At 32.6% G+C, this 72,089-nt stretch overlaps 4 protein-coding genes across 4 annotated transcripts; 1 reads left to right on the forward strand and 3 right to left on the reverse strand.

Annotated features, from left to right (window-relative positions):
* The first annotated feature begins 9,563 nt into the window (after positions 1–9,563).
* Positions 9,564–12,560, forward strand: LOC131640480 (rop guanine nucleotide exchange factor 7-like). The gene is made up of 7 exons (XM_058910868.1): positions 9,564–9,860; positions 9,935–10,057; positions 10,171–10,325; positions 10,466–10,540; positions 10,637–10,927; positions 11,183–11,539; positions 11,716–12,560. The coding sequence occupies exons 1-7, from the start codon at positions 9,590–9,592 to the stop codon at positions 12,274–12,276; spliced, it is 1,833 nt and encodes a 610-aa protein (XP_058766851.1). The 5' UTR covers positions 9,564–9,589; the 3' UTR covers positions 12,277–12,560.
* A 4,029-nt stretch (positions 12,561–16,589) lies between these two features.
* LOC131640491 (uncharacterized) lies at positions 16,590–18,833 on the reverse strand. The gene is made up of 6 exons (XM_058910879.1): positions 18,659–18,833; positions 18,483–18,540; positions 17,550–17,689; positions 17,372–17,441; positions 17,219–17,273; positions 16,590–16,792 (listed from the first exon to the last, which is right to left on the reverse strand). Exons 1-5 carry the CDS (start codon positions 18,794–18,796, stop codon positions 17,257–17,259), a joined length of 423 nt encoding a protein of 140 aa, XP_058766862.1. The 5' UTR covers positions 18,797–18,833; the 3' UTR covers positions 16,590–16,792; positions 17,219–17,256.
* Positions 18,834–31,470: 12,637 nt separating this feature from the next.
* Positions 31,471–35,945, reverse strand: LOC131640481 (cucumisin-like). Its single transcript, XM_058910869.1, has 10 exons — positions 35,811–35,945; positions 35,289–35,383; positions 34,604–34,698; positions 34,272–34,506; positions 33,637–34,165; positions 33,425–33,528; positions 33,057–33,278; positions 32,865–32,976; positions 32,553–32,766; positions 31,471–32,403 (listed from the first exon to the last, which is right to left on the reverse strand). The coding sequence occupies exons 1-10, from the start codon at positions 35,889–35,891 to the stop codon at positions 31,859–31,861; spliced, it is 2,232 nt and encodes a 743-aa protein (XP_058766852.1). The 5' UTR covers positions 35,892–35,945; the 3' UTR covers positions 31,471–31,858.
* Positions 35,946–41,381: 5,436 nt separating this feature from the next.
* LOC131640493 (cucumisin-like) lies at positions 41,382–44,857 on the reverse strand. The gene is made up of 10 exons (XM_058910883.1): positions 44,706–44,857; positions 44,358–44,452; positions 44,119–44,213; positions 43,787–44,021; positions 43,177–43,702; positions 42,989–43,092; positions 42,675–42,896; positions 42,487–42,598; positions 42,169–42,382; positions 41,382–42,063 (listed from the first exon to the last, which is right to left on the reverse strand). Exons 1-10 carry the CDS (start codon positions 44,784–44,786, stop codon positions 41,543–41,545), a joined length of 2,205 nt encoding a protein of 734 aa, XP_058766866.1. The 5' UTR covers positions 44,787–44,857; the 3' UTR covers positions 41,382–41,542.
* Positions 44,858–72,089: the final 27,232 nt, after the last annotated feature.

The following is a 72,089-nucleotide window of genomic DNA, read 5'->3' on the forward strand; positions in this document are numbered from 1 at the left end:
ACAATTTCACACGTTAAAATTTATTAACATAAAAACTATAAAATAAACAGTTCTAATGTTTTTTTTCTCTTTCATAATTAATAATAATTGTTATTCTGTTCTAATTATTTATTTATTTATTATTTTTTTCATACATATTTCAGTTTTAATTCGTAAAATTTATGATTTCATTATTTTTATTTATATACATATTTCATTTTGTTTAATATAATTATTTAACCATAACAATATTATATTTATTTATTTTATAATGTAGTCCATAACAATATTATATTTATTTAATATTTAACCATACTAGTAATAATAATAACTAATGTTATAAATACTATTTTACCCCTCTATCAGCCATCAAATCCAATAACTAGAGTACAGCTAAGGTGACGTGTTAGTCAGCTTTGTGGGCTACTATTATTAAGCCCTAGTCTCTACATAGGCCCATATGAAATAACTTTTCCTGAATGAATTATAAATAATTTTGGCACATATATTTATTAATAAAATATGAACAAATGTTACTACTAGTTCCTAAATATAAATTCATTTTATAAAAATAAATCTCATTTAAAATATAATATTTATTGTCTTATTGATACTACTACTGTTTTGGCAAATAAAAAGCAATAATAGGACATATCTTTGTACACAAAAAGTATTTTAGAAATATTTATACAAAAAATAAACGCACAAATATCATTTAGATTTGTCAGTAATGTAAAATTGAAAGAAAAAATGGCAGTGGTAATTATTTATTCTACTTAATTCAATAAAAGAATCACTAGGGGTGTTCACGGTGCGGTGGACAGTTTTGATAAAAAAATCATTCGAAGCGCAAGAGAAAAAATTTTGTGGTTTGATTTGATTCGGTTGGCTTTTAAAAAAACCGAATCAAACCAAACCAATTTGGTTTGGTTCGGTTCGGTTGATTTGATTTTTTACAAATATTTTATTGAGTGATACATACACATATAAATTACAACATAACTTTGTATTTAGACATTCATATGCTGAAAATTTTCTTAATTAATAAAGGCTTTATTCATCCATACTCAATTCAAGATGAAAAATAAAGCGGAAGTGTACCTTTAGAATTGATATAATTCCAATGAGAAGAAGATGATCTTGATAGGAAAATGACCTTTCAATTGTAGATTCCTTAATTCCTTAGTTTCTCTTACAATGGGATAAACAAAATAAATATTCTATGATATTTTATTGTCTCTACAATTGGGGACCATAACCCCTTATTTATAAGAATCACATGCCCTTTCATGAAGAGTCATGTTTATTCAAGTTTAGAATCTCATGCCCTTCCATGAAGGATCATGATTATTCAAGGTTTCTTCTTTCAATTTTACCAATCACAAAAATAGAAATAAGACTTTTAGTATTTACACAATATTTTTCATGACAATTACATTCTTAGTCATAAACTTTATATTAAATAGATCACTTTAATTTGGCTAATTAACTAATGGTCCTAACACATTAATTTATTACATATATGACCCAAAAATGTATAACAATCTCCCACTAGTCATATATGTATCTTATAAATGTGTTAAACTTTATGAGCTCAAAATTTTCCATTATAAACAATGGACATATCCTCATCTTGTCCATTAATTATATCAGTATATAGGACAAAAATGGTTTTCATTATATCAGTCATAATTAAACCCATCAATGATCACAATATAAACACAACTAAATGACATAGATTAATCATGGAATATGTAGCATGAAAATCACATGAAGGTGATCAATACATGTCAATTTTCAACTGATCCTCCTTACTTTAATCAAATCAATATTATTATACAAAGTGCAATGACCTGAATAACCAAACTTTATTTCTGATCAGAAACGTAATACCAATATATGAGTATGTATATATACTATTAAATATAGAACATAATTGATTAACAATGACTAACTCCCATTAAACCAAAGAATCCTCTAATTATATAACACCCATGTGAGTAGTGTGCTCATGAAAGACCTTGGGTGAAAATCCATTTGTCATAGGGAATGCTATCATGGAGTTTGTCCTTAAATGTACTATAAAAATTTGACCACTTTGTTCTCTCCCCGACCAAATAGTGCAGGAAGAGATATTAACACCAAATGCATGAGTAAGTCATCCGACAACTCAAGCTTTTGTGCCTTAAGTTTGTTGGAAACAATATTAGATATTTCCATAATATACTATTTTACATTTCCTTTTCCTTTATACTTTATAGAAATCAAACTTTGAAAAAGTGTGCTTATTTCCGCCTTATCGCTTTTAGCAAAGCGTTTTTCAATTTCAGCAAAGAAGTCTTTGGCACTTGTTATTTCTTCAGATATAGTATCCCTAAATGCCTCTAGAACGCTGCACTTTATGATCCTAAGACTCATGCGATTAGAGCGACCTCACCTCTCATGATTTTCCTTTCATTAGAGGTACTGAAGTCTATAGGAGAATGGGCTGATTTATCATTAATGCAAGGTCAAGATCCATGCAGCCAAAAATAATTAAAATGTTTTCCTATTAGTCCTTAAAGTTGACACCATTAAGAACCGAAACTTTGCAATTTGAAATCAATCTTGTTGGTGCTTTTATTGGCTGATTGGTATCTATGTTTGGCTAAAACATAATAGCAGCAAAACATAATACAATGTGTAAGTCTTGCAAATATAAAAGAACAAAACAGTTACAAAAGCAAGATGTTATATGGAATGTCATGACTTCAACCATGACATCGCGCCTGCAGAACTGGAATGAAGATTCAGTTTGATTCTCAACAGATACAGAATATTCTATGAATATTATGTAATCCTATGTGGCGCAAATTTAAAGGTCAAAAGAATCAAGTCAGAATATTGAAGAATCAGATCAGAAGATTGAAGATTCAGCAGTTTCTAATTTAGGAGATAAATTAGGAAACTTATGATTAAAAGACCTTGATTGTAGCAGAAGATATCTGCTGATTTGTAACAGCAAGGAGTGCTGCGATTTGTAAGCCCAAGTTCAATTGGGAATAGGTTATAAATAGAAACTTTGTAACCTAGTTTAAAGAGAGGAACCATATTCAAAAAGATGTAGTCATTAGGGTTTCTCTAGGTAGACCACCCAGGTTGTGGGATGACTGTCATGTCCTTCTCGAAACCTGTAGGTAAGATAAGCTATTGTTCTCACTCGAAACCTGTAGGTAAGAGTTGAGTATTGTGTTCTTGATTAAAGCTGGAAAGCAAGATCAAGTTATTGTTTATTGTTAATTGTGTCAATAGCTGCTGCAGAGTTGTAACAGTTAGGTATCACTAGGGAGTGAACAGAGGTTCTCTTGTCTTAGATGGAGTTCTAAGATAAAGGTTGCATTGAGTAGTGACTAGGTAAACCAGAGGTTGTTTATCTGTAAACCAGAGGTTGTTTACATAAAATAGTATTACTGATAGTGAAATCTTCTTCCTGGCTTGGTAGCCCCCAGAGTAGGTAGTTAAAATAAATTGGGTTAACAATTAACTATGTTATTTATCTTCTGCATTGTATTGTCTGTTCAGTCGTGGATGTTATAACATCGTGTATAACATCAGGTTCAGGTTTGATAGTTGTTCCTTGCAGAATCAATAAAGTTTACAATCTGGTTATGTTGACTGAACATACATGATCCCATTACTCATGGACTCCGTATTAGGGGTAATCTAAAATTGGGGATCTTTCTGTGCTGCGTTTGCTAAGTTAATAACAGATCAGATGTCTTGACATCGTAAGCGACATCCTGAGTCTGTCATACCAGAATTTCAATTGGTATCAGAGCAGGCATCCTGTATGTTTCTGGATGAGATCCATGAGGGACACTTTCTGGTTGTGGTGAAGGTAGAAGATTGTTTGAACAAGGAATGTTCATATTGTATGGTCCCTTTGAAGTGGAAGATGGACCTATTTGTGGAGGATTAGACCAACCTGACCTATGATCTTTTAAAAAAACATATAATAATAAAAACATATAAAAAATCATTTTAAATTCACCATAATTTATTTTAGGTTTTCTATTTTTTATTTAAATAATATAATAATTTATATTATTATTATTAAAATAAACATGTAACTAATCTGTCTATATGTGACAATGATATATCATCAGATAATGACTCAAACTGAAAGGAGGATTAAATTCCTCAAAACACAAAATAGAGGGATCGAAAGAGTAGAATTTCAAAATGAAAGAACAAAAATTTAAAAAAATAAAAGGATTAAAATTGTAATTAAACCAAAAAGTTAAAAAGCTAAACAAATTCTTAATATTAAAATGTAAAAATGAAGAAAAAAAGTTTTATAATTAAAGATAGAAGAGTTGTCACTAATAACTTTTCACATGATACTAATGGTGAAAATCTGAGACTTAAATTTGTACTTCTTTTTAGATTTTATATTAGATATATGTTAATAAATTTTGTTTTGAGATGATTTATAGAGATTAAAACTTTGATTTTAAATGAGTCACCGCTAATTGAACAATGAGATTGGTGATATACTCAGAGAAATTCTTGGATGGATACGACCCTAAATTTATATTTTTAAGAACAACCAATAAAAAGAGAATAATTTTTTAATTTATTTTAATTTTAATTTTGTTTTTTATTAGATTTATGGGGTGGTTTTTAAATTATGAAGGAGAGAAAATTCAGTATTTATTTTTTAATTAATTAAAATTTTGTGATTGATTGTGTATAAAACAATTTCTTAGGTATGTGTCCACCTAAGAATTTTCCATACATTATATTATATTATATAATTGCAAACTTTGTTTATATTTATTGATAAGCCATTGCAAACTTTGTCAATAAAATTAAGTTGTATCCTAAAGTGAATAAATTATAAGGGAAGGGGGAGTACACATCCAGAAGATTATGATTGATTAGTGCATGCATACGAATGCCATATCAATGATGATAGTATATCATTTTGTAACCAATTGTACTGTGAGTGAAGTCAGTAAAGAGGAACGATTTGAAAAAGATGAGGCATGCAAAAGATCAACGGTGCCTTCACTTTTACCAAACGGATATAATGAGCTTTTCTTGTACAGATTTGAAGTTTGAACTTTTATTCTTCTCACGTAAAATATTCAGAACACAATGTGATAGCCGTTGTTGGTGGGAAAGTTAGATCCATGTTGAAAAAAAGAGGAAGTGTTTTTACTTTCTTTTTCCCAAGGCATTATATACATTGATATTTAAACTAATAATGCTAATAATAATTCCACATTTTAAAGGAGTTTAGAATGGAACCTAAACACTTACTATTAGGGGTGCAACCAGTCAGGAGGATGATCCATATTTTTAGAGAAAAAACAATATTAATTGATTTGGATTGGCCCCGGACCCTTGGTCAAAATTTTAACAATATCATCTAAACAAATGTAAAATGGTCATTAAATACATTTTATTAAAAATAATTTATTTGTTCTTGATTTATTTTTGAAAAAAATAATATGATTATCAACTTAGATTAACTACTAATTTTATAAATTTTTTAAACTCCGCCAACTAACATAATTATTTCTACAAGGAAAAAAACTCATAACCATCGTAATATAGCAACGTGATAAACATGTGAAAAAAATGGGGAGTTGCGGCGTGTTTATCACGTCGCAGCGTGTTTAAATTATTAAAAAAAGGTAACGTTAGCATGTGGGGGAGTCAGAAACTTTTTTAAAGAAAATATTATGGTATGAAAAATATGTCGCAACTTTAAAATCTAAATAAAAAAATAAAGGCGTCAGATTTGCATATGAGGGAAGTTTTCATACTCTTTCCTGTATAATATGCAATTATTAGGGCATGCATGTATTTTGATATTCTCCAAACCCATTGGACATAATATCTTCTCGGCCTCATAGCAATGATCCAACAAATTGTTATCTTTTGGTAGCATTTGTTTCAGCAAATCAAGCAATATATTCAGTAAAATTTTTATCCGACCATTCATTTTTCGTCTTCAGATTAAACAATTTTAAAAACGAAGACAATCATGTAAAACTTGTAGACCCCTTATATAAATGCGCATCTTTGTCACTACATAAAGTATCATAAAGGTAGGCTTTCATATAAGATGATTCTCTAATATCACGAATCATGTCCTCTAGTCGATCATTCATATCTTCATCAACTTCATTCACTTGTGATGCTGCATTTTTATTTTTAACCACTTCTCTATGCCATGTCCATGTTGTATAATTTTGACACAGTCCAACACAACATAGGTTCTTTCTTTGACCGTTTTTTGATATTCCGCATTTAACACATGGACAATAAAAGACACTATTATTGTCGGGAAGATTTTGTTTGGGGAATTTAAGGAATTCAAGAACTCATTTCTCATACATAAGACCTAATTTGTCAACTTTCATCCAACTACGATTCATAACAAATTCTGTAATTTAAATCAAAAGACTAGTATGAATGACACAGTTATGCTACACTCTCAACATACTAATATGGTTATATATATGCATATGCATATCCATCACAACAATGTAATATCAAAACCCGAAGTATATTTATAACCACACTTATTTCTTTATTTGCAATAAATTTATAACACCAAAACAAAAGCAAGAACATATATTTCTAACTACATCAACATCACATAGCTAAAACACGACACATGACAACAACACATAGCTTTATAACAACTTAAACATCACAAAATCTGAAAAAAAAAAAAACAAAAATATGAAAAAAAAACCAAACAAAAATCTGAATAAAATCACCATATAAAGAAAAACCACACCACAAGGCATGAGAGAGATTAAGAAATGAACAATCAACAATAAACAACGAACATAAAAAGGTAATGTAACGTACTTTGAAGAGGATGAAAAGACCAATAAATGATATTCTTTCCCATAAATGAATGAAGATGGTGACAATTTCGCTATCACCATCGTCTCGTTCGCTACGGCACCTTTGTGTGTTATGAACAAAATAAAGAACATGCTATGTTTTAATTTTGTAGGAAAAAATTTCACAATGGTTGCAATCATCAACCTTAATGAAGTATGGAACATATAACCTTGGTTGAATATAACAACCGTAATTATTCTACTTTCAATTTTTAAATAATAAATATTAACGGACACACGCTTATTTTTATTGAAAAAATATGGAAAAATGTTGATGGTGGGATTCAAAACTTGTTACTTAAATTAAATGAGCACATTTGTTTTTAAGAACCGTAATGCGCAGTTTTTTTAATAAAATAAAAAATCATGCGTGTTAAAAATCAGATATTACTAAAGATATATTTTGTTGTAGTGTCTTCTTCAAAACAAAACACACAACCGTTGTTTCTCTCCCCTTGGATAATCTCTCGGTGACTAAACTACTCCCTAATTGACAATCTATCTTAAAAACAACCTCCATCCAAAAGTTTGAATTTTAGGAGATACTTTTCTTTCCATAAGTGATTCAAAGCCCTCTTCAAATCTTCCTCTAAATCTTCTTCTAGATTGGCCTAGACTAGTAACCTCTAATAGTAATGCACAACCAACAATTCATTTGAAAAACTTAGACATTTATTTAGTGCTTTAAAAATTGAATAGTTCATCAACTCAGTCAAGCTATTATATTATTGAATTACTGATAAGGTCAATGAATCATTGGTCAGACCAAATGACTTTTCATCTAATTTATACTCCCTCCGTTTTTTATTATAAGTTGTTTTGAGAAAAAAATTGTATTTTAATATAAGTAGCTTTATAATTCCAATGAATAATTAATGCTATTTTTCCTATTATATCCTTAAATATTTATTATTCTCTCTCCTTTCAATTATATAAATTTATCTTCCACATGTCATTAATGAAGGATAATTTTGTAAAAACCTTCATAATTTCTCATTTTCATACAACAATTATTATTTTTCTTAATCTGTGTGAAAAGTCTAAAATGACTTATAATAAAAAACGGAGAGAGTACAAATTAAAAAATAAAAGACATTAATGAAATAAAATTCTTGATATGAATTTCGTAATTATAAATTTAAAAAGGGAAAAGCTAACATGTGCCCCAAGGGCACAAGTTAATAAATTATTTATAGAAAGATTTTTTTGGAACACGTGAATTCAATGTGTTGAAACTTTAAATATGACTTTATATATTTAATTATATATATTTTTTAATTATAGTATACTTAACATGTGCCCTAAGGTCACATGTTCGCATGACCCATTTAAAAAATATGCAGCTGATTTATTGTTTTGATTGATTAACTGATTAATTCATCAGTTTGTATCAAGTCAATTACAACTACGATCCTATAATCTTATCCGATCTCTCTAGCCCCCTGTTCTTGATATAACAAAGTTCAAAACGAGTTTTAAAAACTCCATTAATTAGATTAAAAAGTTGTTCAAAAAGTTAAAAAAATATTTTTTCTAATCCTTTCTAATAATAAATAGATGAAAGTTAGTTGATAATTTATTGCTGATAATAATTTTTTTTAACTAAAATCTTGTAATAACTGATAAGTTAATTAGAGTTAATAAGTTAATTAGAGTATATGTTAAATTAAAAAACTAAGTACTTAATAAATGTTAAATAACAAAAAATTAATAGCTTAGATATTCATTACCCTTTTTACATTATTAAATTAATTAAATTTTAATTTTTAGTAGAAAAATAAATTTTAACCCAAGAACACTTCGATGAGATGTTGAGAGTCTCTTTCAGCTTAACCATATATAGATCATGAGTTTGAATCGAACCCTACGAACGCAACAGTGCTAAATCTCTAGAGTTGTCAATTAAATTTTATTTGAAAAATCAAATAAAATAAATATAAAGAAAATTTAGAAATTCCCTCACCCCACCCAATGGAATTTCTCTTGCACCATGTATGTTTTTAAAAATATCCTCAATTTTCGGAGGTGTATCTACATAAATATATATTTTTTAATTTAACGTTGAATTGTTCCATAAATACATCTACAAGACTTTTTTAACATTGTTTAAACGATTTCGTAAATACATCTACGAAACAATTCGACGTTAAATTAAAAATATTTCTGAATACACCTCACATAAACAAAAATAAATTTTTGTCAAGTACCTAATACTAATATGGCGTGGATTGAAATATTGTAAAAATTTATGAGTACACTTGCATAAAACAATATTCCAATAAAACAAATACATTTACTTAATTTTTTGGGTAATGATAAATAAATCAAGTTAATTGAAAACCAACAATGAGAATACTAGAGTCAACATGATTAAATAAATAAATAAATAAAATAAATTACTATTATTTTGAACGTAGCTTTTGGGTTAAACAATACTGATACCGAAAGCCAAAGAGACGTTGGAACACCATGTGACATCAGGAACCGTATTTGAACAAACTTTTTCTTAAAAAAAGCTACAACGTTGTTCATTATCTTGTCTTTTTCCAAGATGTTTTATTTTTTCCGTACTTTAGCAATCTCAACGGTCTCTTCACTTCAATATTCAACTCATTCATCAACTATATAACCCACTTCACACGTTCCTTCTTCCTCCTAATTTTCAACACACGTTGAAACAGATTCAATATAATCCTCAAAAGATGGAGTTTTTACGCAACAATGGTGAAAATTCTCACAAGAAAAGAGATGGGTCGTGTTGTTCTTCTTCTTCTGATAAAGTAGTTAAGAACAAGCCGTTGACTAGTTCTACTGGTTCATGTTCTTCAGATTTGACAGAACATGCAAAAACATCTCTTCCTGTTCGGAAAGCTACTACTGTGTTCAAATGTAGTAAATCAGATGAAAAAGAAAATGAACCTGTTTCTCAAGTTGAAGATAAGAAAATTGCTAGAATCAGTTCAAAAGTTTCTGGTAAGTTCTTAAGCTTCTATAAATTACCCTTTTGGAGTTTGTTTGTTGATGTTGAATGGTTATGAAAATTGAAGGATCAGGAGTTGATATGATGAAGGAGAGGTTTGCGAAACTACTGCTTGGTGAAGATATGTCAGGTTCTGGAAAAGGAGTTAGCACTGCTTTGGCTATCTCAAATGCTATTACTAATTTGTGTGGTATGTTTTTTTTTTTTTTCTGCATTGGAAAGTGCTTTAAATGTTTTGTTGTGGTTTGAAATGTTGATATTTTGGAGACAGTTTATTTAATTGGGATTTAATGCAACATGTAGGAACTGTATTTGGACAATTATGGAGACTAGAGCCTGTGCCTTGTGAGAAGAAAGAGATGTGGCAGAGAGAAATGGATTGGCTTCTTTGTGTTGGTGATCATATTGTTGAGTTAATGCCTTCTTGGCAAACATTTCCAGATGGTAGTAAGCTTGAGGTAGTCTGTCATGCACGCTCTCAAAGATGGTCGGCCCTGCATTAAATGTGCAGGGCTCGAGTTTGAAGTTGTGACATTTTCATATAGTTAGTAGAGAAGTCAGAATTAAGAAGTTTTACTAACATGGTGGCATTATGCAGATAATGACTTGCAGACCAAGATCAGATATTTGTATGAATCTTCCAGCTCTGCGTAAACTCGACAACATGCTTCTTGTAAGCATTTTCTATTTGATTCTTCCATTGTATGCTAGTTCTTGGTATGGTATTCACAATCTGAGACATTCATACACATTTTTTCATTTGTAACAGGAAATTTTAGATAGTTGCACAGCTATGGAGTTTTGGTATGTGGACCAAGGAATTGTCGCGCCAGATGCAGATGGATCGGCCTCTTTTCGGAAAAGAAATCAGAGGCAAGAGGAGAAGTGGTGGCTCCCTGTACCTCGTGTTCCACCTGCCGGTCTATGTGAGAATTCAAGAAAGAAGTTGAATCACACACGCGAATGCGCTAGCCAAATACTTAAAGCAGCAATGTCTATCAACAGCATTGCTTTAGCTGATATGGAAGTTCCTGAGTCCTATTTGGAATCCCTTCCTAAGGTTTGATTTTCCACATACATAGATTTCGACTATATCTTTATATCATTGAAAGAAATAGTAAAAAAAATGTATATGAAAATGACTGTTACATTATTGATTCTATACAAATATTTGGTCTGTGCGGTAGCGTGTCTTGTATGCCCTTAAAGACGACTCTTTGTCTTATAATCTATGTAGCCGATCTCATCTATTGAGAAAAACTAATTTGGTTGTTGTTTTTGTTGATCCTATATGATACATTGTTTGAACTTTCAGAATGGAAGAAGTTGCTTAGGTGATTTTATTTACCGATACATCACATCGGACCAATTCTCTCAAGAGTGCTTGCTTGATTGCATAGATATCTCCAATGAACATGTTGCACTAGAGATTGCTAACCGTTTGGAAGCCGCAATTTTCGTATGGCACCGAAGATCTCACTCTAGACCGCCACTTTATCCTGTCCGTTCGACTACAAAGTCGTCTTGGGACATTGTCAAGGACTTCATAGTTGATGGAGATAAGAGAGAATTACTTGCAGAAAGAGCTGAAAACATTCTACTTTCTTTGAAACAGCGGTTTCCTGGTTTAAGCCAAACAACATTGGATAGCACCAAGATCCAATGCAACAAGGTTCCATGCTTCTCTTTATCTTATACTACATCGGATTCTATTTATAAGAAAAAGTTTACTTTTTAAATACATTGAATAACTGATGTATCTGGACAATATATAAGAACAGAGGAAGTATTACAATTGCAATCTTCATGTTACAACACATTGACATGTTTTCATTTCAAACATTTCAGGATGTTGGAAAATCAATACTTGAAAGCTATTCAAGAGTTTTGGAGAGTATGGCATTTAACATAGTAGCTCGTATCGATGATTTACTATATGTTGATGACTTAACCAAACATTCAGATAGATTTCCATTGGCTCCAATGGTTAACATGGTTTCTGTTGAGGAGTCTGGGGAAATCGGGAGCATCAACGTGCGTCAAATGCTCCAGGATCACAAGAGAGAACAGAAAAAGGTTTCACAACAATTATTAGTGTCTGTCTCAGACACTCAACACAACAAAACAAAATTTGGCACACCTAGTTGTTCACCTGTGTCACTGATTAGTCCTGTAAAGGGAGAGATAACTCCTTTTATACGCAACAAAAACGACATCGTTAAGCCTCAACGACGCGGTTTCGGTGTGAAGAGAGTGTTGTCGAATTATCTTGGAGCAGAGGTTAAAGCAGCAAAGGTGTTTAGCAACTCAACAACTCATGAGGTGAATAGCTCAAATTCAAGTTGGAGTAAAACAGAAGAACAAGAGAGGAAGAGAGAAACATGTGCTATGAAAAGCAAGACAAAATGATGGGTGAAGAGTGCTATTTCATTGTATCATTAGTTTATAGAGTCCAATGAAAAAAAAAAGAAGAGAAAAGTATGGTTGAAATCTGAAAGGTTCAATTTAGAGGACAAATTGTATGAGTAGAATTCTTTGAGAGTGAGTTCAATGGTCTTGTTTATAGGTCGAGAACATGGTTTGTGTATTATTTATTTATTTGTTTTATTTATTTATTGATTGATTCAAGGTGGACTCTTAAAAAATGATCCATTCATGATCAATTTGAAATTTTACCTAAGAAAGTGTAACAATTATGTCAGTTTGAGTAACTTAAATTTGTCCTCCATTTTTTGAAATACATTTTTGAAAGAATTTTTTGTCTCACTTAAACACGTTCAACTGATCCTCACCCCATATATTTTTCAAAATTTTATGGGTATGCATCTTTGAACAAATCCAATCAATTTATTTTTAATTTGCAAAACAATAAAGAAATTGCTAATCCCATCCTTGTAGTTGGAAAAACACCCTATAAAAAATCTAAAAGTGCCTCTCAGTTTTGAAAATGTATATTCGAAATTCACTTAAACATGCCAACTATTCATCGGCCCATATATTTTTCAAAATTTATTTCGAAGATGCATTTGCGAACAAACCTTATCAATTTATTTCTAATTTAGCAACTCAATGACTTTTTCATAATTGTATTTTCGAATTTGTGAAACAAGAATTTGAAAATCTACTACCTTTGCATGTCAGTCATTTTCAGAGATGCATTTTAGGGAATATCAAATGTGATTTTCAATAATACAGCACCTTGCATAGTCAAACTCCATAACCATTTTTGATGTTCATAACTAATTTATAAATGGGCAATAGTTTGAATTTCACGATCATGTGCTTTAATGGATTCATACGAAGACATCCAAATTAGGGTTTGGTGTCGTAATCGAAAGGTCTAGTAATAGTTCGGATAAAAGAGTTGAACTTATGACAATAACATGCAAAAGAAGTGGGAAGTATAAAACTCCTCAATGGAAATTCAAACAAGATGACACTGATTCAAGAAAATGTGAGTGTCCCTTTAAGTTAAGTGATTATTTATCGTCAAATAACAAATGGAGATTTAATGTGATTTGTGGTTTACATAACCATGACATGTGTAAAAAGTTAGTCGAACATCCAATTGTATGCGCCTCATGCCAGAAGAGAAGGAAATCGTTTCAGACATGCCATTGAATATGGTGCAACCGAGAAACATACTTGCAACTTGGAAACGGAAAAGACCCGAAAATATCTCAAATATCAAGCAAGTCTACAATATTCAAGCCCTTAATAACAAGGCGTTGAGGAGGGTAGAACTGAAATGCAACAACTGTTGAAATTTATGGATGATAACAATTATGTATCTAGGTATCGAACACATGAGGATGGAGTAAGCGTTAGAGATATATTTTGGACACATCCAGATTCCAGCAAGTTCTTCAACATGTTTCCTACTGTGCTCATCATTGATTTAACGTATAAGACCAACCAGTACATACTTTCACTATTGGAAATTGTTGGTTTTACCTATACTAAGAAGACTTATTCAATTAGCTTTGCATTTCTAGAGTGCAAAAAAGAGAAAAATGTTACTTGGGCTTTAAAGGTGTCTCAGACAATGTTGAAGGACAAAGAAGACATGTCGAAGTAATTATCATCGATCGCGACACCGCTTTGATGAGTTTGGTTGCAAAGGTCTTTTGAACTTCTTACATATTACTTTGTAGGTATTACATAACAAATAATGTGAGAAGTTGGGATAAACCTGCGGTAGAGAGGAAATAAATTAAGGGTGAAGATGGTAAAAATGGTCAAAGCAGACATGATAGTGGAAAAAATAATGGATGTATGGAATATAATAATAAATTCTTCTACATAAGAGTTATACGCCAATGCTGTTATACATTTCTAGCGAAGTGATTATATGATCAATATATCTAACAGAGGAACTTGAAAGCTTTAGATTTGTGAAATAAAGAAAGTGTAAAAGCTCGTTTGGTTGTTTCTATCTGAGTGACTAGTATCTTATGAAAGTAGGATAGTAACTCCTAAGATACTAAGGCAAATAACACGCACACACACATTCTTAAAATACTTTTAAAGCCTCTTTTTACTTGACAAAGTCACCTGAAAATATTTTTAAGGCCTAGATAATCAATTAGGGAACTGTCTGTTTGATTATGAGACTTTTTCAAGCAGTCGAATCGATTAGATGATGCCGAATTGAATCTCTAATCGATAATGACAGACTCTTAATGATTGAAAACGACTCTATATCAAAACCATCCATATTCGCCAACAATAATCAATTATTTGAAGCACCTAATCAATTAGCCTAATCGGTTAGACCATTAATTTGGCCCATGGATTGTTTCCATTTTAAGCCAAAAAGTTTTCTATATAAAGGAGGACTTCACTTTATTTCACATAATAATTTGAAGTTTTCCTAATTATTTACGATTTATCTCTCCATTCTCTCTCTTTAAATATTTTTTTCACCAAAGTTGTCTTAGTGCCTTGTGAGTGAAAACTTCCAGTAAGGAAAGAGTTATATTGGCGTTGTTCTGCTGTTTCCATTTCAATATTGTGATACTCTTATAGAATTGATTTTGGTTATTGAGATCAACCATTAAAAGTCTCATCCTGTAAAAGTTTTGTTTAGTTATTGGGACCAACTGGTGAAATCTCTACTCGGTTCGTGAGTTCATCCTAGGGAAAAGCTATCTTTTGGTTGGGGAAATAATCCAATTTAAAATCTCTCGATTCAATTGTATCAAGGGTTCATGGGCATAACTTACAAAAGCTCAATATTATACGTCAGTTAAGCGTAAGAAAACAGTCCATGGAGGAGCCCGTGGTTAACATGCATGGAGTAAAGATAAAATGAGGCCTTTTTCCTATCGGTCCAGGTGGAAATCGAGGGGATAGCTAAATGGATTTATGTCGCTCCACGTGGCTTTCAAAGTGATAACTATATGTTTTGCTATGAGTTCAACTCCTAACTAAGAGCATCTCTAATGATGCAACTCATTTTTAAGTTCTTTGTGGGACCCATTAAGCCACACCATCTTGAAACAATTCACTCAATTATCACTCCAATGTTGCAACTCTAAAAGACACCTATTGGATCCCACAATTTTACTTTATATATTAATATTTTATTCATATTAAAGCTCAAACACACCACATTTATAATTTTTAATATTCTTTTATTCCATACAATCGTTGCACTGCAATGCCACGTTCTCCACCTAGCACAATTGCAATTTTTGCTTTTTCTTAAAAGTTAGTGTACGGCTGGAGAACTATACAAATGACCCTTTTGTTAGAGATAGTCTAAGATATATAAATTTTTTAAGTAAAAGTAAAATAGAATTTCGAGATAAAGAATTTGAAAAGTACGAAAAAGTTAAAACATTTTTCTATCAGTCCACAAGCCAACCGAAGAGATATATCCTATATTATTGTTCAAAATTTCAAAAAAATTATTTCGTTTTGTTTTCATAATCTTGTTAAAAATATATTTTATTATAGAGTAAGCTTCCAATTATCTTTCTAAGTACTAAATTTCACTTACTCATCTTTAAAAATAAAAACTCACTTACTCATCTTTAAAAGAAAATATCAGTATAGATAGGATTAGTGCTATGTGAAGGAATTAAAGTTTAGAGAATGTTCGCCTATCTAGATTATCCTATATGTTTTATTCTTCTTAATTGTAATAAAAAAAAAGTCAAATGCATTGGATCGTTTTGTATGTTTTGTCTTAATAATATTTCAGTTCTTTTTACTTTTTGAGTTTTAATTACAAAAAATTCAAAATATCATTAAATAAAAACAGAGGTAACAAAATGATGCATTTGATTATTAAAAAAAATGAAGTTAGTTAAATTTAGGATTGTTAGACAAATTTGATAATGTTTCAACATGATTTTTTATGTCTCAAAAATATTGTTACTAGTAGTTTTAAAGTTACTTTAACTACTTTGAGCCTTATTGATATATACTAGAAAAATTAACTTAAACTGTTATTTTTAAATTGTATCCGCTAATAAAAAAAGTCATGCTTATGATTTTAAAATAATTATTTTCGTCTACGAGTTTATGATGATAAAAATATAATAATAATACTAAATATAAGTAATGAAGTAAAATCATTATTTTCTTTTTTATTTATTATATATACTCTCAACATATGTAAAACAGTTAAATATGATAAATATTATAAGACATCATAAAGAAATATCAACATATCATCGTAACAAAGTCTAAAATAAAACCTTTATTTATATAAAAAAAAACTACAAACCACAAGTAGTTTAGGCCCCAAACTACTTTAACACTTTAGTTAATTATACCCGATATTAGGAAAAAAAGACCCAACTATTGGATGAAATTAAGGATACTAACTCATACGATTATAACATATTTATTTATTTCTTTCTTTAAACTTAGAACTAATTAGAGCACACTCTAACTTATATGGTTGATCTTCATCCTGCAACATATAAACAAAATCACATTTTGTTATAATTTTAAATATAAAAAAAAAACAAAATCAAGTCTTTCATCAGAGAAATCATTTTAAATATAAATGTAGCACGAAACTTTAGAATAAATATATATGCTTGTTGTTTGATATGTGCCGATCTCCGATAATAACATATCAAGACATGAAAACATGTGATTACATTTAATCAATTAATTTTTTAATTATTATTAATATCGACAAATTTGTATTATGTCCGATATAGTGTCTATGTCTCGTTAGAGAAATGATATGAACTTTCTTTTTTAATCAATTTGTCATCAACGCCTTAAAACAGTTGAGTTAAGGATTTAAATGTATAAATATATATTAATAATTAGTCACTAACTATTTGAGATTAAATTTTTTTTATTAACCATGGGAAGAAATATTTACCTGCAAGGTGCTAAGTTTTCACACCATGCCACAATGATTTAGTAATAAAGGGAACCTGTCAAAACCCAAACAATATAAATGTAATTTAACCATGAAAATGAGTAATAGTTCATTTTGAATTATTAGTTTTTATATTATGATTCTTATTCCTACCTTCCCACCAGTCCCCTCTTGAGGCACTGTTTGAATTGCTGCCATTGAGATCACCATGATTCTTATCTTTCTTCAATTACAAAGGTCAAAATTAGTATTAGCCACAGAATCATTATATAAATACTTAGAATAGCCAATAAACTTGAAATGAAAAAAGGATGAAAATGATGGCACTCACAACATGGTGGGATTCAGTGGTCCTGTTTCTTGAGGAATAATTTTCTTGGCCACCATAGTGGATTGAAGAACTGAAGTAGCTAGGTTCTCCTGTCACATTCTGATAATTGCTACTGGTATTTTTGTTACTATTGGAAGTTCCTAAAACGAATCCAAATAGAAATATTACTAAATAAAAGTAGCCATATTAAATGTTATTTTAAAGCCATATATGTTTATGGTCGGTATGTCAAACATATCCGTCTCGTTTTGATCTATCTCGTAAAAATTTAACATAAAAGATAAATTAGCCTAAATTTTATCTGTTGTGGCCTAAATTTTATCTATGAAAAAATGAGGATAAGATATACGCGGGCATGCAGACCTTGCACACTAAAAGAATTTCTCAATGAAATTCTTTTTAATAAAGGTAGGATGGGTTGACATATTAAAAGGTGTAGATCAAAAAATCATTCTAATGTTTGCTACTAGTATTCTTTGTTACTATTAGAACTTCCTAAAACCAACATTTTACTAAATATAAGTAGACATATTTAAAGTTATTTTCTAACCATATATGCTTCTAGTGACTAGGAGTTACAAACAGACATGTCTGATCTACCTTGCAAAAGTTTGTAAAAAATAAAATAGAGAGGAACAAACATAGTTGAAGGTCTTGCACCGAAAACCTTTGTTCCTTCTAGCACAGAAAATAAAGGGGAAATGGGGTAGACATACGGATCTTACACCCAAAATATTATAAATTAAAAAAAAAAGTTTATTAATGACCGTGCGCGAGAGTCTAAAATCTTCTCCGGTCTGCCAAAAAATAAAGACAAAACACACTATATCCCATATCGAGTATGTTTTGCCACCCCAAGGTAAGACAAGATTTGATATATATAGTTTGAAGTTATTTTAAATTATATATAAATGCATATATTAAATAATTTACCAGGTGTTCCAAGAATTTTGCTTCCCACTTCTTGTGCTCTTGATCCTCTTCCCTCAACCTTACAAATTAAAAACATGTTATGGTCATTATAATATGTAAAACCCATGCATGTAATATAATGATAAATATATTAAAATAAAGCCTTGGAAACAAACGGAGTTTATAGCCATGCATACATAGGACGGTGGTGGTGGAGGAAAAATGGAGCCAAAGACGGAGGAAGAAGAAGTCGGCGAAGCCTCTTTCGGGCCGAAAAGTTGATCGAATTTCTTGGTTGATGATGAAGAAGAACGTGTTTGTTTTTTGTTATCCATGTTTGTAGATATGTTATCAAGCTTTGTTGTCTTTGAGAAAACAGAAATGGTGAGAGTGCTATTTATAATGCCAAAATTATGTTCAATGTCTTTACGCGGAGAATTTTCCAATTAAGAAAAAAGATCCCATTTTTGTATCATAGGTATTAATGAGAAAAGAACAATCATTAAAACTAAATATTTTTTGATTAGTCTATCATAAAAGAAACTAATGTATTTTGTTAGTGTTATCCGAATTATATGTATAATATTTATTAAAGAATATAAATATTTTTAGAAAATAAGAATATTATCATTGATAAAAAGAAAGAATATATATGGTAATTAAGATATATAGAAAAAGTATAATATTTACATAGGAATTTATTTAAACAAATTATGCTAAATATAATTATAATTTAATAAAAAAATTAAATATTTGTTAATGTAATAGTGAATTTGTACCTAAAATATGATATTTGAATACAAAGTTGATTATCAATTTAAAAAAAAAAGATTTAAGATAATATACAAAATTTATTAAAACAAATCATGTTAAAATAAAAAATGAAATATTTACTAAATAAATTGGGCCGGTCCAACCGATTCGGAGGCCCTGTTCTAATTTTATAAATGGGTCTAAATTTTTAAAAAATATATTATTTTAATAATTAAAAATAATGCACGGAAAATATAATTATATATTAACTAAATGAAACACTAAAAAGTTTAAAATATTATTTAAATTATAAATATCATTTTATACAACTTATCATTTTCACATTTATACTTTCTATTCTTAGAAGCATAGTATAAAAATCTGAAATATCTCCCTATGTTTATTGTGTTAGCTGATGATTAATTTCGTAGTATTTATCACCAAACAATCTATTAATAGTCCTGGGGTGGGATTGTGTTCCTACATATTAGCAAGAAAAATCAATTACATTAATAAAGAAAATTAAGAATTAATAATCAAAATAATATCGAATTAATAATTAAAAATAAAAATTAAGAATAAACTAAAAAAACATAACTAATATAATAATATATTATATAATATCCACGTATTCAATCATTTTCTTTTTTCTTTTAGTAAAAAATAACTTATCCATCTAAATTTTAATATGACTAATTCATGCTTCTTATCCATAAAATATATTATTGAACTTTTCCAACTAAAAAAATTAAATAATCACAAAAATATTAATCAATAATCATGATGCTTACTTATCCTTATCCATGAAACAGTATGAACTACAGTCCTTTTTCCTACCTTCAAAATTATATACTAAACTACAGACAACTTTATCTAACTATTCAACGTTTTCCAACTATTACTACTCTCTTTTTCTACCTTCAAATGAATCACAACAAAAATCAATTTTTAATACTTATGAAAACAACTTTTCATATGGGAAGACCGAAGAGTTCAATGTCGATCGCAAGCGGCAGCAAAGCCCTCTAGTACTTATGAAAATAGTGATTGGAGAAATAAAGAAAAGAGCAAACAGTGATTGAAAGAACCAAAGAAAAGAAAAACAACACATGACTTGACTTACGCTATTTTTGTTTTGTCGTATATCCGCCGACATTGTCGTAATGTAAACTTGTGGTAGACGGTGGTACGGTGTTTCGTTACAGTGGTGTTAATATTAATGTTACTTAGTAACAAAGTAGCGCTGAGAGAAATAGGAATAGGGCATGTTTTGTTTTCCGCTTTTGCTTGTTTAACGATACTGAGAAGAGAAAAGAATTAAAGAGGAAGAAGAAAAACTTTGATGTTTCATATTTCAATTTTTTTTGTTCACTAATAATGATAAGTTTGGGGCCCCAGGATTTTGAGGCCCAGTGCTAAAGCACTGGCTGCACCTGTTGTGGGTCGGGCTTGTATATATATAAATTAAATAATATTTGTAGGAAAATGTTAAAGTTATTTTGCGTATATGAGAAAACAAATTATGTTAAATAAAACTAAAAACTAATTAAAAAACACGGATGTCAATGTAGATATTGTAATACACTAAACCCTAAAATGTAAATATTTTAAAATAATATTCTTTTTTGAGGGAAAAAACAATTACTGTATTTCATTATCAATAAAAGTATGTATACATGTTGGTACATCACTGAAAACCTAAAAACTAGCGAATGATGTAGCCGTCCAAGTCAAGACATGAGCAACTTCATTAGCTTGTCTCCTAATGAACTTAACATGAGAGTTCCTAAAAAATATGCCACTAGCGGCTTATATTCTATTAATAGCATTTCATTGCGACAAAATAATTATGAAATATAAAATGCTTGATAAGATTGTAACCAAAAAAAAAAACCTTAATAAGATAATTATCACAATACATTCAAGATACCATATTTGCACTTGTACATCATTTAGCACTAAATAAATTGTTGCTATAATTGTAAAATAGAACAATTTTTTCCTTCAAAAAATACATAGACATTATAGCACAATCCATGAATCTAACAATATCCCTTTCATGAGACAACATTAACATTTTGTCTCTAGTACAAATTATTTAAAATATAGATTTTTTTTTTCATTTTTTTATTAAAAATATATTCTTCCTCATTCTCATTTATTAATATTTACAATATGTAAATACTCATTTTTAGTAAAATTATTTAAAATACACACTCTATGATAGAGGGATATAATAGTATTTATAGTATTATTTATTAGTATTATTATTATTGGGCTCTAATTGTATTTGGTTTTTAGTTTTATTATCCATTACGAATATTATATAATGTAGTGTCTTTGACTAACATGGGATATCAAAGAAATGAAATGAAATTTAATTTTCCTAGTTAGTTTTTATTGCTTTTTATTTTACAGGTTTTATTAGTTTTGTTAGGGTTTCAAATCAGGTTCCTAACAATGGTTGAGGGATATAATAATATTTATAGTATTATTTATTATTATTATTATTATTATTATTATTATTATTATTATTATTATTATTATTGGGCTCTAATTGTATTTGAACTTTTAGTTTTATTATTCATTATGAATGTCATATAATGCAGTGTCTTTCACACATTTGAGATATCAAATGAAATGAAAAGTCTTTAATTATTTTAATTTATTTTACTTGTCTCTTTTATTTCTCTTAGTTTTTTTTTTTTTGAATTGTTAGGGTTCTAAAGTAGCTTCCTAACACACTCTCTATTATTGGGTAAAAAACACATTGGACTATTGTTAGCAATAAACTACTTAAATATTTTGTAACAGGATCATGTTTTGTTGCAATTCGTGACAGATTGTATAATATTCCTCGCTAAATACTTTGCAAGCCCAATTTAGTAATTATGATCAGTTCTATTTGTGTTTCAAAAAAAAATTCTTCTTTGATTCGCCATATTTGTTCTTTTGATCTTGTGATGAATATGAATATCCGCGATACTCATTGATTTATATATATCATATTCGTCATTAAAAAAAAGAGTATATATGTACACTTAGATTGTCTACATTCGAGATGCAAGTTGAACACGGTATGACGAATTTATAGTTATGTATCTCTATCCTTTGTCCCACTAGTGAATGTCTAGAATCTAATAGCAATTTGTTGGGTCAATTTGCATATGTTAAACATTATCCATTTGTATCTATTTTGGATAGAACAATAGTTTACTTTGGTCCACAAATAATTGAGCTTATGCTTGTAACTTTCTAGTCAATAATGGAATAGATGAAGTAATGTGATTGTGAGACTTGATGAAAGTGCAGAACTTAACGAATGATTATTCTTATTATGATACAATTATGACTAATTCAATTATTAATTACTCTTATAATTTTCAATGAAATCTAAACTAACCATCTATTTAACAAAGCTAGCAACAATTTTACATGTGATTAATAGATTTGATAGGTATAGAGAAAACTAGTCCTTAAGTCTCTTAATTTAATTTAATGTTCCACTTTCGTCTCTTAACTAGAAAACGTTATAAGTTAGTCCTTTAACTTCATTTCTGTTATCTTATTTGGTCTCTCAATCAATTTCTGACAAAAAAAAGTTAAATTTTTGGTGATGTGAATGTACAACAAGGCTCAAAGTTCAAATGTGACTAAGTATTTGTACTATAAAGTAGGGCTTCCACTTGAGTAGGTGCCATAAATATGGTCACAATAAGGTTACATTAAGTAGAAACCCTACGTTATAGTACAAATGCTGAGACACATTTGAACGTTGAGTCTTACTGTACATCCACGACACCAGAACTTAAAGTTTTTTGTCAAAAATTGACGGAGTGGGTCAAATAGGATAACAAAAGTGAAATTAAGAAACATTTTTTTCGTTAAGGGACTAAATTGAAATATCAAATTAAGTTAAGAGACTAAAACATGTATTAAACCTAGAAAATAGTTAGTTGGAAAATGATCCTAAAATATTTAATTTTTAGTTTGTATTATTGTAAATAACTGAAATTGATGAAAAAAATTGTTGCGAAAAAGAAAAACTCATACTGCAAGATTAAATAAATGTGGAGTATGGCCAAACGAGTTAACAATTTTGTTTTGAACCGTTCACAAGACCTATAACGAGAGGATTAAGAGCAAACATCAAGCAGAATAGTGAACGCACACACAAAAAAGGTGGCTCCTCGAATCACTAGAGACAGCCAAATCCGCCCTCGAATCACATTACTCACATACGGTTTTAACTACTCGTGCAGGAGAAAACATGTCATTCACTACTACGAAAACCATTTTTTTTTCAACGGTTGTGAAATGTATATAATGATGGTCGTATGTCCGTTGTTAGGTAGCGTGTGATTTGTATATATGCTTCTTTCTACTATGAGTTCGAAACCAAACAACTGCAGTTTAATTAGAAAAAAATTAACATTTCACACCGTTATAAAAGATAACCGTTGTGGTATATATACGTGAGTTTATTATAAAATATGTGAACTACTGGTTTTTTCCTACACCACACTAAACATCCATTCAAATTGATGTAGAAGATAATGATTTGAAAATTTTAATTATTCTTGAAAAGTAACTTAAACGAACCACTATTTTTCGAATTTCATGCATCTCGTAACTCATCTCTCGCTCTTTAACATAAAGAATTTGATTCTATAACCTAAGTTATTTATAGCAACGGTTCCTTCTCTTCTAGTTTATTTTGAAAAGCATCAATTTGTTGAATAATTCGAATTCATCATCATCACTGTCATCGTAATAATCAAAAAATCATAATGATGATGATAGTGATGACGATGAGTCCGAATTAGTCAACAAATTGATGCTTTTTAAAATAAAATAGAAGAGAAAAATCTTTGCTATGAAGAACTTAGGACGTTGGACCAAATTATCTATGTTTAAGAGCGAATTATGAATTACGAGATGCATGCAATTCGAAAAAGATTGAATGATCTAAGTTGGTTTTCAAATATAACTTAATTTTTATATTATTATTTTCTAAATCAATTTAAATGAATGCATGTTCAGTTAAGGGTTTATGAAACAAGAAATCTACATACGATACAATAAACTCAACTGGATCTTCTGTCAATTTACATAAGAAATTGATGTAGCTAAGTCGCAAGAAGATTTTTTCATGTGACTTAGCAATGTTTTGTTCTTGTAAACAAAACAACAAAAACAAAAACATATCAACTCATAAAATGTTTCCTGAACATACCTTTTATTGAAAAGGATTCATGGAACATAAAGATGAAAAAATTATCTACTTGTCTCAAAATGAACAAAAGTTGATATACTTTGTGTTTCTTTAAAGAAAAAATATAAGGCGGATAAAACTTCCACCATAACGTCATCCTAATAGTATTTTTCTCCATAGCAACAAAAACCATTTTTGAAACACACCCATTCTTTCTGACTTAGAAATATTTTGTTCTTGTTCTACGAAACATTTATCAATAGAAAAAACAACAACATATCAACATATAAAATGTTTCACGTATGTATATTTTATTGAAAAGCTTCATGGAAAATGAAGTCTTTCTTCTTTTAATTGCTTATCCTTAGCAACACAAACCATTTATGAACCCTTCAAGCAAAAAAATTAAAAAACAAATATAAACAGTGTCATACATGAAACTGAGATAACACAAAAAAAAAAATGAAAAAATCATGCAAGGTGAATATTGTAACACCCGAAGACCCCAACTCTTAATTTAAAGGAATAAAATCGTCATTTTAGGATGCTACTAAAACATACAAGCATACTTTTCCAAATAGTTCAAAACTCGTTGCGGAACTCAAATAATTAACATAAACTTCCAATATCTCCTCAAAGGAAAACTTAAAGAAATTAACAAATCAAACATAAAAAAATCAAGGACTCGTTCCCCGATGTTACAGATCAGAGAAAAAACCATCTAATAATAAAAAATAGTAAATAAATGAAGAGAGCTTCAAATCCTTCTTCCAACTCATAGCAACACTTACTCCTCCTGAGTATCTATACACATTGTACAAAGTCACACAAAACAAACAAGAAAGAATTGAGAAAAATCTTTACAAATGATAGCGGTGAAAATAAACAGTAGGACAATTATCCTAAGATTTAAATCATTCTCACATAGAAACAACAACAATAATAATTATAATGCAATATGAATATGCACTATACTCCTCCTCCAATATGCATGTGGTACTAAGTTTTTAGGCATCAGAGGTGTATTACTGATTTATTCATGTCTCTAGTTCCTCCCTGAACCGAGTTCCTCTTTGGACATGGGATCGTCATGGTTTCTAACTAAATCTGACCTTACTGGACCAAACCTAACTACAATATACATGTATGCATGATTATGTAACAACAATCACATACTAAAACAACAATAACAAAAAAGTTCTAAAAAACTCATACTCAAACATGTTATTCTCAGAAATGCAATTTCACCAATATATGGCCACACTGTAATTCCTTTGAATTACTCAACTCAAATTATATATATAATTAAATTTAATAATTATATATTTCTCAAAATAATCAACAATAGAGTAAAATTGTGTTATTACTCAATAGCTCGAAACACCGCAACCAATATACTCAAAACATCACAACAGATTTAATTATTAATTTATTCATGTTCTCAATTTCTCAAAAGATTATATATATATATATATATATATATATATATATATATATATATATATATATATATATATATATATATATATATATATATGGAGCATATCAAGTGAGAGCATTTTTAAATGAGAGATGAGAGAAAGAAATGTCCATCATTGGTAGGGGTGGGAATAGGCCAGGCCGACTAACAGGGGCCTACGGTCCAGCCTACATAGGCCTAGGTCAGGCCAGGCTTTTTAGATAAATAGAAAAGGCCTGGGCTTTTTTATAAGCCTATTTAGCTAAAAAGGCTAGGCCACAGGCCACATAAAAAGCCTTTTAAGCCTAAGAGGCCGGCCTATTTAAATAAATATGAATAATTTTATTATTATTATATTATATTTTTACATTGAATTAAAATTATAAAAATAAATTTTAGTTATCTTGAAGAAATTATGAAAATAAGATGAAAAGAATCTTATGAACAATGTCATAAGTTGTTTCGATAAGTTCTCTCAAACAAATAATATCACAAAATTTATGCTACTAGGTAAACTCAAATAAACTAATGCAAACAAACATTTAATTTCACCGATCTTTTAATTTGTTAGTCTATATAAAGACGAGTTGAATGACTTATTTACAAATTTTCAAATGTAATAGGCTTTTAAGTAGGCTATCAGGCCAATCAGGCCTTCAAAAAGGCCAGGCCAAAAAAATAAGCCTATGATAGGCTACAGGCCAGACTTAGGCTTTGAATATTATAGCAGGCCAAGCTCAGGCTTGGCAAAGCCTAGCTCGGCCTAGCCTATTCCCACCCCTAATCATTGGATTCATCAAGAGAGAGAAATTAATAGTCTCATTAATGTATTAACATTCTCTCTCTTGATGAATCCAATGGTTGATATTTCTTCCTCTCATCTCTCATTTAAAAAATGCTCTCACTTGATATGCTCATATATATATATATATATATATATATATATATATATATATATATATATATATATAATTCAACAACGTTCTCAAGGGAACTCTAAACATCTCAACAACAATCCATATAACTCTAGAATGAACCTTGAGTATTCAAAAGTACTAAAAAATGTTCTACTAACAATTTCACAAGTGATAACTCTACTAAACTCTTAAGGGTTGGCAGCTTGATTCAAAAGTAGCTCAAAGGTTACTAAAAAAGGTCACTCCCACTAAAATTGCTCGGAAACTCCCACTAAAGTAGCTCAAAGGTTACTAAAAAAGGTCACTCCCACTGCTGACTCGAGCCGCCGGTCTACCATGAATCTGCAACCGTATAACCGCCGCACCGCAACTCCCTTACATGCAGCCTTCTCTAGCGCCAAATCGCATCATGCGTCGCGCAGTAACGCTATGCGTGTTCCGCCTTGTGGCTTCCTAAACTCATGTCGCCACCATCAATTTTCTTGTGCAATATTTCACCGTGCGCCGCCGGCCCCGACTCTACCGAGCTCCCTCCCCCTTCCTGACTCGATTTCCAATTTTTTCGATAAAAATCCTTTTTTTTTTTTTTACTTTTTTGATTAATCTGACGTTGACGACAACTGGGCAAAACAAACCAAAAAGGGATCGTACAAACATTGATAGATATATACATATACAGTACGATTTGTCACAAAAATCCCAAAAGGGCGTAATACAAAAATTATAGATTCATACAATTTTTCATCACAACTCTTAAGCATAAGATACATAGTAACCTATCAATTGGTTAACTCAAGGGTTTTGGCCAAACCATTTGGTCTCAAACAAGAATAAAAATAACATAGAATTAAATGACAGAGACAAGAGGGTAAGAATCCATCACTATCCTGAATGTCTATAAGTACCCATTGGTAAAGAAGTCCTCCTTACCTAAAAGTTTTGAAGGTTGATGGATTTATCCCCCTTTTCTCACGATCGCTCCGACACCGCTCTCTTCCCAAATCAAATCCGCCACTTTTCCCAAATTCTATTTTTTCACCTAACATCTTAGTTCCATCACGTTAACTATATATATATATATATATATATATATATATATATATATATATATATATATATATATATATATATATATAAACCTAAAAGTCAAAATTAGCTCTTACACCTCTCTCACTCACCCCCCTCTAACATCTGATTAAAATAACAAATTAATTTTATTTTACTAAACAAAAATTTCACCAATAACTATTTAGAAAAAATCTATATTACAAATTAACTATAAAATATTTATTTTATATTTATATGCCTAATTCTTCTAATTATTTCTAAATAATTAAAATATTTAATTATTTCTAATAACTTAAATAATTATATTTTTTTCATCCCTCTCAAATAGTTGTACATTTCTATTATTATTTAAATTACTAAAATACCCTTAAATCCCACAAAACACATGAATAATTCAATATTATAGAATAATTTAAATAATAACAATAAATCGGGAAGACACCCATATAATCACTTAATTAAGTCCATTAAACTAATTTAAATAATTATTTAAACTCGGGTTGTTACATATACTCTTTGTAATACGAAATGGAACGATAAGAAGAGAACATATGAAAAAGAAAGATAAAAGAAAGCACCTATACACATAAAAATGGAAGAAAGCGAATGAGTAACATGGAAGAAAGGTTATGAACAACAAGAAGAAAGATAAAACGTATGAACTTGATTACCTTTTATTATTAAGAAGTATATGAGGACGAGTTCGTTGCATGTAGAAGAGAGAGAGACGTCAGAGTGACGTCAGAGTTTTGTAAGTAATATTTACAATGGTTTATAGTAATAACTGTGGTAAGAAGTATTTCAATATTAATATATTTATGGGACTCTAAGGACAAGTTCTTTTGTAATGAAAATGTACAAACTTGTTGGCGCTGAGAAATGAAGAAAGTAACCTTTCATCCATCACAATGGTTGATATGAAGGATCATGATTAAATGTCTTATGATAAAATAATAAATAATTCTGGTGAGTGAAATTGAGTTATTACTGCAGTAGTTTAAATGACTGTAGTAATATGGTGTTACCAAAAGTATATTTTGTAGTAGTGATTTCAACTATTCACATTCATCTCCACTCTCATATTATCTCTAATTCCTTCACTAATTTTAGTGCTGGAGTGATAACCTTATAAGTCCACCCCCGCGCCACCGTACCATTTGTTCGATCCATCACTAAAAAATTTACTCCATCACTCCATCAACCATTTCTGCTTCCAAGCATAACAGTTGTTGAAAGTAATTCCTTGTGTCGAAGCAATTTGTTCGACAGAGACAAGGGAGTGTCAAAAAGATTTATTTTGTTTAAAAGTGTGGAGATAATTTTTTACACACAGATTTGTTATAGAACTAGATAGATTTAATTTAGATTTAAAATAGGTTAGATTTGATTTAGTTACAAAATTTGTATTTTGGGCTTTATAGTTTTGGGTTTTGGCTTAGGGAGCAAGCTAACCTAAATCTATAAATAGGGAGTAACCCTCATTATTTTGTAATCAAGTCAATTGAGTTGTATTCATAGAATTTGCAGTTGCAAGCGAATAATAAAGTTTTCCACAGTTTTTGGGAAGAGAGTTACTCAGCAGAAACCCTAAACTCTTTTCTTATTTAAATTTCTTTTCTTTTTTCATTGTTATCGGTTGGTGATAAAAATCTTGTTCATCAAGATTGATAGAAATTCATCATAGATTTTGATAGATTTCCAACAACAGTGACGCCACCTATGAGAATCGACTTTTAATTCCCGTGAAGTGCCACGAAGAATCACTATTTCTTCATCAAAGATCTAGATATTTGATTTCCTTTCCTAAATAGATATGATATCAAATTCTTCAAGCGACTGTGACGTCTAAAATCACTCGATCTTCCAAATTCTCCACTACGGCTGCTTAAGCTAGCATAAAGCACCCTTTTCGTTGAGAGGTAGAGGATCCAATGTGCGAGATCAGGCTCCTCCAAGAGTTGGTCAAAATGCGTTCAAACAAATTCAAACATCCATACCTTTGTAACAACCTTGCCAAGGCTGCCAAGGCAAACTTTCGAGTAGACATCCCTTGCAACCTCAAGTATTTGGACAAGAGATGCTCCCAAGCCTTCAACACCTGCAAGCCAATTTAGACATAAATGGATCCACTAACATATTGAGCAGCGCGTACAACTTGGTTCACCAATATAATCCCTTTTCTTGGTAGATTACATTCTAAGGATTGAAGAAAACTTACAATATACCCCTATAAGAAACAACACTATACGAGAGACGACTTCTCGCAAATATCTCATCGTAACATGAGAGCTCGTCCCTTCTAAAACAACCACACCGCATGAGGAAACTCCTCGATCTTTAAACCACTGCCGAAGTGAGAGGAACCAACTCCTCTTCCTAGTTATGAGAGAAGGAGGTGGAGCCACATTCCACCCGAAGCTCATAATCCTCATTGCTCCCCGACCGCCATCCCTAGAGGAAGGAAATGCATGACACAGACGCACCAAATGCATAACAGAAAAGAAACATGTTATCTACGTCCATCCCTAATAGCATAATTTAGAGATCCCTAAAAACGCCTCTAAAGCTAACCAACTACAATGGGTCCGGGGACCCTGACGAACATGTTAAGCACATGCATAATAGATTATGGCCTAGCAAATAAGGACGATTTTATAGATATGAGGCATAATCAATTACTAAGGTTTTTAAATCAATTATTGAGTTAATTTCATCTTATAGTCGATTGTACAATCTTCTTAATCGATTATACTAGGTTAAAAAAAGTTTTGGCTAATTTCCAAAGTGATTTTTAGAATAAATATGAAAATAAATGACGTGCTTCAAATGGATTTTATGAGTGTGGTATGACCATAATTCTTAGAATAACACTTTGCAATTCATCAATTAGTAATGTGGAACAAATGACACAGTCAAATATTTAAGTCTTAGAATGAATAATCTTATCAATAATCAAGATTTGATCCATCTTCTCATATTGATGCTTCATGGGATTCATGATTGTAAGAGTTTAATTAAATTACCTATTAACCGATTCATCATTCTTTATAGCAATAACTAAAAATTCACTTATCGAAGATGGAAACTGAGCGTGCTTGACCTTCCTGTACCTCTAATACTTCTTGTTTATTGAATTCTAAATATCCTTGGCCATGTTATTGACAATAATTTTTTCATAATCAAACGAATAATAGCTTGAAATAGGAAGTTCTTGGTTTTAAAATCCTAGAGTTTACTATCTTTAACTAGCTTGTGTTGGTCTGAAGTGGCTTCACCAACGACGATTACCACACCATTTCCCACCATGCCCAATATTCATTTGATTGAAGCAAGTTTTCATCAGCATCGAATATTGATCATGAAAACCTTCAAATCTTGGTATAAAAGGTGGAAGAGAAATGTTTTCATCCATATGAGTGAGAGTCTAAGAAGCAAAAATATTGAGCTTTGAGCAAGAAGATGAAACAGAAGTTAGTTGCAACTAATTTTAATTATAACAAATTTGCACGAATAAATTACTAAACATAATTTCATTTACTTACTAGCAGTTATTATTTGCTTGTATCTTTTTTGCAAAAACTTGGAAGAAGAATAAATTATTATTATTTATGATAACACAAGTTTCCATTTTACATCTGTTATTTGAATTCTATCCCACAAGGTTACAAGTTAAAGCCTTAGGACAATTTCTTGTGTCACACACATGCAGACCTTATTAGGCTTAACAACTCTTGCTTAACTCCCTTACTTTACAATTGGGCTTCAAAGTTGATGATTGCCATCATCCCATATCAAAGAAGAAGACATTATTCCCACATTGCTGTTATTTGAGTTCTTTTATTTTAATTTATTAAAGACATGCACACTGCAAAATAGTAAATTCAAGCAACTTAGATATCATTCTAATTTATAAAGGGCCATAGTGTGATGACTTTATTTACGTTATAGTGCTTCACATGCACTTAGGCTCATAGATATATCATGCTTAGCTCCCATGAGATAACTCATGCTTAGCTGCATACACTACAATTGGGCTTCTAACTTGATGATTTCCGTCATCCCAAATTAAAGAAGCAGACATTATTGCCACGTTGATGTTCCCTTCTATTGTTAGTGAAAATGATTTTTTCTGTCCTATAGATGTGAAAGACAGAACATCAGGTTTCACTTGAATTTCCAACAAAGGTGGTGATATTATTCTTGCTTTATAAGTAGAATTTGCTGATCCCACATTTGTTACCGTTCTATGATAAACATATCCGAAAAATTTTCCGTTTACATTTAGTGCAAATGATGGCAGGTTCAAGCTGTATACAACTTTCTCATTATTTTTTCCCTTGCAATTACTCTTATCTTGAGTAAGAATTTGTAGCTGTTTGTCTGTGTATCCTTCTCCGCACAAGAACTCGACATAATTTGCTTCACTGATATCATATACTAACCCTGGATTTGTTGCCTTAACAGGACTAATTAGCCCCGCACCATATGCGAATTCGGCCTCAGGATTTATAGAAGGGCTCATTGTTGTAACTGTAAATTTTATACACAACAAAAGAATTGTCTCAGTGATTCAGCAACTATAAATTTCTCGAGTATCAACAACACATCATGTGTTAGTATGTTTTGCATGATATGAGTATATATATATAAATATTTATTTTATTAGTGAGTGAAGTTACCGGTGGTCATAAGTGCAGACTTGATCATAGCTGGAGACCAATTGGGATGAAATGATTTAACGTATGCAGCTGCTGCAGCTGCATGAGGGCATGCCATTGATGTTCCGGAGCTAATTTGATATCGTACTCTTCTATTGTCATCTTTAAATTCAGAAATCGGGTCAAGTGGAGTCCATGCGGCTATAACGTTAACTCCCGGGGCAGCTATATCTGGCTGCAACATCAAGAAATAATAGAAGCTAGTTAGCATTTTACATGCTGAAATTTTTTTTTGACATGATTTCTGTACTCTATGTATCTTTTTTATGTTACCTTGAGAATATTCGGTGTAACTGGGTTTGGACCTCTTGAAGAAAATGAAGCTACATAAGGTGACAGCGAATCTTCGACTTCTTCACTCTTAAATATTGTGGCAGTTGGATCTCTGATAATTAAATTGATAGAAAGATAAATGTAATGAAAAAGGTTCCATAGATAAATTAATAATATGATATAAATCTATACCTTGTTGATTTGATGTAATATTGTATTTCTCTTAGGTTCCATACACTAATAAATGTGGCTGGTAAAGCATCTTTATTTGGCAAATCTTTTGCAGAAAGAGATCCAAATATTACACCAGCAGCCCCATAAAAAAATCCCACATCCGTAGGAATCTGACGGCGCTCGCATAAAACTATCTTTCCTTTTACTGCATGTTCATCTACCGAGTTCTTGTTGCAAAATCTGAACAATAAAATTTATAATATTAAAATCCTTAATATATATATATATATATATATATATATATATATATATATATATATATATATATATATATATAAAATAAACAAAGAAAACCATCATGAGAAGCATATATGTATTGATGATACCTGGATACGGAACTGTTAAATCCACCAGCAGTGTTTGGTATATCTCTTGCAGAAATTAATGGAAACATTTTATTTTTGAGATCAAATGTGTTAATTGTTGACCCCTAACAACATCACATGTGAGAAAATAGCATTATTCATAGTTAAGAACTATGATCTGACGATAATTGCGCAGATTAAAATCATTCATATAACATTTGAAATTAACATACCTCATAAACTTTACCATTTCCCAGTTGCACTTTTGTAACGAATTTTCTGCCAAAAGTGCTAGCAGCAACGGAAAGTAACCATGGTGGAAAATTTGTCATTGTGAAAAGATCAGGGCCCAAATTATTAGCCGAATTCGAAGTAAGCACACCTCTTTGCATTGCATGAAAACTTCCAATGTTGATTGAGTCTTGAAAATATTGAGTAAACGGTGTTACTTGAACTGGTCCAAGAGAAACAGAAAGAACATCAACTCCGTCAGCAATTGCCCAATCAAAAGCTGCCAGGATATTAGCATCGTCACAACCAAATTCTTCCCAACACACTTTGTAGACAGCAATGCGAGCTGAAGGAACTCCTCCACGTGCTGTCCCGGCAGCATACCCTTCTAGGCTTACGGAACTAACAATGTTTCCGGCAATCGTGGATGCACAATGTGATCCATGCCCATTTACATCTCTTGGAGATTTTATATCCTTTTTATTACCATATTTTCCTTCAATATCGAAGTATCTTGCACCAATTATTTTACTGCACATACAGAATGTAAATAATCATTTTTTTTTTCAATTTCTTGACTAATTTTGAAAAGTAAACAAAGAGCAAACAAAGTAAATGGATTTAAGTGATTAATTACTTGTTGCAAGTGAAGTTGTGGCATGAGCCCTTCCATTTTTTCGGGGGTGGACCAAATCCTTCATCACTGAAGCTCTTTGACTCTGGCCAAATTCCAGTGTCTAATAATCCAACAATTATGTCACTCTCCAAACTCAGTCTTTTGACATTTTGTGGGAGGCCTATGAAGTCCCACGATTTTGTCGTGTGAAGACGATTGTTTTTGTTTGGAAAAACAGACACTACATCGTCCAGTTCTATTGCAATACAAAAGGAAATAACTGTGTAAGGGACTAATAAAAAAAAGATAAAATAAAACACTATTTTTTAACAAACATAAGATAAAAAAAATACCTGCCAATGTTTCTGCCTCATCTTCAGTCAACTTCACAACGAATCCATTAAAGCTTTTTTGGAAGCTGTGAAGTACAACTCCTGGTTCAAAATCTCTGGATACATACACATTTGAATTGTTAATCTTAATAGCATTATTGGATAAGGAAAAGAGCAAAACAAATATACTTGCTCAAACGTAAATTATGGGCAGTTTGTTTCAGCTTTAAAAAATTAAAATTTATCTTTGTATTTTTAAAAATAGATTTTATAAAACCGTTTTATTAAATATGACAAGTTTTTTATATTCGTTTTTTCTAAATTGAAATATTACTTTTGACATTCTATAACATAAACAAACATTATTTAACCAAAATATAGTCAAAATCGCAATTTTCTAAAATTGATATTTAAAAATGATTTTTATAAAAATCTATTTGAAATAACTTCAAAATACAGTAATTTTTTAAAATTTTGATATCCAAAAAAAATTTCAATAAAAAGATAAAATATCTAAAATAACATTTTAAGAATAACTTATTAAATCATATTTTCATTTGAAACTTTTATAAAAAATTTCTTTGTAAATTAATTTTATACAAAATTATGTAATATTATAAAAATTATTTAAAAAAAAATCAAAACAAACGGGACCTTAATCTTTCTATCAAACATGAATAATTATATAAGAGATAATAACTTGTACCTGCCAAGAACATTTTGAGCTATTTTGGAGTGAAGAGAAGGTAAAGTGGAGGGGTCCATGCCCTTAGGATGAACACCCATGTAGACAATGTAAGTCTGTAATCACAAAATGTAATTCAATATGAAAATGTTGAATCAAATAAATTTTGAGAGTATATGTGTGTATATAGTCATATTAAACCAACTGAGTTAGTATCTGCGACAAAAGTTATTCTCGTAATACTCCATCCATTTTTTATTTTAAGATGTTTTGGAAAAAAAAACTGTATTTAAATATAAGTTTGTTTTATAATTTCAATGAATAATTAATAATATTTTTTCTATTATATCCTTAAATATTTATTATTCTATCTCTTTTCAATTATGTAAATTTATCTTCCACATGTCATTAATAAAAGACAATTTTGTAAAAAACTCTTATAATTTCTAATTTTTATATAATAATAATTTTTTTTTAATATGCATGAAAAGTAGAAAACAACTTATAATAAAAAACAAAGGTAGTATATATTTATATATTTACCTTGCGATCTTTGTTAGAACATGCTTGTTGAATGAGAATGCAGGTGAGAAGGAAAAGAAGGAATGGCCTTGAAGAGTACATATTTGGAACAGAATCGAAATGAGAAGCAAAGAAGGTTTACAGTACTAAACCATTTCCCCTCAATGAGTATACATATAATGGTAGAAGAATGTCAACCCAGCCTGCCAAGGGACCCATGGGTTACAAAAGAATTAAATTTTATATAACTTTTTTAAAAAACATTTGAAAAAGAAAAAGAAAAAGAGTAAAACCAGAATTTAGTATAATGACAAGCTTTAGAAACTTTAGCTTTTTTGAGCAAAAATTATATTTGAAAGTATACTAAAGCACAAGATGTGGTGGTGGGTATATATTTTTAAAAAGACTAAAGCCAATGATAAGATGTGCACTACTATACTAGACCATCTGCTGAAATAGAATAATAATGGCTTAAAAAGTACATTGGTTCTGGTAAGTTAGGGGTTTTTGAATTTGGTCCCTGCATGGATGCTGAGTTGACATGTTTTTTTAATTTATTTAATATATTCCCGTGCATTTTCACTAGGCCACATAATTTCCTTATTTAATAATTGCAATCCATATGTATATTATACATACTAGCAGCAATATTTAAAATTTGTTTTCTTTTTTTATGTAGTATTATTAACTTATAATTAATAAATAAAATATTTTATGTTGATACAAATTGTGTTCATTATCTTTTGACATGTAAAATTTTAAAATATTTAAACAAAGTTTTAAAACGTGATTGGATATTTCAACTATTAATATTTGAAATATTAATAATTGATAAATTTAATAGCTAAAGTATTAATAATTTATATTTATATATATATATATATATATATATATATATATATATATATATATATATATATATATATATATATTAAATATATATTGAAGGATTGTTCTATTAAATTTTTAATTATACCAAATTTTTTTTACTATTGATATTAATTATCTTACCAATTTTTTCACCAGAAAAAAATTCATGCAAGATCTGTAGAGAATATCCTTTAGCGAACCTTTTTGTTTTGTTTTGAGAAAAGAGGTTCCCAATATTTGATCGTGCCAAGAATATCAAGGAATTTATTGATATATATGTGTAAATACATAGTTTATTATTTCATTTTTCTCTACTTGTATATAGTTAAGATAAGTAGCTTAGCTGACATAGTTTCATTGGTCACTGTATACCTGTATATAAACTCTTATCCACTTCTGTATCAATCAAGTGAGAATTATATTTTTCTTCTTCATCTTCTTGTTCAATGAGCTCTTTCTCTCAACTGTATGTGTGTATTCTGTTATTTCAGTCACACCATTTATGCATAGTTAATATGGTATCAGAGCTTAAACAGCTTTGGTAGCCATTGTTGATCACGATCCAGCTTGTTCGTCTTTTCCTTTCTTCTTCCACATCTTGCTCGATCGCGTATCTCTTCTTGTTTTTTGTTTGTCTTCAATGGCTTACCAGAATTACGCCGATTTCACAACGAATCCTGCAAATCCATTCTATCTACACCCAAACGAGAATCCAGCTCTCGTTCTCGTTACGCCGACACTCACTGATAAGAACTACCACACCTGGGCTCGATCTATGCAGATAACCCTAATCTCCAAGAACAAGGAGAAATTCATTGATGGAACTCTTACGAAGCCACCAGTTTTGGATCCTATGTATGCACCATGGATCCGTTGCAATACCATGGTTCTTGCGTGGATTCAAGGATTGATTTCGGAATCTATAGCAAAATATGTCCTGTAGATTGATAACGCTACAAACGTATGGAAGAATTTGCAGATTCGTTTCTCTCACGACGACATCTTCCGCATTTCTGATATTCGAGAAGATCTTTACAAGTTCAAATAAGGTACTCTCGATGTTTCCAATTACTTCACTCAATTGAAGGTTATGTGGGACGAATTAGATAATTACCGTCCCATTCCTTTCTGTTCTTGCACCATTCAGTGTTCTTGCGGTGCTATTGCATCCTTCAAGAAGTACAGAGAACAAGATTACGTTATCCGATTCTTAAAAGAGTTAACAGAGAAATTTGCGCATTCTACGTCGCAAATTATGATGATGAACCCATTACCTGGCATTGATAAAGCATTCTCACTGGTTATTCAACAAGAAAGAGAATTGGATACTTCAGCATCAAGTATTGTTCCTTCTACAGGTTCCAATGAGGAAGCTTCTGCTCTGCAAACTTCAACATATGGGGTGAATTACATGGCTAAGCAGGGCACAAATCAGTTTCGTGCAAAATCTTCAAATGCTCCAAGAGTTAACAACAGAGTTTGCACACACTGCGGCAGAACAAATCACACAATTGAAACCTGCTTCCTCAAACATGGATATCCACCTGGATTTCGAGGCAAAGGCAAGACTCAAGGGACTGCATCTTCAACATCATCTGCTGCAGCTGCAAGTAATACATCAGACACTACCTCTCAAAGTTCAGCTTCCTCTTCTTTTGGGTTTACTAAAGAACAGTATGACAACATCTTAGAATCCTAGCCCTACAGTCAATTCTGTCTCTACCTCACCCTTTGTTATGAACTCACACTCTTCAAATGTGAATGGTAAGAATCCCTATCTCTGGATCCTTGATTCAGGCGCCACTGATCATTTTTGTTTCAACTTTTCTGCATTCATTGAACATAAATCTATAATTCCTATTCCTGTTAGTTTACCTGATGGATCACAGGTTGTTGCATCCATCTCAGGAACAATTGCCTTATACTCTTCACTAATCCTACATAATGTCCTTTATGTTCCTAATTTTCATGTGAATCTTATTTCCATAGCAAAACTTGTTGATAGCAATCAACGCTCTGTTCAGTTCAATGCTAATGCTTGCCATATTGTGCAGAATCATTCCAAGGAAATGATTGGTATAGCTAATTTGCACAGGGGGCTCTATGTTCTTGAATCCACTTCCTCTCATTCTTCTGTTCATAATTCTGTTTCACACAAATCTTAGAATCTCTGGCACATGAGACTAGGACACATATCACACATAGGTTTACAGTCTATTTCCAAAACTTTTCCATTCATTTCTTGTAATGATAATAATAACATTGTGCCCTGTGATTCTTGTCATTATGCTAAACAGAAGAAACTTCCTTTTCCTAATAGCATATTTCAATCTACTGTTGCTTTTAATATTTTACATGCTGACTTGTGGGGTCCCTTTTCTACAATTTCCACTTTAGGGCACATATATTTTTTAACCCTTGTTGATGACTACACAAGACACACTTGAGTTATATTTCTTAAAACTAAAGACCAAACTAAGAACAGTCTCATACATTTCATAGCCTATATTGAAAACCAATTTCAAACTACCCTTAAGTGCCTAAGATCTGATAATGGAACAAAATTCCTTGCCCTATCTGATTATCTCCTTTCTAAGGGAATTCTCCATCAAAGGACTTGTGTTGAAACTCCACAACAAAATGGAGTGGTGGAGAGGAAACATCAACACATCCTTAATGTAGCTAGGTCAATTTTCTTTCATTCCAACATTCCTTTGAATCTATGGAATTTTTGTATACAACATGTTGTTCATATCATAAATAGGTTACCTACTCCCCTCTTAAAATCCAAATGCCCTTATGAACTTCTTTATAAGCAACCACCATCCTTGATTCACTTGAAAGTGTTTGGATGTCTTTCCTACGCTACTTCCCTCCTAGCTCACAGAACCAAGTTTAACTCTAGAGCTAGGAAAACTATTTTTCTTAGTTACAAAGAAGGCACTAAAGGATACATACTCTATGACCTTCAGAATCACAATATCTTTGTCTCCAGAAATGGGCTTTTCATGAACGCAGCAAGCATATCGAATTGGGTTGCCATGTAATTCGAGAGAAAATTACCTCTAAACTGATTCATTTACTGCCAGTCACCACTTCTGCCCAGTTAGCCGATGCTTTTACCAAACCATTACATTCTCCTTCCTTTTCATCTATCATGTCCAAGTTAGGACTTTGCAGCCTTCACAATCCAACTTGAGGGAGCATATTGATATATATATATATATATATATATATATATATATATATGTGTGTGTGTGTGTGTGTAAATACATAGTTTATTATATCATTTTTCTCTACTTGTATATAGTTAAGATAAGTAGCTTAGCTGGCATAGTTTAATTGGTCACTGTATACCTGTATATAAACTCTTATCCACTTCTGTATTAATCAAGTGAGAATTATATTTTTCTTCTTCATCTTCTTGTTCAATGAGCTCTTTCTCTCAACTGTATGTGTGTATTCTGTTATTTCAGTTACACCATTTATGCATAGTTAATCGAATTGAAGATCCAAGAGATGATCTTCATGGACAATTAATATTGTAATATTCTTTGTAATCAATGTAACTGAGTTTAATTAAAAAAATATAATAACCCCTCGATTTTAATTATAAGCGAGATAAAAAAGCGTTAGTTTTTGTAAATAATAAAAGTACAAAAACTGAGGTTCAAATCCATGCTATAATAAACATTTACCTCAGTGTTTTAAAAACTGAGGTGTTAAGTCATTACTTTTCATGACGCCCTTTGTTACCTCGATTCTTTTGTCGAGGTGAAATGTCTTTCGCGTCCGACGTTAGAAGCGCTTTTGTAGTAGTGATTAGATGAAATGTGGAGTGCTGCTAGATTTTTGCATAAGTTTTATGTTCTGTAGAACTCCTATCCTAAGTTATGAAAGTAAATTTTTCAGTCATTCAAGCTCCTTTCAGGCTGTTGCCATAGCACGATATTCAGCTTCAACACTAAATAGTGCAACTATATTTTATTTTTTGCTTCTCCATGAGATCATATTACCTCCAATCAGAACACAATAATCAAATGTGAATATCGTATCCGACGGTGATCCGACTCAGTCTGCATCTATATAATAAATTATTTTAACATCGCCCTTATCTTCATATAATAGTCTTCTTCTTGGTGCATTCTTTCTGTATCAAAGAATTCGAATAAGTGCATCCCAATGACTATCACAAGGAGCGCTAGAAACTTGTTCACAATGCTCACCACAAATGTAATATCCGGTCTGGTGACTGTAACATAGTTGAGTCTTCCCATAAGTCGTCGATATCTTCCCGGGTCTTTCTATGATTTCCCCTAACCCGAAAGAAGTTTGACGTTGGGATCCATAGAAGTATCAACAAGACAAAAGTCAAGCATACCATTTTAAAAAGCTCTAATACCATAATGAAGTATAAGAGAGTGAGAAGTGTTTGAATAGACCGTGCATTTAGAAAACACTATGGATACTGCATTATATATAGAGATTACAACTAATTGCATACTATGGTCGATGTGGAACTATTTTATATACAAATATTCTTAATGCACTATAATACCCCGGTTAGGGCCAGATGCCAAATGTTGGAGTAAAAGAGACAGTCTCAATCTCATTAAGGGGGACCTTATATAAGCTTAAAGTCATAACATAGGAGTCCTATTACTAAACATAACTTAATTTACTTGCTTGCAATTATTATTTCCTGGTATCTTTGCAAAGACATGGAAGAAGAATAAATTATTATTTCATATGATAGCACAAGTTTCCATTTTACAATTGTTTATTTGAACTCCCTCCCACAAGGTTACAAAATAACATCTTATTAGGGACATTTTCTTGTGCCACACACACAGGCATGCCTTATTTGGCTTAATAACACATGCTTAGCTCCCATAAACTACAATTGGGCTTCTAACTTGATGATCGCCATCATCCCATATCAAAGAAGAAGACATTATTCCCACATTAACATCTCCTTCTATTGTGAGCGAGAATGATTTTTTCTGTCCTATTGATGTAAAAGACAGAACATCAGGTTTCACTTGAATTTCCAACAAAGGAGAAGACATTACTCTTGCTTTATAAGTAGACTTTGCTGATCCCACATTTGTAACTGTTCTATGGTAAACATGACCGAAAAATGTGTCGTTTACACTAAGTGCGAATGATGGGAGGTTCAACTTGTATACAGCTTTTTCATTAGCTTTTCCCTTGCAACCACTCTTATAACGAGTAAGATTTCGTAGTTGTTTATCTGTGTAACCTTCTCCGCACAAGAACTCGACATAATCTGCCTCACTGATATCATATACTAAACCTGGATTTGTTGCCTTAACAGGACTAAGTAGCCCCGCACCATATGCGAATTCGGCCTCAGGATTTATAGAAGGGCTCATTGGTGTAACTGTTAATTAGTATACACAACAAAAGGATAGTCTTAGTGATATTGTGTTGATTAGTTTGATATGATTTGACTATATATAAAAATTCATTTTATTAGGTAAACTACCAGTGGTCATAAGTGCAGACTTGATCATAGCAGGAGACCAATTGGGATGAAATGATTTAACATAGGCAGCCACTGCAGCTGCATGAGGGCAGGCCATTGACGTTCCAGAGATAACATTATATAGTAATTTTCTTTTGTCATCTTCAAATTCAGAAATCGGGTCGAGTGGAGTCCATGCGGCTATAACGTTAACTCCCGGGGCAGCAATATCAGGCTGCAACATCAAGAAATAATTTAAGTTTGTTAGCATTTTGCCTGTTGAAAACAAATTAAAATAAAAACTGACATGATTTCTATACTATTTTTTTTTTATGTTACCTTGAGAATATTCGGTGTAATTGGGTTCGGACCTCTTGACGAAAATGAAGCTACATAAGGGGACAACGAATCTTCGACTTCTTCACTCTTAAATATTGTGGCAGTTGGAGTTCTGGTAATTGATAGAAAGATAAATTTAATGAAAAAAGGTTCCATAGATAAATTAATAATATGATATTAATCTATACCTTGTTGATTTCATGTAATATTGTATTTCTCTTAGGTTCCATAGACTAAGGAATGTGGCTGGTAAAGCATATGTATTTGGCAAATCTTTAGCAGAAACATATCCAAATATCACACCAGCAGCCCCAGAGAAAAACCCGATATCCGTAGGAATTTGAATGCCTTCGCATAAAACTATCTTTCCCTTTACTGCATGACTATCGACCGAGTCGTTGAAGCAGAATCTGAACAATAAAATTTATGAAATTTAAATCCTTATAAAATATATAATAAACAAAGATATATCTAGATACAGAACTATATGTATTGATGGTACCTGGATACAGAACTGTCAAATCCACCAGCAGTATTTGGTATATCTCTTGCAGAAATTATTGGAAACATTTTGCTTTTGAGATCTAATGTGTTAATTGTTGACCCCTGAAATTTTATTAGAGTAAAATAAAAAATTCTTGTAAATTTTGAAACATAATGTAACCATGATATGAAGATTATTTAACATACCTCGTACACTTTACCGTTTCCCAACTTCACCTTTGTAACGAATTTTCTGCCAAAAGTGCTCGCAGCAACGGAAAGTAACCAAGGCGAAAAATTTGTCATTGTGAAAAGTTCAGGGCCCAGATTATTAGCCGAGTTCGAAGTAAGTACACCTCTTTGCATTGCATGGAAACTTCCAATGTTAATTGAGTCATGAAAATATTGAGATATTGGTGTTACTTGACCTGATCCAAGAGAAACAGAAAGAACATCAACTCCGTCAGCAATTGCTGAATCAAAAGCTGCAAGGATATCAGCTTCCTCGCAACCAGCTTCTTCCCAACACACTTTGTAGACAGCAATGCGAGCCGAAGGAACTCCTCCACGTGCTGTCCCCGCGGCATAACCTTCTAGGCTTACAGAACTAACTATGTTTCCAGCAACCGTGGATGCGCAATGTGATCCGTGCCCATTTACGTCTCTTGGTGATTTTATATCCCTTTTACCATATTTTCCTTCAATATTGAAGTATTTTGCACCTATTATTTTACTGCACATAGATGATCATTTTTTTCAGTTTCTTGATTGAAAAGTAAACAAAAAGCAACCAAAATGCATTTAAGAGATTAATTACTTGTTGCAAGTGAAGTTGTGACATGTTCCCTTCCATTTTTTCGGGGGTGGACCAAATCCTTCATCACTGAAGCTCTTTGACTCTGGCCAAATTCCAGTGTCTAATACTCCAACTATTATGTCACTTTCCAAACTCAATCTTTTAATATTTTGTGGGAGGCCAATGAAGTCCCACGATTTTGTTGTATGAAGACGATTCTTTTTGTTTGGAAAAACAGATACTACATCGTCCATTTCTATTGCAATAAAAATGAAATAAATATGTAAGTGACTAATCAAATATAAAAAATACACTATTTTTATTGAACATAAGATCATAAAAAGAAAAACTACCTGCCAATGTTTCTGCCTCGTCTTCGGTCAACTTCACAACGAATCCATTAAAGCTCTTTTTGTAGCTGTGAAGTACAGCTCCTGGTTCAAAATCACTGGATAGATGCACATTTTGACTTGTTAATCTTAACAATATTATTCGGTAAGGAAAATAGCCTAATAAATCTACTTGTTCAAACATGAGTAAATTAGTCTTTTAATCAAACATGAAAAGTTATATAAGAGATAAAAATTTGAACCTGCCAAGGATATTTTGAGCTATTTTGGAGTGAAGAGAAGGTAAGGTGGTGGGATCCATGCCCTTAGGATGAGCACCCATGTATACAATGTAAGTCTGTATTCAGAAAATGTAATTCAATATGAAATGTCAAATTGGATAGATGTGGAATAGTTCAAATCACATAATAAATGTGGAGATCATATGCATGTGTATATACTAAAGTTAAATCAGCTCCGTTGGTAGCTGTGCAATAACATCTGATACAGGCGCGGGAGCTGAACCTCAGACATCCCTTTATTCATCTTTAAAGTGTGAAATTCTAGTCACTAGACTAATCGCCAAAATAAATGCGTGTATACACATTTACCTTGCGATCTTTATCTGAACATGCTTGTTGAATGAGAATGCAGGTGAGAAGCAAAAGAAGGAATGGCCATAAAGAGTTCATATTTGCAACTGAATAGAAATGAGAAGCAAGAAGATTTACAGTACTAAACCATTTCCATTTCAATGAGTATATATGGTAGAAGAATGTGAACCCCGCCGGCCAAGGGACCCATGGGTTACCAAAGAATGAAATTTTATTTAACTTTTTCAAGAAAACGTTTGAAAATGAAAAAGAAGAGAAAAAACAGATTTTAGTATAATGACAAGCTTTAAAAAGTTTAGCTTTTAATGAGCAAACATTATTTTTGTAAGTATAGTAAAGCACAAGGTGTGCTGGGACTATTATTAACAAGAATATAGCCAATGAGAAGATGTGCACATGGTGTGGTGAGAATATTGTAGTAAAACGAAACCAAAGCACACTATATTAGACCCTAGCACTAATGCTGAAATAGAATAACAGTGTAAACCTGATTTAAAAAATGACAAAAAGATATCAAAAGTGTATTTTAAAAGAGAGTGATTTCCTTTTTTTCTTTAAATATATTCCTCTCAACCTATTTGTATTATACATTTAAAAAGTAAAGAACATACTAAACAACATACAAATGCCATAAAAAGGACAAAGGATGGTTAGTTGTCACAATTTTAATCCCATTTCTTTATTTTTTTAATATGTTTTGCTTCATTTATTCATTTACATCTTTTATAGGTTTTTATTGTTTCCACTTTTAACTCTCGGATAAATATCATTATAACAAAAAACACCTTTTATTTCGGTTGAAAAAAGTGTTTTACCTCGGTTTCACAGGTGTGGTAACAAAGATCATCATAGAAAATGCATCATTTTACCTCTCAGTTTAAAATAAACGACAGGTGTTGTCGTAGTTCGATCCCAGAGAGATTTTTTAAGAAATTTTAAATGACGAAAACACTTTTTCCCTCAATTTTGACATTTCACCGACAGTTATAACACTTTTCACCTTAGTTTTGACATTTAACCGATAGATAAAATACAATTGAGTTTATTAAATTTAATGTGGATTGCTTATTTCACTAAACCCTATCTAGACATATAACTTCTCAAAATTGGGTAGAAAAATAATTATATGAACAATTGTGCTATATTTGAAGAACAACTTATATTAATTAGTATTTTCAAACATTCTGCAACTCATAATTCATCTTACGTTATTTAATGGTTAAAATCTTTTCAATTTTCCAAGTTCTTTATTCAAACACTTCCTTTTATACTAATTTATTCTTGAAAGCATACAATTTTATACTTAGAGAGATGAACTAATAAAAACAAATTTAACAAAGACTAGTTGTGTGTTTAGAAACATGGTCCACTGTCTCCACCGCATGTTTGGAGCCCTCCCACCGTGATTTTCAGAAGCTACTATTGGTAGCTTTTACCCACCGTAATTTTCTACTGTGATATTTAATCAATTCCAAACATATACACTAGAAGTATTAGAGAGACACTACAACGTGCAAGGGCTTTAAAAGCGCTTTTTTTGGGCTTTAAGAGCGCTTAAAAGCGCTGCCAAAGCCAGCGCTGCCGTAGGTAACGACAGCGCTTTCAAAAGCGCTCTCGTAGCCCCCTCTATAACAGCGCTTTTTCCAGAAAAGCGCTTTCGTATCTCCCCTATAGCAGCGCTTTTATCCAGAAAAGCGCTCTCGTAGTACCCCCTATAACAGCGCTTTTTCCATAAGCGCTTTCGTAAGTTGTGTTTTTTTTTATCTTTTATGCTTTTTTTTTATAAACCTATTATTTTTATAATTTCTAATCCTGCATTTATGGCAGCATTATTTCATGAACCTGTAATTTACCATTGTTATCCCATAAACCTATAATTTACAATCGTAATCCCATTATTTCAGTAATCTAATTATTTCAACAAAGAAGCGATTTCGATTATATACTAAACATGAATTATAATTATACCATTACATTATATACCATTGTAATTAATCCAAAATATATACACCGATTCACATATTTCTAACATGAAAACAACTAAACCAATTCACATGACATTATAACAATAAGAAAATCATCCCTAAACAACTAAATCAACTAAATCAGTCCTAGTCCTGCAAAGTCTGAACATCTTCAAATGACTGAAAATCTTCACAATCTACAAAATAAAAATAATATAATCAAAATAAAATTATTATTATATAAAGGCTCTAAAATAAGAAGGTAAAGAGTAGAACGAGTATATATATATATATATATATATATATATATATATATATATATATATATATATATATATATATATATATATATATATATATATATATATATATATATATATATTGTGTAAAAAGAATAATCAAATTAAATATATCAATAAATACAAATTAATTTATTAATATTTAGGACTTTATATCTAACTTGAATACATGGAATGGAATATCATTTATTGTTATATTAGTAACCATTCCATGATGCATACATGACATAATGCAAACGTAGATTAAAAAAGCTTTCAAATAGTAAAAAAGAAATGTCGAAGCATACTGGTGTTAAATCTGATACAATGCTTTAATTAAGTTATCCCATGTCTGCTCCTAGTAATTATTTCTCTATAATATATGTTTAGATAATTTGACCATACATCATCAATCACTAAAAAATCATGAATCAGAAATGTATAAAAAAATTAAAGTGTAACCAAAAACAATTTATTATAATTGATGCTCTACTTGTAACTGAAAAGATGCGGAGAAGTATTCACAGAGACAAAAATTTGGTAGGTAAAAAACAGGGTGCTTTATTTTTCTTAAGAGAACCATATAGAGAACAAACACTAGCATTGTCAGAGCATAAACCAACACCATTGCAAAAACATTATGTAGATGTCTCACTACATTTAGTAAAAGTTAACTTATGTTGGGGCAGGAGTTACAGGTATAAGGCTTACTTGCACTATCGAGGAGCTTGGCCCATATTTCTTTGGATAGCCACTAAACATTCAAAAGTTTGAAAAAGAAGATGGATGACTTTGGTGCAGACACCTGACCTCTAGATTTCAACTCAGATTTTTGGATATCTTCTGTATACTCAAACAAATACGTTGAAGATGGCTCAGAAGGTGAATTGATGTTTGACGATAATGAAACTGCCGCAGGGACTTCTTTAGGCTTGTGGTCATAGAAGGACTCACTTGGCTACTGCATTTGATTATGATAATAACTTGTTAAAATTCACCAAATTAAAATAGAGAAGCAAATGATGATAAACCAACATGCACTCTCTGTATACAACCAGCAATCAAATATAACTATTTGCATACCTTCTTGAGACATACTTTTAGCAACTTCTTTTGAAAGCAATTACGTATACAATTCGACAGCTCTAGATGTTTACTTTGCCTCTTCTTTATCACCACGGATCCAACCATGTTGTCTAAGGAAAACTTATTCTGTACTGTTTCCGCCAAAGCTCATCATTTTAAGTTGCTAGGAGTCCATGAATCTAAATTTGTAGATCTATAAACATATAAAAATATATAGCAAGTATAAATCATTGTTTCCTTCTCACTTCTATTCTACTACAGTACAACACTACTTCCTCCCTTCTAATTGTAATTGTAATGAAATTGAACCAGAATAAAAGCCCTCAAGAACTCTAGAAAAGTACTAGCCAAGGAAAGGGAATACTGCATCTTGATTCAACCAAAGCACTAACCCAAAAAACATCATCTCAGCCACATTATAATGCTTATGGTTCAAATTGGGATAATGTAGATGCCTAAGATGCTCTCTGGATTAAGATTATGCATTTTTTCAACAAAAAGAAAATAAATAACTATACTTTATATGATATACCCAATTAAGATCTTGTAAGAAAAACTTAAATATCACAGAAAAACTAATTTTAGTGTTTCAAGTGGAAATTCGGGGGAAATCAAATTAGAGATGAAGTGTGAAAAACTTACTAAGAAGAAAGAAGATGAATGAAATCAACAACACGATTTGGCTTGCAGCTCCAAAAATGAGAGCTTTCTCTTTTCAACATATGATCCTTCGGTGCGTTTTCACCACCCACTACAAGGAAAAGAAAAAAAGAATTAAAAATGAAGAACTGATGATGAAGAGATATGAAGGGAATGGTGAACCAGTTGACGGCAGATGGGTTCTAGGGTTTTCAAGTTGAAGAGATATGAGGAAAACACAAGTGACTAGGTGAAAGAAAAAAAGGAAAAGTTATTTTAATACAATTCTTTTATTATAAATTAAAAATAATAAGAGAAAGCACGTGTTACAGAATAGTGGAAAAGCGCTTCACCATGGGGCCTTTACCAGCGCTTTTTAAAAGCGCTTTGAAATGGGGGCCTTTACCAGCGCTTTTTCAAAAGCGCTTTGAAATGGGGGCCTTTACCAGCGCTTTTTCAAAAGCGCTTTCGTAAGGGGACCCTTTACCAGCGCTTTTTTTAAGCGCTTTCTAATATTCCCCTACAAGAGCGTTTTTTTTCCTTATTTTTTAGATTTGTTTTTAGCGAAACCTATAGCAGCGCTTTTGCCTAAAAGCGCTTTCGTAGCTGTGCTGGCAAAACTCAAATCTGGCGTAGTGAGATTTTAACTATAAAAGAACATGAAATAAATGATGAGTTGCAAAATATTAGAAAAATATAATTTGTGTAAGATATTTTTCAAATACAACATATTATTTCATATGATTATTTCTAAAATCAATTTAATAGATTTTTATATATATATATATATATATATATATATATATATATATATATATATATATATATATATATATATATATATATATATATATATATATATATATATATATATATATATATATTCTAAGAAGGGTTACTAAAACAAACAATCGAAATTAGATATAATAAACTCAATTCAACGGAATAACATCAGAGTTGCACAAAGAATCACAAAACATATAATCTCAATATCAACTAAACGACAACATATAGATTTTCATAAGTTTGGGTATTAAAATAGCTAAACAACAACAACAACATCAATAACTCATAAACAATAACTTGCACTAAACTACAACAACATCAATAAACCTATAACTTAAACCTACAACAATAAAAAGATTAAACATACAGAGTTTCGGGTCTCAACAACAACAACAAGATGACTAGTGATGTTTGATGTAACAGATTTTTGAAGAAGAAAGGTAAGAAAATATTTTGGATCTCTGAAGAAGAAACGAGTGTCTAAATATATATCATCTTCGTATTGAGGATGATATGTATTTATGACTCTCGTTGTTTAGGGTTCTCTTGTTTGGGGCTCTTTGTTAGAGTTCTGTTTGTGTTGTGTTAGACAAGTGAAACTGAATACTACAAGTTAAGCTATATATATATATATATATATATATATATATATATATATATATATATATATATATATATATATATATATATATATATATATATATATATATATATATATATATATATATATATATATATATATATATATATATATCAGAGAAATTAATTCACCTCGGTTGGAAAACAAAATTGAAGTGAAAGGTGGCTTGTATTGAATTCACCTCGGTTGGATAACATTCGCTTATAATGAAAGGTTGAAAAATAAAATATTCAGGAATATGCCACTTTTAATGATATAAAAACATAATTCGAAATTGTTGGAATTCGAAGCATGTACGCCAAATTAGTTTATCTGTTGGTTTTTTTTAACTGAGTATATAGTTTTATATGTTTTTAAAAAAAATATTACGCGTCCATAAATTATACTTCAATTTTTTAATATGTGAGGTGAAATCGTTGTCATAAAACAAATTTTTCTAGTAATGTATGTTACGCTTCATATTTTCTACAAATTTGCCATGTAAATTCACAATCTATATTATACAAGTAATATTTAGATTATTGCTCTATAAATTCAGAACATACTTATATACATATATTATTTTTATTTAGGTTATATTTAAAATTCATAATATTTTAATTGTTATAGCATTGTGATAATTTAATGAAAATTTTTTAGATTATGTCTAGAGCTCACAACATGATACTTGTATTGTTTAATTTTTATATATAACGGCTGTCTGTCTGTCTTTTTAAAAATGCACATGTGAGAATATAAAAAACCGTATTTTTTAATTTTAATTTTAATTTAATTTTTGAATAAAATGTTAGGAGTCAATGGAATACAAAAGATATGTAACTGTCAGTGAAAAAGAACTTAAGATTTTAAAAATAAAATACTAAAAAAAGGTATATTTGAAATAAAAATAGACTACACAAATTTAAAAAATTATATGTAACGGTCTTTATATATTGTTATATACTTATATTTTATTTTGGTTTGGTGATTAAAACATTTTATATGAGGGTGCTGGTTCGATTGTAAATATCCACACTTTATTTTTTTTCTCCTATATTTATTTGAGTATATGTTGGTTATTAAGCAATTAAAAAAAACTAATTTTTGGGGAAAAAAAGAATAATATAGTACCAGGCTACCAGCCAGTTTTTCTGCCTCATGTTTTGTCAACGTCACAACAAATCCATTAAAATTCTTATGTGGCTATATTGATACACCTACACTACTCGTTAAAGGGAACTTCCAACAGTGAATCTAGTCGAAACATAGTCATTATGATAAAGAAAATTCGTATAATTTGAACCAATCATTGATAGCTAAAGAAGAAACATAATAATTTGAACCTGCCAAGGACATTGAGCCATTGTGGAATGAAGAGAAGGTAAAGGGGCCGGGTCAGTGTCCTTGAGGTTGCTCATCCATGTAGACAGTATAAGTTTGTATATTAACAAACAAAATATATAATATAATTATTCATTAAAAGAGAAGAATCATTAAAGTGACAATTGTTATGTAAAAACGTGTAAAATGTGGAAGACTATTTATGTAAGAAGTGGTAAAATATATGTCTAAAATGTGGAAGACTATTTATGTAACATCGGCTAAGATATATGTTGAAGTATAAATGTACATTTAGTATTATTTAGGTTTTGTGTTGGACTTTAATTAGTTTTTGTCAAACTAGATTTTTGGCCCGTGCGTTGCACGGGTATGTTTATAATTTTTACCTAAATATTTTTAAAATTAAATAATATATTTGATTAAGTATAGTTAATTATAATTATATGATTAAATATACTTTAAAATTATATTAAATATAAAATAAAATTTTATAGTATGAGTAATGTTAATAAATTATACATAAAAAATTTCAATTATATCTTTAAATTAGAGATATGTCATATTTACGTGAATAATACAATATTATAAAAAAATGTGTGATATAAAATTATGTGTATGTATTATTTGTGATTAATCATTAAATTCATAATAAATATAAGAGTCGATCAATGTAAATTTCAATTTAGTGTTTAGTATATAATTTATAAAACCTAAGAATTTTTTATTCAATGTCAAGTCCAAAAAAAGTTGTAATTATATATTCTCTAAAAAAATTAATTATTTAAAATTATATTATATCTTACCATATTGATTCATATTTTCTTGATTTATTTATTTATTATTATGGAAGAAATATGTTGTGACTTGATTAATGGATTGATTATTTAATAGGATATAGAAAGCTATTATTTATTATGGGGCAATGTAATGGTACCACATGCATTTGCATTGTTCGAGTTGCATAACTGAGGTTGTATGTTGAGTTGTAGTTGGATGTTTGTGTGTGCATTACATAAATGTTAACTTGTGTTGTGGTGATGGTTGTTTCGTTGATCATATGTGATATGTGCCGAGAAGTGGTGACCAATGTATGATTATTTCTCCGCTTTGAATGTTATCATACGTTTCTTTATAATGAATGATATCTCACCCTTTCTGTTTGAATGTTACCCTCTGTTGGTAACGTGCAGGTAATGACGAGGAGTAGTCTTGTGCCTTATAGCTCGAGTCGGTGTGTCGATGCTGTGATACGTAGCACTCGGGGGGATATAGGATTACTTGCTTATGTCTTGTTTCTTGTTGTTTATCCTTTGTTGAATTTCGTTATTATGTTATGTTGAGATTTGTTGGATATATTGTGCCATGTTGGCCTAGAGGTTTATGACTTGTATTGTTGTTGATATTTGATTTCCGCTGCGATGTGAGTACTTTCCGAATATTGATGATTAGTGCATGCGACATTGCCCTCATATATGCGTGTTATGTATCTATGTTGATGAGCATGATATGTGAATGTGATATTAGTTTTTTAAATGTGACGCCTCGAATAATTTCGTTCGAATTGTTTAAGATTTTACACTATGATTCTCCTGTTAATTGCGGGGTAGATTTGGGGTGTTACAAAGGGAGTATTAGAAAATAAGTTACACATTCAATTCTAGACAAGAATTCTTTTGACCATTATCTGTTTTTCGCTCTTTAATCATTAGAACTTGGTTTAATGCTTCTAGTTCTTTAACCTCCCCTTCCTCCATCTCTAATTTTGTTTGTAAAGTAAATAATATGTTGCAAAATGAACTAGAGGTGAAGGAATGAGGTTGAAGAAATAGGAGCATTAAAACAAGTTCTAATGCTTAAAGATAGAAATATGGATAAGGAGTTAAAGATTTCTTGTTTATCATTGAACGTGTAACTTGTTATTATAATATAACTTAATTTTTCATATTATAATGTTCTAGATTAGAGTGAAAGGTTATATGTTTAGTGAGCATTAGCGAAATTAGCATTCCATATAATTTATAATAAACTCAGTGTATATATCACAACAGTTGTTTGAAGTAACCATTGTGATAGTTAGCACGCTTATTGGCATATAATCATTATGGGGGGGAGAAACATACATAAAACCACCCATTACCTCACAACAGTTGGTCAATCGTTGTGGTATCCCTTTTTCAACTGTTATGGTATCCCTTTTCCGTAGTAGTGATGTAGTGATCTTGGTGTGTTTCCCTCCATTAGTTAAAGCGTAGGTAAAAGATAAGTTTAGGATCACGCAGAGGAAAAAGAATAGGGTTATGAGGAGACCTGCTGGTATTCAGAAGTTAATTCAAGATGGGAGAGGACATGCTGGTATCAACAAACCTGGGAAAGCTATTCGGCTTGAGATTGATCATACACTATATCATGAAGAATTTATATGGTACCAAATGGCTAAGATGAAATGGATATCTCACAGAGATAGAAACACTTGACCTTATCATATGGCATCCATTCAGAAATGGGGGAGGAATATGGTTAATATGATCAAGCTGGACAATGGAAACTGGATCGAGGATGAATGAGTCACTAAGTAACACTTCTCTAACTGATTTCATAATCTTTATACGACATAACTTGATATCGGTGACTGGATTACCACTAAAGCCTAGTCTCATCCTATTGACATGGCTACTCTGAATCATTTGGCTAAGGACTTATCCAATGATGAAGTCAAGTGATCAATTGATAATATGCCCCTTGGAAATTGCTTGGCCCTTGCGGGTTTCCCGCTGGTTTCTTCCATAATTCTTGTAACATTGTTGGCTCGCAAATGTGGAACTTCGTTCAATCCTTACGGGCTAGGCCTGAGTTGATTGTTGATATTAATTATACTGATATCTGCATGATTCCCAAGGTGGACCATCCCCATACTATGTCCCAATTCCGACCTATTTTGTTGTGCAACACTACTTTTAAAGCTTTAAGTAATTGCATTGCTTTCAGGCTTCATAAGATCATTGTTGAAGTTGTGTCTCCTCACTAGATGACTTTCAATCACGGAAGAAACATCCATGACAACATCATGATGGCTTAAGAAATGTTGCATACCATGAATAGGCTAAAGGTAAACATGGCTATTTCATTATCAAAGTTGACCAGTCCAAAGCCTACAACAAGATAAGTTGCCAGTTTGTTCATGAAGTTTATTGGAGCTTGGCTTTCTAGAGAAGCTTAACCAAGTTCTCATGAATTCCATTGATTGAGAAGTGCCAAAGACACCTCATTTGGGGAGGACTTTGTAAGTATCAGATATGCCTAAGAGGGGGGGTGAATTAGGTACTTTATAACTTTTTCGGTTTTATGGTGTAAATGTTTACGGTGATTTCCGGTAAACAACCGCTAGTCTTCCAAACTATAATAAATATGATTTGGTTACTTGCAGGATCGATTAGATTGATCCTAGGACACATAGTCAAGAAGATTGCTATCAATGTTTATTCGAACCATATTCATTATTTGTCTTCTTCAATAAGCGTTGTTCGATTAAAAGAACAAATAGTCTTGACAATCACTTCGTTACATACAAATGTGACTTCAACGAAAAGATAAGTGACATAACATAGAAAATTAAAAGGACTATTTAAACATAAAGAATCTTAAACTGCAGAAATGTAAAAGACTTTGAAAGTAAATAACATGAAAGTAATTTCGAAAGTAAATGACATTAAAGTAAAGATACAGAAATGTAAATGACAAGAAGTAAACGAAATGCAGTAATTCTGAAAGATATTTAAAAACAAAGGATAATACACATGTATTAAAATGGTGGTGTCATACGTACATTTTCTCAGCGAACTCTTTCTCTTAACGCTTGATACTTGAGTAAATATGTGAGTGATTTGTACAAAATGAACACACGGAATCCTAACATTAAGACTCCTATTTATACTAGTTTCGACCTTAACGGTCCTATACTAATCTGCTGCCACGTTTCTCATAAAAACTCCTAGCGATGCCATCTGTTACTTGGACAGTTACGAAACCGTCTTCGAATTTCAAATCTTCCCGCCTGAGTCCGTCTTCGACGCGTGGCAGTGTATTAAACAAACACTACTAAAAAAAACACGCTAAGTAGTAATACTTGAATATATTTACAAATTCGTCTAAGTCCCCGAAGACACATACTTTTCGCTAGCTTTCAGTATTCATTATCTTCATAGTGAACTTAGAAATCTTTACTCTCGAAGCATGACCATCAGTAGTCATTTTTATTTTTAAGGGATGACCATCAGTAACCATCTTTCCTTCGATTTTCTACTCCTTCGAAGGATAAATAATATGAAACGAAATCTTCAGCTAACAAATTGCCCCCAATAAATGCCTGTTTCGAGAGTCAACAGAAATAGGCGTTTCTTGTCATTATAAGATTTCGTTCTTTATTGATCTTTGAGAGTTCCAAGACTGCTGACTAACGTCATAATCATTGATGACCCTGTTTCCGAAACGTCTTGTCATTTTCAAAGATGTCTTCTCATAACTTACATTCCCACGTTTTAACCTTACTTCTTGATCATTACTCATACATACTAGGAGTGAAGCTATCTCTTATTCGACCGCCGTTGGATTAAATCACCAGCCGCCACGTGTTCTTTGGATTTTACCCAAAAGATTTAAAAAGGGTTTCCGTTAAACCTTTAAATACTTGGTCTTATATTTCTACACAACCTTCCACCTCTATTTCTTCATCTTCTTCAAAGAAAACCAAACATCTTCAATCTCTTCAAAATCTCGTTCTCTTAATCGGAAATTTCTCTATTGCTTCATCTTCAAATGTTCTTCAACCTGCTCTGAAGCTCCAATCAACAACACGGTCTGGGGAACAAGAGCACGTTCAAAACCCTAACACCGAAGAAATACGCGCTATTTACGCTTCCCAGGTAATCATTCCCTTTGAACTTTCTGGAAAATCTCTTGCCTTTATGGGTCCATTACCAGGTGAAAATATCCTATCTCTAAATAAATTCTTCCCCGCTTATTACAAGACCAGACCATTAGTTAGCAAAATTAAGATAGATGAAGATGACTGTTCTCCCCCAGGAAAATCTGCTAACATGGAAGAAACTCCCACTGAAACTCCTTTAGTTTTAGCGAAAATTAGGGTAAACTATATGACCAACTCTGTAAAAGTGTTTAGATCAATCCCTTTGGCCAAGGATCCTGATTTGTACTATGCCTGGTTAGAAAAAGTAGAGAAACAGAAAGAATCCTTCTGGAAATCGTTAGGAATATACGATTTGATTCAACTGTCCAAGACAGGTTTAGAATACAACCAACCCATGTTAGTAGCAGCAATTCACTTTTGGGATGCTTCTCACAACACTTTCCATCTCCCCTGTGGAATGGTTACCCCTACTCTTTTTGACGTGGCTGCGATTACAGGACTTCGACCAACTGGCGAAACCTTCGATCCTAACGAGATGGATAATGATACTATCGGTTTTAATGACTCACAAGTCACTTATACTGCATTCATCCAGAAGCATCATATTACCACCGAAACGGCAGTATCCGATGAAGAACACATTGCTTTTCTAGCGCTATGGCTTTCACGATGTGCCTTCTGTTCAAGATCTATTCAAGTTGCAAAGAGATACCTTTGCATGGCTAATCAGTTGCATGCTGGAAAAAAGCTCAACCTCAGCCAACTGCTTTTAGGGTCTCTTTATGAAAACCTCAGCGAAGCTGCATCTCTCACCAAGAATTTCAAATCTGGTAGTTTACTTTATGCTGGTCCTTTCTGGCTATTACAACTGTGGCTTAATGCTACATTCGAAACTCATCTTCCCTTTTGAGGAAACGTCAATGAGGAAGATAGCAAAATCAAGAATCGAACTATAGAAGGAACCAGGTTAGCTTACCTAACTCCAAAAGAAGAAATTGGAAAGCTTCGTGAACACTTCTTGGCGTATTCAATGATGTTTGCCTGGCGTAACCAGTTCGATCCCTCTATGGCCCCCTTTGTGCACAGAACAATAGGTCCTGAATGGTTTACTCGAAAATTTCCACCAACATCTCAGGATCAACAAACTGAGTCTATGGAAATTTGGGAAGCCTTTCTGACTCCAAGGTTATTTTCCCATCGTCTTCGACCATCCAAAGGTCAATGCATTCTCACGTGCTACCAACCAAATTTGGTCTCGAGATAGTTTGGGTTGGTTCAAATAAAACCCAAGTGTTTATATGAGAAAAGAAACCATATGTGTTTCCATACCTTGTACTTGACTGAAGAAGAATGTAAAACAAAAATCAACAAATACGCTGGCACCACCAAACTTCCTTCTGTCTCTTTCGAACCTGCTTTTTATTCTACACCAGACTTTCATCAACGGTGGACGAATTATTATAGCTCTCAAATCTTTGATGCTGATAGCCTTGCTCAAGCACTAACTGCAGCTTTTACTGATGTGCAGGAGAATTTTCAAAAAGGTACTTCAACTCATATTAAAGAAATCCAAGCTTTTCAAAAATTCTTTGAAACTATCTACAGGCCTGATGATCTTAGTCGGACCGTTCGTGAGGCTGCAGTCATTTTGCGCGAAAAGTTTTCCGCCAAACTGGATAAGTTGAAATTGCCCTCGTATGTTCGACCAGAACTACGTTATGAAGTGGCTTTCAAACTTAATCCTCCAAAATTCCCTCCACTACCAAGTGCTGATTTTGGTGTGGCTCTAAGTCCTCCTTTCCCAGACTGGTTCGTGTGTGGGAATGCTCTCAAAATTCTTCAAGAGAGTACCAAAAAACGCGCTGAACGAGTGGTTCCGACTAAGCACACCTTGGATACTTTCAAAGGACATCTTCATATAGATCTTAAACATGTTCGTGTCCTGACCCCAATACCTGAAGGTTTGGATTAAGACAATCTTTTTGACTGACTTTTCTTTTCTTTGCTGATATACTGATTTCAGTTTCAACTACAGCTGTTGCACGAAGGAGGAAGATCAAAGAAGCTTCTGCCCAAAAAGATTCTGGGACATCTTAGAGCAACAAACCAAGTGAAAGTGATTCCATCGTTACTGACAAGAAGCCCACGGTATATACTCATCTCATATTCTTGACTTTATACAATCTGTGAGTAGTATCCATCTTATTTACCATCTATTTGCCAGAGCTCGAAACCCCCAACAGGTTCGAAGCGGAAAGCTTCCTCGACAGCTGCTTCGGATGGTGAAGATAAATCTCCTCCCCAAACTAGACAAGGACAAAAGAAGAGACAAAAAGCTGTTACCCCTTCGAGAAAAGGGAAAAGAATAAGTCCTTCTAAAACTGTTTCTGGCCTGGTGATAAGGCGTCCTCTGAAGAGTCTCCTTTGAAAACTGCTAGCAATGCTTTCATTGTGGAAAGTCATAATTCAAGTCCAGACAATATCCCAACCAAGGTGTCATACCCCAAAATTTGCCCACATTATTCCTTCTATTCAAATTCAAATCAAAATACAAAGCTCCAAAACACAGTCTCCCACACAGAAGTTCTAAACTAGGGTTTGAATAATTCAGAGGAAAATCATTGAATCAATGGCTCAAGGTGGTTCCATAGGGTCACTAACATCCCAAAGTATCTCCATATAAAGTTTCAAGTCAAACAGAGCAAATTTAGTCCCTCAAATCCTGATTAGGTCAACAGTCGACTCCCAAGGGCAAAACAGTCATTATACAGTCAAAACTCAAGATATTTGGTCAACAACATTCTCATAACCCTAAAATCATCATTTGATCAAGGGTTGATCATGATGATGCAAGGAAAAATCAGAAAAGTCAAATGTCAAAAGTTACTATTTTGGGCATGAACTGAAAAAGTCAACCAAACTTTGAAAATTCACCAAATATTCATACTTCATCAGAAAAATTCCCACCAAAGCTCATTTTGAAGGGAATTCATTCCTCTATCCAATGGTCCAAGAATCAGGGCTCATAGGTCAATGGTTTAAGAAATATGGCTTCATACATTATAGGTCCCTTTCAAAAGTCAACAAAAAGACACCTTTTTCAAAAGGTCACACAAGGAGCATGGAAAATAATTTTGATATGAGACCAAAGACACTGGTTAGAGGACTCTCTAAGGTTTCTAAAAAGTCCTGAAACTCCTCCATATCTTAAAAATTGAGGGAGATACGCCTTGTCAAAGTTGGTCGATTTCAAAGGGAAAAATGTGAAGTAAAGGCTTCAAAATGGATCTCTTTACGAATAGGCCCAAATATTTGACTCCAAACTTATCCATGGGCCTTACAATAGTCTTTTAAAATAATTATTTTATATTTATAATATTTACCTTATTTAATTGAATTTTAATTCATTTAAATATTGAATAAATCATTGTAAAATATGAAAAATTATTTTTAATTAAAGATTTGATTTCCAATCAATTTAAACCAATCCAAATGCCAAAAATATGTTTCAAAACTCGTCCCTAGAAAATTTGGAGCAAAAAGATTGAAATTGATCAATTTTAGGAAAGGTTTCTTAACAAATCTCAATCAAATTTCTCAAACCTTCAACACCAAGATTCAAGGAGATTTGGCAAAGTTTTTGTAGACCTAATCTGACCTATTATATATAGAGAACTTGTCAAGAACATAAGGGGATTTTTTTTTGGCCGCTCCAAGTCTCTGTTCTAAGCCAAAAAACGTGGAACTGAGTGAAATAGCAGAGAAATTTTGAAGCGAATTCAAGCTATTCCGAGCATAGAGATCAATTCCTCGACCATTCCTGAAGCGCTACAAGGCATCAACGACGCTCCACGCCTTCAGAATCGCGGGCTGTGACTAACGGTTTGCTCAGTTTTTTTTCTCTCTCGATTACGTAGGCTTGCGAATTTTTAATGAGTTTTGATTGTATATCTATGCTTATCATCACGTTGCGATTGTATCTGGAGGTTTAATTGCTTTTATTCGCACATATAAAGAGTTTGCCATTGTTAGGGTTTGGTTCCTCACAAAGAGGGGTTTTGATCAAAGGCAAATTCAATACAAATTAGCGGATCCAATGAGTTCGTGAGACTGTTCATATTTGATTTGGACCACTTGCTTGTGTTTTTCGGTGATGATTCACAGGTTTTAAGGGTACTTACATATAGCTATGGCGGAAAACCGTAGGTAGAAGTTTCTGCCATTTTGCAGAAAAAAGGAACGTGTGGAGAAGAAGACCATTTGGGCTGGGCGCGAACTTTTGAATTTAACTAACAAAATTTTATTTTTTATGTTATAATTTGGATTGGTATCACTAGCAGCTTGTTAATAATGGCCTGGTGGTGGAATGCTCGGAATTCTCATGAGTGCGAGGAGGTGGGTTCAACTCCTGCCTCACACAAATTATTTTGTTTATTTTCCTATGGTAAGTCCCTTGCAGATCGTGTACGTGCAACACCATCGCGACCACGATACACCCCATGCTTAGGCCATTGGATCCCTCTTTACCCAGATCCAACGTTGGGGAGTACGCAGCACCATCATGGACCCCCAAGATGCTATCACACTGGAGCGAAAGCTGAGTATTTTTCAATTTTTTTTTTTTTTCTTTTTATTATATAAATTTGTTTTCTTTATATTGTATTGTTAAAAACCCTTTTATCTTTTACAAATAATAAAATTTATATTATTTACATTATAGATAATTATTATATTTATTAGTTTATTTCTTTTATGTTATTTGTGTAGTTAAATTCTTATTTTATTTATTTATGTTAATTATTAAAGTTAGTTTTAATTTATCTAAATATTTTAATAAAATCATATTTATTTATTTTAATCCATAAAAAATCATAAAAAATGTTTTTAGCCCGTTTTTATTTTTCTCTCCGATTTAATTAATTAGGTTGCGAAATCAATAATTAATTAAATCGATTTGTGTTGCTTTATTCAATTTACGTCCGAATCAGGGTTTATGAGAATTTGCCCTACACTAAAAATATTTCTTTTTCTGTGCCTTTTCAGGGTTGACTCTTAAAATACACTCCGACTACGCGCCACGTCAAATACGAAGCTAAGTATTCGATTCTTTTTCAAAGTCTATTTTGTTTCCTTTTGATTTTAGGGTTTACCTTTTATATTTTTGAACTATGCATACATTCATCCCTTTTCTGCCTTGCCTTTCAGGGTCAACCCCAAAAGCCCCTACTAACCATATCAGATCAAATGCAAAGCTAAGTATCTATTCTTCTTTATTTATTTATTTAGCCTTACAATATTTATCCTTTATTTTAGGTTTAGTTATTTTGCTTTCGAACCGATAATGCACTCACTGTACTTTGCCTTCTTGTTCTTCCTCCTTTTCAGGTTTATCAATTGCCAAAGCGACGTCATTGGTAACCCTAAACCTCATTTTATTCTATGCCTTTTATTATTATTACTTGTGTCAAACCCTGATAAGGGATCCGCTGGTTACAATTTCCCGCCCCCTTTATTGCTTTATATTACTGCGTGGTTAGTAATCCTAGGGAGTGCAAGCCTTAAACTGAATTAGAATAACTAATTAAAAGATAAATATCTGAATATAATCACGTGATTGTTGCACACACGCACCCTTTGGGTAACCTCTCTGCTGCCTTGTTGCCTTGTTGCCTGTTGCCTTTGTGTTTTTGCAGAATAAGCCACGTCCCTCGAATACGAGGATACCTCAGCCATGTTGCCTCGATAAAAAGGTCACGACCCTAAATGATGCTGCCTTCGATACACAAAAATGACCTCGACCCTCGGAAGTTGCCTACGGAAAAAGGCTGAGGTATCTTCTGGCTGCCTACGAAAAATGGCTTATTCTGATCCTTGCCTTAGACTACCTGCCCCTCTATGGCATGGGACAGTCTTATGGCAAAGGATGCTTCGATGACCCTTCAACCTCCAAACGAAAGGCTTCCTGCCCTCTTATGGCAAGGATAGACCCTTTCATTCTGAAAGGCTAAAAAGAGACCTATCATCTGAGTTTAAGGTAATTGCCCCTAATTGCCTTGCAATGCTCAAACTTTCATTATATTCTTTCTCATAATTTTTCAAAAGGGCTACGCTCATTTACGAGCTAAAGTCCCTATCTCTTTCATCTACTTTTTCTAAAAAACAAACGAGCAAGCAAAGCAATTAAGAGCCCATGGAAAACCATGGATGCAAAGGGTGCCTTACACCTTCCCTTTGCATAAATTACCCCCCGAACTTAGATTTCTTTAAAAAGGTTTTTTTCTGTTTCTTTTTGCCTTTCCGAATTTGTTTGGATAAAATAAAAGTCGGTGGCGACTCTTGCTTAACCGCGACATTTCGATCGATAAAAAAGTCAGTTCACCGTATTACAGAACTGGCGACTCTGCTGGGGATTATTTCGATTAAGAGGGGTTACCTTAAAAGTTTAGGATTCACCTTAAATGTTTTCTATTGTTTGCTTTGTTTGTTTTATTTTTCAGGGGCGTTTTGGGAAAATTGAAGGACGAATCCTATTCCCGGATTCAAGAACACCTAAGTTTAGGAGTGGCATAGTCATGGAGGCCTCTTTCACATATGTGGGAGATGAGTCAATATGAAGTTCACGCTTGAGTTAGGACTCCATAGCATATGCACACCTTTCTCAAATGAGGGAGGTCTATGTATGTGTCTGTGGGTGCGCCGGAGCTCAAGGACCTTTAGTTACCCTTAACCCATCCTGGCCTTTAGGAACGTAGTGGGGGGACTACCCTTGACAAATGTTAAGGACTAGTCGCTACCCGATGCTACAATTCAGATAGGTTCTTTCTCAAAGTATCATTGCATGGTGCAAATGCATCATGTCCGAGGGTGCTTTAGAAGGGCTTACAATTCTGGATAACTTATAGAACCCGTTGCTGAAATCTCCTTCTCCATAGAAATACCCTTGGGAAGGACACCTGATCAGCCCCCATGCAAGCTTTGAGCCAAAAATTGTGTGACTTGTGTGACTTGCGTGACTTGCCTGTGTTTGCTACTAACCTTCATTTCCTTGCAGGTTTTGTTAAAATGACTTGTTTGTCCTTACTATCTCACACTACGCCTAATGCACTGCATTCACCTGACATCATGACATCATAAGCATAACATGATTTAACTAACCCTTTCGAGGATCTTAGGAATTTAGGGCGCACAATTTCAGGTGCTCTTATCAGGGACTGAATTCCTATCTAGGGGCAAGAGGATTTATTTTCCTCTGGCCACGTATCTTCCAATTCAAAGACGCAGTACCTATCAAGGGGCAAGAGGATTTATTTTCCTTTGTCCGTATACCTTCCAATTCAGAGACTCAGTACCTATCAAGGGGCAACAGGATTTACTTTCCTTTAGCCATGTACCTTCAAATTCAGAGATATCCTGAATCAGAGGCGATGACCCACTTGACATGGTGATCTTGATTCTCAAAGAAGGACATTCAAAGACAAAGACTAAGATTCTTTAGACGAAGCAGTGACTAGTCATTTCCTGATGTCGCAAACTAAATTTCCAGAGATCCTTGAAAATAATTGCATCTGCATTCATAACATTGCATCACAGGTTTCCACCACAGGTTTCTCACCTCCTCGCCATTTATTTCAGCACAAATGGATCTCGAGCAATCAGTCAAAAATTTTCAGGCTCAGAACAACCAATTCCGAGAGATGATCTTTAACTTGGCCAAGGGGCAAGAAGAATTAAAGGCACTCCTATTTTTGGGGTACAATTACAATGCGAGATGCGCTTATTATTCAAACAATCCTGGTTATGGTGTAAAGGTAGACCGTTGAAGCGTGCCATTAAAGATTTAATCATGACACTCAAATTAGAAAAGACCACGACAATGAAGTCACGACAACTGAGTCACGACAACCGAGTCACGATAATGGAATCGCGACAACTGAGTCACGATAATGGAATCACGACAATGAAGTCACGACAACTGAGTCACGATAATGGAATCGCGACAACTGAGTCACGATAATGGAATCACGACAATGAAGTCACGACAACTGAGTCACGATAATGGAATCATGACAACTGAGTCACGATAATGGAGTCACGACAACAAAGTCCCGACAACTGAGTCACGATAATGGAATCACGACAACCGAGTCACAACAATCAATTCACTCATATGATCCAGACGCTCAGGGCAATCGAGCCAACGAATTCTAGCACCTACTATAAACCCAATGCGAGGTGCGCGTACCATTCCAACAGTCTTGAACATTACACAAACAATTGCTGGACATTAAAGAATAAGATTCAAGATCTGATCAATGACGGAGAAATCAAATCCAACCCTCCTGAAACCCCTGTGGTGATCACCGCTCCTATGCCTAGTCATGACATGATTGATTGACGTCTAGACGGGCGAACTTTTGGATCATTAGATCTACTTTCATTTGCAAGTTTCTTTTCTGTTTGTTTAAACATTTGACTCATGATAGACATTATCTGTTTTAATAATCATCATCAGTGCATTGCATATGTTTGTCTTGAATAAATTATTTCGCTATCACTCATTTTAAATTGCGTCTTTACTTTGCATATGTTTTGTGATACTCGACTCCTGCTAAAGTTGTATGCCTTCTGAGGGAGGATGACGAAAACGATACCGCAAACTCATACAGTATGCTTTTGAGCAGACTATGCTGACGATGTACAGGCATTTTTTCAATTCCTAAACAGTGGAGATATAAGGATGTTAACCCCTCGTCAACCCCATTGAGCCTAAGGAGTAGAAGTTTCTTTCTTGTACTAATTAAAACCCTTGATCATAACCTGGGACAGGGTAGTTCTCAGTTAATTTGGCTGTGCATTCTATTTTAAGAGAATCATTCAGTACACCTTTCAACAAAGGTCTCAATCACAAACGTTCAACCGCACACATCAAAGAAGTGTTGGAAATATCAATCAAAAGACAATGACGGTTCATCAATCATCAAACAAGGCAGTCAATATCTTTCAAAAAAGAAATGGAAAAAACATATATACAAAGAAAAGCCTGCTAAGTCAAAAATCAAAAAGATGGCTTAGGCAAAAATCAAGGCATCCCGCTGACTGTAAACTCAAAAATAGACAGTTCAGGCAAAAGTTAGGGATATCAAAAGGATGAAAAAAGAGAAGTCAATAAATTCCTGAACAACACAACGTTATGACTACCAAAAGGAAGAAGTGACTGGCATCTCAAAAGTTCTATCTGCTTGTGAACCATCAACATTATCAAAGGTGCAAATCCAAAAGTCTCTTGGAACTTGAATGCATAAGCCGGATTAACTGAGCTTAGGACTGAAGAACATCACGAAGAAAGGGATGGGTATAAATAAATTTTGAGCCATTATCCTTTGTTTCTTAAACCGTGAACCAAGCCACGTTACAACCCTTGAAAGTCCTAACTGAAGCATGGTTAGTTCGAAAGCATACTGTCACCAAAAAGGTATCCTGACTCCTTAAGGTTTACCACAAATTCCGAGTTGATATCACGTTTTTGCAAACATCACATTGTTACAAATATCATGTTTTTACAAATATCATGCTTTTTACATCTTCTGTTTAAATGCTTTCAAAAAACGAGACAAACATATGCATTGCATCTCATGAATACATTATTAAACATATTCTGCTACATAATTTCAAATGTTAGCATCAGAAAGAACTTGCACAGGGTACAACTAATGACTGAAAGTTATCCCGACAGACAAGATTACTCCAAGAAGCAATGTCTCCTATGCATACAAGGGGCATGGCACGCTTTGCCCAATCAATCTGGGGCAATCAGGTCAAGATTCCGAGAATCTCTCATGGATGCTCGAACAATCAGGGGCAAGCATTCAAGAATATCTAAAGCTACTCCCCAATCAACGTGAGACATTGTCATGAGTCTATGATTACTAGGGGCATGTCGCCCAAAGTGCACATCTCATAAAGTCCTCGCGAGGCGAATCTTTCCAAAGCTCCCACTAACTGGGGCAAATCTATGCAAGTCTAAGTTCAACATCTTGATCAATACTCAGTGGCGTGTCCTGAATCAAGTAGTAAGTTACTATGATACTGGGGGCAACTTTCAAGACACCCACATCTCCCCACAGAGCCAGGTTCATAAGATCATATCCCCACAAAGTAATCCTCAAAAAAGACATCTTCAAACATACTCGTCCAACAAAAGATATAGCTCCTCAACAGAGTCCACCTCTTCAACATTGCCGGTTCCCCAACATGTTGCTCTTCTCCAACATGGTTTATCTCCTCAACCAGGGTACATCAAGTCACTGATCATCCCCAAGCAGAAATCATAAATCCCCAGCTAAGCCTCTCTAAGAAAAGATCAAAACATCAAGCTCTCAATGACATAGAGATGTATCTTCTCAATCAGACGATTCTAGCCACACAAGTCATAAAACATATATCACAAGTCATAAACATACATAAACAAATATCATAAGTCATAAACACATTCATACATCATATACATATTCCTCATTTATTTTGAGAAGTATATAACTCATGCATCATGGCATTGCATGAAAAAACTAACAATGTTTGACAGGTGCATTACAAAGATTCAAATCTTATTCAAAGCAAACGCCTGACGCATGGCATTCCAGACATCTACGGATGCAATTTGGATAAGTCTAACGCACGACTCATCCACCGACCTAACGCACAGTCTTCCAGACATCTGAGGATGCAATCGGGATTAGTCTAACGCACGACTCATTCCTTCAACCTGACGCACGGTTTTCCAGACATCTGAGGATGCAATTGAGGATAGTCTAACGCACGATCTATTCTTCGACCTAACGCACGGTCTTCCAGACATCTACGGATGCAAATTGGGTAGTCTAACGCACGACTTATCCATCAACCTAACGCACGGTTTTCCAGACATCTGAGGATGCAATCAAGATTAGTCTAACGCACGACTTATCCATCAGCCTAACGCACGGTTTTCCAGACATCTACGGATGCAAACTAGAAACAGTCTAACGTATGACGCATTCTAACTCTCGAGTTCATCAAGTCAGATGGCATCTTTAAGCCCATCTCCATCATATATCTTTTCTAAATACCTGGATGGCATCTTTAAGCCCGTCCCCGACAAAAGTCCCTACTTCAGCTAGGGCAAATTTCGTGGTATTCTAGTGTTCAATCACCTTCCACCTTCAGATACCGACTGGCATACAAACCACTCTACATCTTCAGGTTTAAGATAATTGAACAGGGGCAGCTGTCATACCCCAAAATTTGCCCACATTATTCCTTCTATTCAAATTCAAATCAAAATACAAAGCTCCAAAACACAGTCTCCCACACAGAAGTTCTAAACTAGGGTTTGAATAATTCAGAGGAAAATCATTGAATCAATGGCTCAAGGTGGTTCCATAGGGTCACTAACATCCCAAAGTATCTCCATATAAAGTTTCAAGTCAAACAGAGCAAATTTAGTCCCTCAAATCCTGATTAGGTCAACAGTCGACTCCCAAGGGCAAAACAGTCATTATACAGTCAAAACTCAAGATATTTGGTCAACAACATTCTCATAACCCTAAAATCATCATTTGATCAAGGGTTGATCATGATGATGCAAGGAAAAATCAGAAAAGTCAAATGTCAAAAGTTACTATTTTGGGCATGAACTGAAAAAGTCAACCAAACTTTGAAAATTCACCAAATATTCATACTTCATCAGAAAAATTCCCACCAAAGCTCATTTTGAAGGGAATTCATTCCTCTATCCAATGGTCCAAGAATCAGGGCTCATAGGTCAATGGTTTAAGAAATATGGCTTCATACATTATAGGTCCCTTTCAAAAGTCAACAAAAAGACACCTTTTTCAAAAGGTCACACAAGGAGCATGGAAAATAATTTTGATATGAGACCAAAGACACTGGTTAGAGGACTCTCTAAGGTTTCTAAAAAGTCCTGAAACTCCTCCATATCTTAAAAATTGAGGGAGATACGCCTTGTCAAAGTTGGTCGATTTCAAAGGGAAAAATGTGAAGTAAAGGCTTCAAAATGGATCTCTTTACGAATAGGCCCAAATATTTGACTCCAAACTTATCCATGGGCCTTACAATAGTCTTTTAAAATAATTATTTTATATTTATAATATTTACCTTATTTAATTGAATTTTAATTCATTTAAATATTGAATAAATCATTGTAAAATATGAAAAATTATTTTTAATTAAAGATTTGATTTCCAATCAATTTAAACCAATCCAAATGCCAAAAATATGTTTCAAAACTCGTCCCTAGAAAATTTGGAGCAAAAAGATTGAAATTGATCAATTTTAGGAAAGGTTTCTTAACAAATCTCAATCAAATTTCTCAAACCTTCAACACCAAGATTCAAGGAGATTTGGCAAAGTTTTTGTAGACCTAATCTGACCTATTATATATAGAGAACTTGTCAAGAACATAAGGGGATTTTTTTTTGGCCGCTCCAAGTCTCTGTTCTAAGCCAAAAAACGTGGAACTGAGTGAAATAGCAGAGAAATTTTGAAGCGAATTCAAGCTATTCCGAGCATAGAGATCAATTCCTCGACCATTCCTGAAGCGCTACAAGGCATCAACGACGCTCCACGCCTTCAGAATCGCGGGCTGTGACTAACGGTTTGCTCAGTTTTTTTTCTCTCTCGATTACGTAGGCTTGCGAATTTTTTATGAGTTTTGATTGTATATCTATGCTTATCATCACGTTGCGATTGTATCTGGAGGTTTAATTGCTTTTATTCGCACATATAAAGAGTTTGCCATTGTTAGGGTTTGGTTCCTCACAAAGAGGGGTTTTGATCAAAGGCAAATTCAATACAAATTAGCGGATCCAATGAGTTCGTGAGACTGTTCATATTTGATTTGGACCACTTGCTTGTGTTTTTCGGTGATGATTCACAGGTTTTAAGGGTACTTACATATAGCTATGGCGGAAAACCGTAGGTAGAAGTTTCTGCCATTTTGCAGAAAAAAGGAACGTGTGGAGAAGAAGACCATTTGGGCTGGGCGCGAACTTTTGAATTTAACTAACAAAATTTTATTTTTTATGTTATAATTTGGATTGGTATCACTAGCAGCTTGTTAATAATGGCCTGGTGGTGGAATGCTCGGAATTCTCATGAGTGCGAGGAGGTGGGTTCAACTCCTGCCTCACACAAATTATTTTGTTTATTTTCCTATGGTAAGTCCCTTGCAGATCGTGTACGTGCAACACCATCGCGACCACGATACACCCCATGCTTAGGCCATTGGATCCCTCTTTACCCAGATCCAACGTTGGGGAGTACGCAGCACCATCATGGACCCCCAAGATGCTATCACACTGGAGCGAAAGCTGAGTATTTTTCAATTTTTTTTTTTTTTCTTTTTATTATATAAATTTGTTTTCTTTATATTGTATTGTTAAAAACCCTTTTATCTTTTACAAATAATAAAATTTATATTATTTACATTATAGATAATTATTATATTTATTAGTTTATTTCTTTTATGTTATTTGTGTAGTTAAATTCTTATTTTATTTATTTATGTTAATTATTAAAGTTAGTTTTAATTTATCTAAATATTTTAATAAAATCATATTTATTTATTTTAATCCATAAAAAATCATAAAAAATGTTTTTAGCCCGTTTTTATTTTTCTCTCCGATTTAATTAATTAGGTTGCGAAATCAATAATTAATTAAATCGATTTGTGTTGCTTTATTCAATTTACGTCCGAATCAGGGTTTATGAGAATTTGCCCTACACTAAAAATATTTCTTTTTCTGTGCCTTTTCAGGGTTGACTCTTAAAATACACTCCGACTACGCGCCACGTCAAATACGAAGCTAAGTATTCGATTCTTTTTCAAAGTCTATTTTGTTTCCTTTTGATTTTAGGGTTTACCTTTTATATTTTTGAACTATGCATACATTCATCCCTTTTCTGCCTTGCCTTTCAGGGTCAACCCCAAAAGCCCCTACTAACCATATCAGATCAAATGCAAAGCTAAGTATCTATTCTTCTTTATTTATTTATTTAGCCTTACAATATTTATCCTTTATTTTAGGTTTAGTTATTTTGCTTTCGAACCGATAATGCACTCACTGTACTTTGCCTTCTTGTTCTTCCTCCTTTTCAGGTTTATCAATTGCCAAAGCGACGTCATTGGTAACCCTAAACCTCATTTTATTCTATGCCTTTTATTATTATTACTTGTGTCAAACCCTGATAAGGGATCCGCTGGTTACAATTTCCCGCCCCCTTTATTGCTTTATATTACTGCGTGGTTAGTAATCCTAGGGAGTGCAAGCCTTAAACTGAATTAGAATAACTAATTAAAAGATAAATATCTGAATATAATCACGTGATTGTTGCACACACGCACCCTTTGGGTAACCTCTCTGCTGCCTTGTTGCCTTGTTGCCTGTTGCCTTTGTGTTTTTGCAGAATAAGCCACGTCCCTCGAATACGAGGATACCTCAGCCATGTTGCCTCGATAAAAAGGTCACGACCCTAAATGATGCTGCCTTCGATACACAAAAATGACCTCGACCCTCGGAAGTTGCCTACGGAAAAAGGCTGAGGTATCTTCTGGCTGCCTACGAAAAATGGCTTATTCTGATCCTTGCCTTAGACTACCTGCCCCTCTATGGCATGGGACAGTCTTATGGCAAAGGATGCTTCGATGACCCTTCAACCTCCAAACGAAAGGCTTCCTGCCCTCTTATGGCAAGGATAGACCCTTTCATTCTGAAAGGCTAAAAAGAGACCTATCATCTGAGTTTAAGGTAATTGCCCCTAATTGCCTTGCAATGCTCAAACTTTCATTATATTCTTTCTCATAATTTTTCAAAAGGGCTACGCTCATTTACGAGCTAAAGTCCCTATCTCTTTCATCTACTTTTTCTAAAAAACAAACGAGCAAGCAAAGCAATTAAGAGCCCATGGAAAACCATGGATGCAAAGGGTGCCTTACACCTTCCCTTTGCATAAATTACCCCCCGAACTTAGATTTCTTTAAAAAGGTTTTTTTCTGTTTCTTTTTGCCTTTCCGAATTTGTTTGGATAAAATAAAAGTCGGTGGCGACTCTTGCTTAACCGCGACATTTCGATCGATAAAAAAGTCAGTTCACCGTATTACACAAGGTATTTGGGTTCCACCCCACAGATGATCTTATGATCTTAACCAAAAAAATTAAACTGACATTTACCTTGTTATTGCAGGAAGACGGTGGCACTGCTACTTCAGCTTTCAAGGACCATGGCTTTACCATTAATGTTGACAAACTTTACAGTAATTGTCAAACTTTAACTTTCGTTAACTAAACTCCTCAAAAGTTTATTTTTATGACTAACTTTGCTCTGTTTAACATAGGTACCTCTCAAAATCAAACTCATGTTCTTTCGCCAGTCTTTGAAGACGTTAGGCCAATTGCTACCATATTGCCTAATGAACCAGTCGAAGAAAGTCACTCTACTGACGAATCCCCACCTACTCATCAAAACAAAAATTTGGAAGAAGATCACCCATTCTCAGGCAGCGACAATGTGAACCCCCAAACACATGACAGTGAAGATACTGCGTCAGAGCGAGATGCTATGGAGGAAATTTCTCAATCAGCAAAACAAGATCCTCAAGGTACTTCGACTCTTGAGACGAAAACCATTCCTGAGACAACTTCGACACTTGCCCCCATGAAGCCTACTCCTTTGGAGCTGGAACAACTT

The sequence above is a fragment of the Vicia villosa genome, unplaced genomic scaffold (genome assembly GCF_029867415.1).
Source record: "Vicia villosa cultivar HV-30 ecotype Madison, WI unplaced genomic scaffold, Vvil1.0 ctg.003162F_1_1, whole genome shotgun sequence".
Taxonomy (NCBI): Eukaryota; Viridiplantae; Streptophyta; class Magnoliopsida; order Fabales; family Fabaceae; genus Vicia; species Vicia villosa.

Bases quoted from the DNA above. Each gene is read 5' to 3' on its own strand.
- LOC131640480 (XM_058910868.1), top strand. From the start codon at position 9,590: ATGGAGTTTTTACGCAACAATGGTGAAAATTCTCACAAGAAAAGAGAT. The intron at 10,058-10,170 runs GTATGTTTTTTT...TGCAACATGTAG, and splicing joins TGCTATTACTAATTTGTGTG to GAACTGTATTTGGACAATTA. The intron at 10,326-10,465 runs GTAGTCTGTCAT...GGCATTATGCAG, and splicing joins CAGATGGTAGTAAGCTTGAG to ATAATGACTTGCAGACCAAG.
- LOC131640491 (XM_058910879.1), bottom strand. From the start codon at position 18,796: ATGGATAACAAAAAACAAACACGTTCTTCTTCATCATCAACCAAGAAA. The intron at 18,541-18,658 runs GTATGCATGGCT...TTAATTTGTAAG, and splicing joins CTCCACCACCACCGTCCTAT to GTTGAGGGAAGAGGATCAAG. The intron at 17,690-18,482 runs GTAAATTATTTA...GATTCGTTTTAG, and splicing joins CAAAATTCTTGGAACACCTG to GAACTTCCAATAGTAACAAA.
- LOC131640481 (XM_058910869.1), bottom strand. From the start codon at position 35,891: ATGTACTCTTCAAGGCCATTCCTTCTTTTCCTTCTCACCTGCATTCTC. The intron at 33,279-33,424 runs GTATCATCAATA...TTTATTGTTCAG, and splicing joins TTTAACAGTTCCGTATCCAG to ATTTTGCAACAAGAACTCGG. The intron at 32,767-32,864 runs GTAACATAAAAA...TTGATGTTGCAG, and splicing joins TTACACCGAATATTCTCAAG to CCAGATATAGCTGCCCCGGG.
- LOC131640493 (XM_058910883.1), bottom strand. From the start codon at position 44,786: ATGAACTCTTTATGGCCATTCCTTCTTTTGCTTCTCACCTGCATTCTC. The intron at 43,093-43,176 runs GTATGTTAAATA...ATAAAATTTCAG, and splicing joins GAAACGGTAAAGTGTACGAG to GGGTCAACAATTAACACATT. The intron at 42,897-42,988 runs GTACCATCAATA...TTTATTGTTCAG, and splicing joins TTTGACAGTTCTGTATCCAG to ATTCTGCTTCAACGACTCGG.